This window comes from Cyprinus carpio, chromosome A9 (genome assembly GCF_018340385.1).
Source record: "Cyprinus carpio isolate SPL01 chromosome A9, ASM1834038v1, whole genome shotgun sequence".
In the NCBI taxonomy this organism is placed as follows: Eukaryota; Metazoa; Chordata; class Actinopteri; order Cypriniformes; family Cyprinidae; genus Cyprinus; species Cyprinus carpio.
This window is the reverse complement of record NC_056580.1, coordinates 17,142,575-17,214,663: the sequence shown is the minus strand read 5'-3', so window position 1 is coordinate 17,214,663 and position 72,089 is coordinate 17,142,575. Positions and strand designations below refer to the sequence as shown.

Here is a 72,089-nt window from a genome sequence, read left to right as displayed (position 1 = left end):
TTCAGGAATTACCTTCTGAATTTTCCTAATTGTTATTTTTAATTATCCTGTTCTTTGGGTAAGGTGAGCATTTTTTTTTTTTTTCTCTGTGTGTTTGTTTTATAAAAGGTTTGTCGGTAACAAATAATCAAGAGTTTTTACAAGACTCCAAAAAAACATATTAACCACAAATAATCAAGAGTTTTTACAAGAGTCTAAAAAACTTCATTGTAATCCATAACATGAAGCATTATAGGTTTATAACTGAAGCCTCTATTCACGTAAGGCAAAACATTTCTCTTCACTCTCACAAGATTCTGATGTAGCATCTCCAGGTCCATAAAAAATAATGTGTGAAAGTGTTGTTTCCGAAGTAGATTTAGAACCAAAATAATAAAAGAAAGTATAAATTCCTATTGAAAATGCAAGCTAAAAAGACTAAGCTAATGATAGACCATGCTTTTTAAAATCAAGCTTAGAATTAAATTATCGTTTGAAATACACAACAATTAAATATTTAAAGAATTTTTTTATTTATAAAGTATTAAAAATTATGTGAACGGCTCTGTATTCTTGACATGGACTAAACAATTTGTAATTCAACAGAATGTCAGGTATTAAATAAGATGCTAAAACAAAAGGTAAACTTAATTTAAATATTTATGAAAAAAATGTCAAATCCACATATTAAGTAAGCTTTGTTGCTTACAAAGGTATATTTAAACATTTACAATAATTGCATGCATTGTACAGTAACAACTGAGACAGAAAAAGGATCAATTCAATTCAAGTATACACAGCATGATTATTTCTTCTTCTTCTCTTGTGTTGAGTTGAACCAGGCATCTAGAAGCTTCTTGCTGTAGTAGATTTGCCATGCGTGCACCTGAATAGCAATCACCATGAGTAGATACATCACAGATACAGCTGAGAAGCCAAATATAAACCGGTACGCTTTCCCATGTCGGTACAGCTGCTGGGCCAGTGGAAACATTTCCATTGCACCAAAAATCAAGGGTGCTACTGAGAACAAACCAGCACTGATCATGGAGATCACCAGATAGCTGATGTTGCTCTTCGGCATGGCCAGGGCTCCAATAAACGAGGGCAGAAGACTCAAAAGATATGGATACTCCCACTGATAAGGCATGGCCACCAAATCATGTGACACCAGATTGAGATGACTAACAGCCACCTGAGCTGCCACCAGTATCCATATGAAGAAATGCACTACGGTGAGCTTCTTTATTTCTGATTTTGATGAAGCACTGAAAGACATATTCAAAGTTCAAATACGGATTCTGATACATATATGCAGTTATTGGTTATGTTATATTGCTGTGAGAGTATTATAGTTACCTCATCTGATAGTGAGAAGCCACTTTCTCTCTGGGTTTAAAATCACTCCCATCAGTCCCTGCAGCTCTTGGGCCTGCACGTGATGTCATTGCCAATTTCCAGATTACTGTAACACACTGTAAATATATGTTATTCACAGGCCCCAATACATGAGATATTAGTTTAGCAAACTGCAATTACTATTGTACAGAGCATCTTTGAAATCTAATAGAAATATCTCAAAATGCTAAAATGAACTGTACAACATTTGATCTATAAAGCCTCAAAATAATTGAAAAGGATAATACTGCACCAACATCTAATATGGGCCAGTATAGATAAATTAAATAATATCTCATGCACATTCTAGTGTACAATTTACATTAAAACACTCCAAAAGAAAATTAAACCCTATATATTAGCAAAGCGTGTGAATTTCATGTGTTCACATATAAATATGCAAGGTGAAGCATAAAAATATATGTCTGTAGTCTATACAATAACGAAATAAACGATATCTTTAAGAAAATATAGGCACATATTCCCGGCCGGTTTCCGGATGAAGGATACATTGATCGTTTGAACTAACAGACGGACCACTGTGTAAATTTAAAGTACGTAGGCCTTATTTCATGCGATGCGCATTTCAATAATAATAATAATAATAATAAAAACTTACCGTATGGATTGATGAAACGCGCCGAAATCGACAGTGAGGAGATTAGATGAGGAAATATTATCACAAAGGGTTTTTATCAATGAAGGCAATAATATGTTGCTCATGCGCACAAGCAGGTCAGTAAAGAATCTCTCCGCCCCTTCGCGCAATGTGATTTGACGCCGCAGAATCTCTGTCTGCGCATCCTCAGCATCACCGAGTACTGAGCAGGATGCGGTGGTTTGGCTTTTTAATATTAATAGGTTCCTAACCATTCTGACTTCCTGGGAGAAGAGGATGTAACAGCCGGCGAAACAATCGTACTATGGTGAAGGCTATAGGCTTTTAGATGTTAATGAGGTCATGTGACTGGACAGATCCATCTAGGTCATCATAGAATTTGAGTACAATAAAATGTCAAGCTTTCGCCATCGCCCCCCACAACATCAAATGTATTACCTATTTTATTGGGTTAGTCTTTCACTGTAAATACAGTTACAGCTCTCCTTCAAACCAAGGAATATTTTAGTCTTTTTCTCTTTTTGATGACTTAGACTAAGTAACCAAAATAGTATAATTGACAATCACTATAGTAACTGTGTCACGTTTTTAAATGACTAATAAATGAGCAGCATAGGATTTAGGTGCAGAGTTTAACTACACAGATCACTTTTGAACTATAATTTTCATAGGACCTAGTTTTAGTACCTATTTTTAGACATAGTAATAAGATCTTAAATTTGATATTTTAATTCCCCAAGTGACCATAGTTAGACTATGTTTTTGGAAGAAGTGTGTTTTTATTCCATGTCATTGTTACAAAATTCGGGTACAAGAATTTGATGGACATACAGTTATGGAAGCAAGTCATCTTTATTAAAAAAAAATCTAAGAAAAAGTCACAAACTTTAAATAAAAGGGGGTGGAAGGTACTCAGACAGGTTTTCACTGGATAAGACAATTTTAGCACCGTTATTGTAAGTGACCCACATATAAAGACAAAGGTTATTACACAATCAGTAATTTAAAAAAGGGTTGGAAACGAGTGAAGTAATATGATATGATTGATGATAGTGAGAGGTATTGATGAAGTATTGTGAGTAAAACTTTCATTTTGATGAGTTTATAATAGAAACAGAAGTGGTTTTCAGATAAATTATTATTTAAAGTTTGGGGGGCGGGGAGTTTGGCTAAAATAAAATCTAGCACATGTACACACATGCTCTCTCTAGTGCACACACACACACACACGCACACACACACACATACATACACAGACAGTCATACAAACAAATTCATATTTTGGTTGCAGTTCACACAGTACTTGTGTTATAATATTACAAGTGTGCAAATCCTTTACCCTTTTTTTTAATTATTGATAAAGACAAACATGATATGTGATATTTTTTAAAAACTGAATGTCTTTTCTCATCTCATTCAAAGCAAATACATTGTTTATCATGCAAATGTCACAATGAAATTAAAAACAGTTTTCTTAACATTTAAAGTATGTATACTCATGTTTGATATCATCAATAAAACAAATACATAAATACATTACAAACACAATCTTCTCAAAAAACTGTTTAAATATGGTGTTGATCTGTCGGAGTCGTTGTGCAGGTTGTATCTTTACAGACACAGTACTCTGTAATTTAGCATTGCATATACTCATCTGTAGACTGATATTGTTGGGTTGAGATTAAAGGAGCTGTTTCTGAGTCTTTTTTCTTCCCTGTGAAAATGTACTTAAAAATACTGACATTTTTAAAAAGTCAAACATTTTAATGTCAGTTCTTTTTTTTCCTTTTTCTCCTTAAAATTCTTTCACTTATTCTTGTGGTTTACATTGGGTACAGTAAAAAGCCAGAGAAGGAGGAGTGGACATACTGTCCTGCATAAAATCCAGCTGCCTGGTCAGATGGTAACTGTAAATAAACTGTGTCTCCTGTTTGTAATGGAATAACAGCACTCCCAGATGCTTGATCCAGGAATCCCTTTTTGTACTCATCATATGTATACATAAGTGGCTCCCCATTCCTGTAGAGCCCAACCCATAAATTGGCACCCTTGCAGTGCACATGATAGGCAAAATAGTAGATGCCTGGGAGGTCACAGGTGAATACACCAGTCTGAGGGTTGTAATTCTGACGCCCATTATACAGTAGTTTGTCAAGTACTATTGGCGTGCCAACTGGAGGGAATGGTGTGGTCAGCTGGGCAGTGAAAGCAGGCATCTCCAGACTGTTGGCACCCAACATATCACTCCCACCTGCATATTTCCCTTTCTTGTACACACCAGTTTTCATACCATCCAGGGCAGGTCCCATCTCAGGAAGAACACTCATCAGGTCGGGTGAAGGAGGGGGGCCTGGGGGTCCAGGAGGCCCTGGTGGACCTTGGAGTCCTGGCTGACCTGGGGATCCATTCTGGCCAGGTGGACCTGCTGGACCAATAGGACCAGGGGTTCCAGTAGTGCCTTCACCAGGTGGACCAGCTTGACCTGGTAGACCAACTTCTCCCTTTGGCCCAGGAGGTCCAGGAGGCCCACTTGGTCCTCCTGGTCCTGCAAATCCTGGAATGCCTTTAGGACCCTGTGGTCCTCCGGGGCCAGGCTGACCAAGTTCTCCTTTAAGACCAGGCAGGCCAGATGGACCTGGGGGACCAGGTAGACCTCTGCTTCCTCCTTCTCCTTTGGGACCTATGGGTCCTGGTGGTCCTCTTGGCCCAGGTTCTCCATCTTCACCTTGGAGGCCTGGTTTGCCAGAAAATCCTGGAGGACCTGGCTGCCCCATAGGTCCGGGATCTCCCTTGGAACCTTGTGCCCCTCCTTCTCCTTTTAGTCCTGGGGAACCAATTCCACCTGGTACCCCCATTGGTCCTGGAGGGCCTGGAGGACCAGTTTGACCAGGGGGACCTGTCATGCCTGGTTGACCAGCATAACCTTTGTCTCCTTTTGGTCCTTGAGCACCAGGAAGACCTCCCATCCCTTTGTCACCCTTTGGGCCAGGGTATCCAGGTTTGCCAAATCCAGGTAATCCAGGTTTCCCAGGAAACCCTGGTGGCCCTTGTAATCCTTTGTGGCCAGGTGCACCTGGCTGTCCAGGTAATCCTTTTTCTCCTGGAATTCCAATTCCAGGAGCCCCTTGTGGTCCTTGTAGGCCCTGTCCACCAAGTGGACCCTCTGGACCTGGCTCCCCAGGCTGTCCAGGTTTCCCTGGCATACCAGTTGGACCTGCTACACCAGGAAGACCAGGTTTACCTATCCCTGGTAATCCTGCCTGCCCTGGTGGGCCAGGTGGCCCAACTGGCCCTTTTAGCCCTAGTGGGCCTGGTTGTCCAATTCCTCTATCTCCTTTAGGCCCAGGTAACCCTGGGAGACCAGGGAAACCTTTATGTCCTGGCTCTCCCTTAGCCCCTGGCTGTCCTGGTAGTCCTTGTCCACCAGACTTTCCTATTCCTGGCAGACCGGGGGGTCCAGGATGGCCGGGGGGCCCAGTCATGCCTGGTTGTCCTTCTTCACCTCTGGGTCCCTGTTCACCTTGCTGTCCAGGTTGCCCAATACCTCCTGGCTTCCCGGGCATACCTGGCATTCCTGGCTTACCAACTCCCGGAAATCCTGGAGGACCAGGAGATCCTGGCTTTCCAGGAGGGCCTTTTATACCAATACCTTGAGGCCCAGGAGGTCCTTGGGGCCCAGGTGGACCAGGGGGCCCTTGCGGTCCAGTCTCTCCTTGAACACCCTGCTCACCTCTGGGAATGGTCTCACCTTTATAAGGGAAAAGCTGGGTCAGTACTACAATGCAATGTATATCATATACAATGTGACCATAAGTGTAAAGATAAACAAGTGTTCATACCTTTGATATCTTTGCCTTTGTTTAGGTGCATTGGTAGGTCTTTTCTGTAGTGTGGATATAGCATGTGTGAAATATCCTTTCCCATGCCCATGTGAGGCATCTGTGGTAAGGGTTGATGTTGTTGAGGATGTGGTTTGTGTCCATAATATGCACCTTCAAAAGCTTCTGGCAATAGAGCCAAATGCACCAAAGCTAGGAAAGCAGCCATGGCCATGGCCTGTTATGGGGGATCAAAGAATTAATAATTCAATCAATGATCAGTTAGGTTACCAATTAAGTATCCAATTTAGTAATAAATAAATAAGTATTATTCATCCAATTTAATGTTAATTAAACATAAATTACTAAAATGTATCTCAATATATCAACAATGAATTTTTAAATATAACCAAATAAAAAAATTAATTACCATTAACAAGTTAGGACCTAATAAATTATATACTGTCAATTGTTAACAGTATCAGTTATAATCTGCAGCACACCCTGTTCTCTGATAAGAAATAAAAACAAAACAAACAAATAAAAAAATGTATACCATGTTAAGACATTAAACTAACAAAACACTACCAAAGGACCTACTGAGAGACCACATACAAGTAATATACTTTTTCCTTCAAAAAGGAAGATTATGCAACTATTCATTATAATTTGAATATTCTTTTATCTTAAACAAAGCAAAAAAAAAAAAACATCAACAAGAGTTTTACCTTGAAATGTAATCATACCTATTAAGAACATAAGAGACATCTTTCAAAACAATACAAATCCTACCTACCCCAGACTTTTTAAATAAAGCGTAAATTAATTGATAATATAATAATACATTTCAATGTTAACATCACCTCCTATAACTATGCAATCATCTCACATCTTCTTGATTTGAGATTATACAATACTTTCTCAGTTATCTAAATTTAGCCTTTACTTTTAAACTGTAAAAGCAAGTCAAAGGACAGGAAGCAACCCATTTATTGGAATTTCTCACTTCTAAGAATCTCTAAGGAAGTTCTCAGTAACTAGAAAGAAACTCTTAGTAATTTGCCTTTCACACTGCAGGAATCCCAGACAGTAAACAGTGGGTGTTCATGTATGCTTACATTGTTATATTTAATTTTAATGTTTTGCTTGTCTCTTGTTACATAACCAAATAAGTTTTCATAACACGTTGATGCTTTATTTTTTATAAAAAAAAAAAAAAAACACATAACCAACTTAGATGTGAATGAAACAAAGATTGCCTCAAGATGATGGAAGGGATGGAGTTGACCTTTGGCTTTTTGTCAGGCTGCTGAGAATCACACAGATATGCCATGGGCTATCTAGGTTTTCCACTCTTTGAGATGTACGGATATTGAGCACTGTCCTAAACATTTTAAAGCTGATTTAGTATCATGTAATACTAATACTCACGTCCACTACCAATCAAAAGCTAGTTATAAAACATTAACATTTATATGTGGCATTAACTAATTAATTAAATATAATGTATGATATCAGAAGATTTGACAGCATTTATCAAATTATATGGTATAAGGGATATCGTTTTATCCCACTATACATTTATTTTTATTTATTGTTGCTTACAACATTGTTAAGAACATAATAATCGAATCACACACATTCTGAAATGTGCATTTGCACATGAAGTGACATTATGTTAAATAATGAGTGAGTATTTTTAGGTCTGGTCTGCAGGGAATTAATATTCCAGTGATCATGTTAATTGCATAAGTATTATCTAAAACATAATTTCCCCATGTCTGAGAGAAAGAGAGGGAAAGTGTAGAAGAGAAGAAAAAGAAAAAAGAGATGAATGTCAGCCAAAATCATATAACATATTTCAAATCAGCAACAAAATCTGACATAAACTGTCCCATAAATGATGTTTCTTATGCTCAAATATTGTTAAAAAAGATTATATTTTAGACTAAACCATCCAATGCGCATGTCCAGTCCTAAGTGCACATTTCAGAAGTCTGATTGTTTCTATGGCATTCTATGCATATTTCTAAAGTCACTGACGTAAGCTCAGGTGATGAAAGAGAATAACACTGATGTAAACCTTTTCACCCTATCAACTGTCCTCTTTTTCTCCTTCACTCTCACATGCTCTCCCAGGCCTTTCTATGGACTTCCTATTTTTAAAAAGGTTGTCCTGGAATAAACAAAGCAATCAAATCAATAAAGAAGTACAATGTTAAGAAGAGGAAAGGCACTCATTAACATAAGCGCTAACATTAAAGGGGTCATATGATGCGATTTAAATTTTTCCTTTCTCTTTGGAGTGTTACAAGTTCTTGGTGCATAAAGAAGATCTGTAAAGTTGCAAAGACTAAAGTCTTAAATTCAAAGAGATATTCTTTATAAAATTTAAGACTTTCTAAAATGCCTCGTTTAAACATACCCCCACATGCTTACGTCACTGTGTGGGAAGATTTGCATAACACCGCACAAATGTTCACGCAAAGAAAGAAGGCGTAACTTTTATTCTCACTGTAGTATTGTTGTTGCCGCCACCATGTTGTGGAGGTGCTGTGTGTTTCGTTGTGAAAGCAAAACTACTTAGTTTGGCCCTGCAAAAGAGGACGATATTTGCTTCGTAATGCCTAGAGCTGATCCATGCTGGTTGCTGAGGACATACATCAACTTTGCGCTGTCATCACATGTGGTTGTCACAAGCCCTCTGGCCGCTCCTTCATCGAATCCTTCTCCTTCTCAAGCCTGCCGGCCGCCCCTCACTCGAGCTGTGTGACGCATTTTATGGAGGACTGTTTCCTGAACCTGCAGACTAGCCTACAATGGGTCTGTGATCAAAGGCTGTTTCTATAAAGTTGGGCAGTTCCAACTTTGCAAGGACAGTCTGGCACTTCTGACTCACAGCCTGTAAGTACATTTTTTATATTTAAAGAATTTGCCACTGATGATTCAAACGCGAGTTTTAAGTAGTGTGGAGTAGCGATTTTTTGTCGTTTCTCCAATCACAAATGCAGACATGGTTTTATGTTTACGTGGCGCAATGCACAATTCAACATGTAAAAACACACTATAAGTCATTAAAATCCATAATTATGTCCCCACTGGATGCAACAAATACCTTGTTTGTAATGGGTTTTATTGATTTTGTCTTGCCGCGCCAGGAGACAGCATCACAGTATGTTAAGGGGAGTAATATTTCCGTCACACGCTTGAGGTATTCAGCCAATCACAACGCGCTGGATAGCTGGCCAATCACAGCACACCTCGCTTTTCAGAACGATGAGCTTTGTAAAAATTGATGCGTGTCAGAAAAGCAGGGCATAGAAGAGCATCAATAATGTACAGTATGTGGAAAATAATGTGTTTTTTTAACATTAAAGCGCATAAATGTATTGCATAACATAATGTTCTTTTTAGCAATGTTATATGACCCCTTCAACATTTTGATTAGCTATAGGCATCACAGCAATGACTAGAACAACATACTGTACAGTGATCATAATTAGAAAGAAAGAACCTATTTCCATGTGCACTTTGACCCAAATCCTGCCAATCAGTTAAAAGTGATGTGATTTTGTTGATGGTATAAACATACTGTAAAAAGTAAGAGGTAATGTTTATGTCCCGAAACCTCCTTGACACATAATAATAAATTCACAGTCATTTTTGAAATGTATATGTTAATGTCCATTTTCAAATGAAAATGATACCCTAATTCACAAATGGCATATCATAAGTTAAAAATGGGACATCATAAGTTAATATCATATTTCTTGGTTTTCATATATATATATTTGGAACAGAAAAAATTAAATTTCTGTTCAAAAGTTAGGGGCCAGTATGATTTTTGAAATTAATTTTATTTAGCAAGGGTGCATTAATGAAAAATGACTGTAAAGTAATTTATAATGTTACAAAAAGTTTTTATTTCAAATAAATGCTGTTCTTTGAACCCTTTTTCCACCAACCATTTTCAGATTGATAATAATAAGAATTTCTTGAGCACAAAATTAGTATCCTAGAATGAGTTCTGAAGGATCATGTGGCTCCAAATACTGGAGGAATGGCTGCTGAAAATTCAGCTTTGCCATCACAGGAATAAATTAGAAATTTTACATATAAATTTTTTTTTTACAATATTACAGTTTTACCATATTTTTGATCAAATATTTTGATCAAATGTTGGTGAGGATAAGAGACTTTATTAAATAAATAAATAAATTTAAAATCTTGCCAACCCCAAACTTTCAAACAGTTATGTATAGTAATTAATAGTTCAATATCAATTTCAATGTTAACAGCACCTTCCATAATTATGCACTCTTCAATCTTTTTCATATGAGATTATACAACCTGACATTCTGTGGCATCTAAATTTAGCCTATACTTTTAAACGTGACCTCTGAACCTAGTAAAAATGTCCTCCATACTATTTGTGAAATGTTCTTCTGGAATCCCATTGCTTCAAGTAACCAAACGCATGAACACCTCAGCAAATAAGTCTAGTTAAACACTCACATTCAGCCTCTCACTGAGACCCAGATGGCCAGCAGTGTTTACAGAAATCCTTCCTTGCTCTTGTCCGCCTAGTCCCTCATTCTTCCCTTCTGTCTTTCATTTCATTCTGTCTCTCACACCCTGTTCTCTCATCTTTACATAGCGGTGCACTCACAAAGAAACACATAAATCATCATTGACAACACTTTTATTGTGACTCTCTATGGGAAGAAAAGGAAAGAAAAGGGGTCATTCTTGGTGCAAACCAATGGAGGATTCAAGAGGACATGATGCAGTAAGCCAATATATTCCAGACTTTCAGTTGAACTACTTGGTTAATATCTTCTTCTTCTTTTTTCTTTCTCTAACAGAAATTTTCATACATGAATATATTGATGTACATTCAATTATTTTAAATTATATGAGTGACAAGAAACTAGAACAGCCACGTAGGAAGGTAGATGCCAACGATCAAATACAAATTTAGAGGAAATTATTATTATTATCATCATAACTGTAACAAAACTGTGTATCAGAGTTATACAAGAGTTCAGTTTCCATACTGAATTAATTTATATATGAAACTCTGATTCAGGAACAAAACCAGACAGATGAAACCAAGACTTTACTAACATACTATTGTTGTAGTAGCAAACCAATCAAAGGGTGCTTAAAGAATTCATATGCCAGTCATTATGAATATGGCCTTGTGATGTAAACAGTTAATCTTTCATTTTATCTACTGTATGATGTAGCAGGCATCTATATTCACTATATTGTGCCATGGGATTCACAACTCCCAGCCCAGCTGTGAAATAAACAGGCCTTTTTGAGGTAAAACAGGGTCCTCATTCTCTCTAAGCATTTGTTGGGTCACAGAAGCATTTTAACAGCTGAGCGTTAATAAGAGTGAGAAACACAGCAAGGGTCTACTAGTCTCACAGTGCATGTGTGGGGAGAGAAAAAAGTCTGTAGGAAAGAAAGAATATATCTCTCCAAGATGAATATAATGGATTTATAAACAGATTTGTAAAACAATTTATATATTTAATGATAATTATGCTATTTACGTACATAAATTCTGATATAAAAATAGTCAATATAATTAATTAAACATTCAAATCTCTCCAATCACCAGTACAACACTAGTCAATACAGTAAATAAATGGACAAACCTTATACTATATACATACTATTACATTACAAATATTTATGATTGAATTGAGAGCCCCTTTCCATCTATCATCCACTCACCTAAGTGTAGATGAAATCCTGGCAAATTAATTTATGGCCCTGTCTTTCAGTTTCACTTGTTGTTAGATCATTTATTAATTTGGATTGACATTTGACGTTTCTCTTCACTTGTTTTCTCACGTGTAGGTTTGATGACACACTAAAGTGATACTGATAGCTGATATAGTTCCCTCCAACGATGTTGGTTATATTTGCAGAGAGAGCCAACTTTTTATTTTATTTTATTTTATTTTTAGTATTATTCGCAAGAGTTTTATCTCTAACAATAATACAACATTACAGAGAACTTGGACAAATACGGCAATACAGAAAGACAGAGAAATACGATTTGTTTAAAAAAAAAAGTGTTCCATAATGCAGGATGTTTTTAAAGACTTATGTATTTATTTATTTTTATTTTTTTTGGAGGAGCTTTATATTTAAAAATGATTTCATAAGTACACATATCTGATGCGAGTACTTTGAAATTAGTTTGGAAGGAATTTCATTTCTGCTTCAAGATAACAACAACATTGCAATTCTGATATTAGCTAATTAATCTGCCATCAACCTATTGCTAACTTCAACAGAATTAATAAAAGTGGCAAAAATCACTCACAGCATTACTATTACATGCTGAAACTGTTAGATTGTCAATCACACAGTTAATTTCTGCTGAGACAGTGACAGACTGCCCTTCACAAGTCACATCCCAAAGGATGTCTGCTTTGTATTCCTCTCACAACTGAGAGTTAAACTGACAGTCCACTATCTGGTACACACTATCACAATCACACATGTATGCAAAGACTCCATATGGCTGGCACCAGGAGAGGGAGCTAACACATTATCTTAGAAACTAAATCATTAGGCCACCAAACTTGCTAAAGCATCAAGATGTATTTCTGCTCAGTATTTCTATAATACATTTGACAAATATAACATGTATAAAAAGTTTTCTGTATAACTGTACACTAAATACACATTTATTTACACTGTATAAACCACCCATAAATGATTAAACAAGCTACAAAACAGTTTATTTTTGCTTTATATGCATCACATTTTATGCCATAAAATTAATCAGATTAATATGTCAGACACATATGATAAGAGCCTAAAGATAATGTATTAGCTTTAACAATACATCTTTGCCTGTTACAATCAGTGCAGTAGGGCAGATTCTAAATAAAGTTTCATTTTGATTTTCAACACACACTTACTGATACTGATACAGAATTGCAAAATGTGGAAAAGCTGTATATCTATGCTCATTAAACAACAATTTCCCCATTTGTCTTTATTTGTCTGCTTGATCATCGGTTTTGCAGCAGTTTTGCAAATTACAGGGTGCATCAATAAGCATCAAGCAAGCAGTTACAGATAGATGAAATGATGTATATATAAGTGTATTTCCTTACCTTTCCTTTGAATAGCCGTAGGAGATAATCTCAAGGATCCTCAAGCTTACACTCAGAAAGTCTCTGAAACACACCTTGACCGATGCAAACTTAGTTTAAACAAGAAACACTCTGCAGATGGCCACCTTTTATCTACAGCAGGGTGGAGTCAGAGAGCAGGGGAGGGAGAAGAGAGGCCGACAGAGAGAGAGATTGCTACAATATGGATGAACACGTGACAGCATAAAGATGCAGTGTTTTCAGGATAGACACTGAGATTTGTTTGATTTTCCAAAATCGCTGTCTAGTGATGGGCAGCTCAACCCTTACTGTGATGCAAGATGTCTACAGACTTTCCTGTTCACTGATTAGTCACCACATTCTCAGTTGAGGTAGGGCTGCACTGTTAGGGATATAATTGAAAAGTTATAAGACTCCTGACTCAAAATGTGGAAAAAACATTTCCACTTAGGCAATATTCCTAAAAAATTAGGAAATAAATTGTGAGTTTGGTGTATCAAGAGTAGTAATCAACAAAAATGAATTTGAAATTAAATGAAATCTTTTTGAATATTTTATGTATTGAATATAATATAATATAATATAATATATATATATAATATAATATAATATAATATAATATAATATAATATAATATAATATATATAATAATATAATATAATAAATATAACTTTTGAAATCGGGCTCATCTGCTCAAAAATTCTTAAATTATTAAAAAAAAATCTTATGCTTGCCAAGGCTGCATTTATTAAATAAAAATACAGTAAAAACAGCAATATTGTTAAATATTATTGATTTAAGTTTTCTATTTGAACAGATTTTAATATGTAATTTTTTTCTTGTGATGCCAAAGCTGAATTTTCAGCAGCCAATACTCCAGTCTTCAGTGTCACATGATCATTCAGAAATCATTCTAATATGCTGATTTGGTGCTCAAGAAATGATCAATTTTTTATATTATAATCAATGTTTTAAACAGTTTGTGCTGCTTAATATTTTTGTAGAAACTGTGATACATTTCTTTCAGGATTCTTTCATGAATAAATAGTACAAAATAACAGCATTTATTAGAAAAAGAAATCTTTTGTCACTTTATAAATGTCTTTTCATCAATTTAATGCTTCCTTGCTGAATAAAATTATTATTACAAAAGTATTATATTGATCCCTAACACTATATATATATATATATATATATATATATATATATATATATATATATATATATATATATATATATATATATATATATATATATATATAATTACATGCAGTCTTTAATTTCTTTTATTTATTTATTTTTAATTCTAATTGTATGTATTATATAGTGCCTTAATAAAAAAAAGGGAAATGTCTTCCTATTATTGTGATTTATAATTAAAATTGATATTGGATTTATGCCGTATGCAATCTCAAGTGAACAAAGCTCATTAGTGCAGATATGAGATTTAAATGTTTGGGACATAACACCACAAACATATTAGTTGGAGAAGAGGAGTAGGGTCGCTCTGTGCTTAGCCTTTGGTAATCAGTGTGGGAAACCCTGTGTTAACAGTCAATTACGGGGCTTTGCGGACTGAAGAAGGGGCAGAGTGTGTGTCTGTTGTATCAAAATCGACTCTAATTACTCATTCAGTATTTCATTCATGCCTGCTTTTCCATTCATTCAGTGCCAAAAATGTGTTCGATCAACATGTCATTAACCTTTGCAATGACAAATGTTTGAAGCAAACCCACAGGGAAATGTATTATGAAGTGCTGAATTTGTGCACGTGCAGAGGATCAGACATACAGATCATTTAGAGCCCTTTCAGAAATCAGTGTTCAAGTTGACACATCTTGTGTTTACCCTATAGCTAATGATCTTAACGTTTTATCACAACCACTTAGCTAAAATATCACAGTAAGGATAGGACTCTCCCTAATACTGTGCGCATTCACGCACTTCACAAACGCACAAAATTCAATTAGCTGTGAGCAATTTGCTAATCACACACACTGTCCTGGCATCTGTTTCAGGGTTACCCCAAGGAAAGAAGAAATAGACAAAAGGGAATTAATACTGAAATGAATACAATTAAAAGTCTCTCAGCTGTGAAGTCTCAGTTGTTATGCCTTAAAATTACTAACTGGAAATAAATACACTGAAAAAAAAACAACAACAATAAGGTTCCATTTGTTAACATTAAATAACTAGATTAGTTAAAATAAATTAACAATGAAAAATACTTTTATACCATATATTAGTATTAGATAACCAATTTCAAAACTGACTAATACATTGTTAAAATCAAAAGTTGTATTTGTTAATATTATTAACTGGACCTGAGCTAACATGAAGAAACAATAAACAGTTGCATTTGTATAAATTAACATTAACAAAGATTAATAAATACTCTAACAAATGTATTGCGCATTGTTGCCTAATGTTTTTTAATGCGTTAAAGTTAACTAATGCAACCTTACTGTAAAGTGTTACCAAACGAACTAAACCTAAATAGAAAATATATATGACAAAGACAAATAACAAAATTACTAAAAAGTGAAAAGTGAAAATATAATAACAAAAAAAAAAATCATGTTATTAAGCATAATGTTCAAAAACAGCTAATTCATGTGAAATGATCTTTAACATTCTTAAAAGGTGTAGCTTGCCAATGCAGCTGGTTAGCATCATACTTACCTGTAAATATTTGTACTGTTTACGATAAGCTATGATAAATGTGTTAGTAAGCCAGGTTGCCTAGGTGATAGGGTCTTCGTAGATTGTATAGTCAACAATGGCAGTAAAATTGCTACATTCCCACAGTTGCTGTTGTTCTGTATTAAGGCCTTGGAATGCAGAAAGCATGCAATCATTACCACGGAAACCTATCATGGGACACCAACCCACAAAGGGCAAATCAAACGTAGCTCAAATCATTCTTGTAAATGTACCCAACACCACACACATCATCAAAATCACTCCAGCCCAGGTGGTTCAGGCCCTTTTTTTACTGGAAAAATATGTAATGAACTACTAATCATGCATCAACACATTTTCAGTGTGTGTATGTGTGCATCGAGGTGTTTGAATGAGTGTGTGTGAGGTCTGAACCCCCCTTGGTTCTAGGATGCTGACCTGGCCGGAATCTGTTCTTCCTGTGGAGACCTGTAGCTGATTGGCTGTTGCTTCTGGGACTTGTAAAGCCATCGCCATGGAGACCTGTCACCAGTAAGATTTAAGGGTCCCAGAGGTTATTTTAAAAGTTTCAGTCTGACGACAGGCAGCAAAAGTTTGTTGCTCTGAAATAACTTCATAATGCAGTGTACTATGTTCTCATCAGTTTAACTTAAGAAGGAGGTACTAGTGTTTCTGGGCTGTACAGCTACAAAACAATGCATTTTAATGCTTTTTAGGATCCACTTGCTGTCTTTATTGTTCAATCAAAATGACTTCAATTTATTGATCATCCTAATTCTGCAGTCACAGTGACTTCTAGATCCAGACTTCCAGAAAAAAGAAAAGTCAAAATGGCATTAATAATTTTTATTGTCATACAAAAAATGAATACCCTTTCTTATACAGGAAGAGTGCATTAAATTCATCATTAAATTCTTTATTATTATTTTTTTTTTACATTGTTACAATAAATTTCTGTTTCAAATAAATGCTGTTTTTTTTCTTACTGACCTGAAACTTTTGAACGGTATAGGAGAAAAAGAAGGAAAAAAGAGAAGAAGAATAAAGTGGAAAAAATCTAGTTCAAATTCTGCACATGGTATATGTAACATTAAATAAAAATTGACAAAATGTCTCAGACTGTCTCTGTACATTATACATAATTTATACTTTAAATTATCACCCCATAACGGATATTACAAAAGTTTCAAATCCAAACAAATGTTTTCAATTTTTCAAACACCAAAATATCCATAATCAGTTTATTGGATTTATGTTTATCATTTGTTACTTTATACGAACCCAAGAACTGGAAGTTTTATTTAAATTAACCCGATACCAAATACTAAAGAGCTAACACACATAAATCATTTTTTTGTTTGTGTTGTGTCTGACAGAGCTATAAGAAAAGGTCATTGTAGATTAATGTTGTAATAACGTGTCTGTGTGACTGTGTGTATTTTTGCATGTGTGCAGTGTACTTCACATTACTGTGTTACTGTCTCCCACTGCACACATACTCTGTCTATCTCGCAGTGGACATACAGTCAGTTTAGTACCAGCATGCCTTCTTGTCAGTAAGTTATCGCAAAACTATCTGACTCTGTGTGTGTGAACTTGTCTAAATGTCATGCAGACAGTATTGCTGGTGCCATCATGTTTGACCCACTGTGTGTGATTGTGTATGCAGTGGGTGTGTGGCTTGTGTGTTTAGCTGTAGGAGTTTACTGTGAGTGTGTGAGGCAGATGGCTCACCCCTTACACCTCCATGTTCCTCCGTACACACTACCCACAATCCTTTGCCTCGGTCAACAGCCCGTAACATTCCAGCTCTGTGAACTGTCGTGGGGAAGGTGACATCATCGTTCTGGAAAAGTCAGATGGCATTATGGCTATTGCCATTTCTGCATTTAAAAAATATTTTTTATAATGGCCCTAAAATGGACCAGAAATAAACTAACTGGCTGTAATTTTTCAGCTGATGACTGACGTGTCTCTCATTACAGTCTGTCACCTTTGCCTCTGAGACATTACTGTCTATGTGTCTGTGCTCACACATGTGTGAAAACCTATTACTAAAAGTGCTGGAGCCATTTTCCTTGACATAAGATAAATGACAAAGTCATCAGAATATATTTTGACAAAGAAGTTCAGAAAGGCAAATAACATATTGATGTTAAAAGCAACACACACGTCCTAAGCTTGTGACTTTGTGTTTGCATGCATGTGTGTGTGTGTGTGGCCTGCTGGACGGTTCTCAGGGAACCATGGAAATGGCTGCCAAGCTTCATTTAGGGTGGACAGACAAACCCCTCTCCATAAGGGCCCTGACCCCACACACCTCCCTGAATACTTTTACACATACAGACAAAAATATGAATATATATAGTTGCAACACTGCCAGATATTGTATGAAAAGTCACACCTTCAATATCAACATGTGAATATAGAATGACAAGAAAGATAACAAATGAAAACTACCCAAATACAAGACACAAATCTCTTAAATACTGTTCATGTATTTTTATGACATTAAAAAATATTGAATATATTTATTCTATTTAAAATAAAAGCTGTTCTCTAATCGTCAAAGAATCCCGAAAAAAACAATTCTGCTTCCATAAAAATATTAACACTGTTTTAACACTGATTGAGAAGTAAGAAATGTTTCTTCAGAACCAAATCAGCATATTAAAATGATTTCTGAAGGATTGTGTGACACTGAAGACAATTCAGCTTTGCCATCACATGAATAAATTATATTTTATAAAAACATAATGAAATTGCTATTTTAAATAGTAATAATATTTCACAATATTACTGTTTTTACTCACCCCAAACTTTTGAACAGTAGTGTATATCATTTTAGTATCAAAACTGATGTGTCAATTATAATAGATATTATAGTTATGGTACATTTAAATTATGCAATCTAACATTAAAATAATACATATTAACACTTTTTATTTAAAAAATAGTATTCTCTGCTGACAAAGAAAAACAGCTTAAAACGTCCTTTTTTTATTTTTTTATTTTTGCTAAAATCCTTTTCAAGCAAATCAAATCATAGATGTCATTATTTTAGAGGGATATAACCTTTAGCTTCCCCCAATGTTCACTGACCTTGCAAATCATTGTTAGTGATGCATTTTTACTTATGTTAGAAGAAGCAGGAAAGGCAAAAACTATATGGCGTTACCTTTTGGCTGTTGATGTTAAATATGGCTCAAAAATACAGCTAGAACACTCTGCTGTAGTTTCACACCCTATAGCCATGTGTGATAACCCTTACCAAAAAGTAGTATACTTCAAGTTTATTTTATTAAGTATACTTAAGTAAAGTTCAAGTATATTTTTAAATATACTTTATGTAGCAAGTATACAAATATCAGTGTTCTAGTAGTATACTGGTAAGTGTACTGTTTCAATACTCCTTGGGACTAAATTGGCCCACTTTCTAGTATATAAAAGTATACTTTTAAGTATACTTTAAGTAAACCAGGAGCAAACTTTGAGTACACAACTAGTTTACCTCTATGTTTGTAGTTTGCACTGCAATTATACTAAAAGTGAACTTATATGTATACTGATAGTTTACTAATTAAATACTTTGTACACTTTGAAGTATAGTCTCAGTAAACTACTAGTTTAGTAGTTTTATACTGTAAGTATACTCATAAGTTTTCTTTAAGTGAACTTTACATCATACTTTAAGTATACTACTATGTCCCTATTTAGGTTTTAATTTGTATATATTTTGTTATATGGATATTTGAACATACAAAACATCCAAAGAAAGAACAGGGTATCTGCTTGTAAACAAAAACATTTAATTCTAGCTTCATGCATTCTTTTTTTAAACACTTTAATGTGGGTAAGTTTCATTAAAAAAAAAAAGAAAGAAATAACATTTTGAACAAAAAGCTGAAAAAAGACTATGAATTGGATTCAGAATGATAATCAAAACGTAGATGGAGTCAATCAACAACCCCAAAGCTTGACTGTAATTATTACCTCTTCATCGGTCGACATTTTATTCCACAGTTTTGATGCTGTTTCATGTCAGATGATCATGTTGCATGTGTCAGTATCTGTTGTTTCTTTTTCTTCTTTACCTGTGTTTTTTTTTTTTTTTTTTTTTGGAAATTCTGTACAGAAGATGTGTACTAGCACCCTCTACCGTATAACAATGAAAACACGGATTCTAGGAGCACAAGTATAGTTCAAATATATTTAGACTTTTTGTAAGTATAAGTCAAGTATACTTAAATGTCATTTTAAGTTTATTTCTGAGAAGTACATAAAAAGTCAACTAAAAGCATACTTTCCTATTTTTAGTTTAAAAGAAGTATACTAATAGCACATAATAAACTTTTTCCTAAGGGAACATAAATTACCTCTACCACGCAGAACTATACATTGGGCTCTTTTCCATCTGTTTAGCTGTACATGTGTATATTATGTCTGTGCAGGAGGTGTTATGATGTTAATGTCATATTTAAAATGTGAAATGTTTGCTCAGCTCTTCTGATTCACTGTTTTAGTAAGCGTGTGACAGATCTGGCATTTTGACGTGACGGGGGAGTTTTACCTTCATGAAGTCTTAACTAACCCATTTGACTTCATTCTTCATTTTAAATGTGCTCATAATGTTTCTTTTTTTCTCAGGGCCAGTTCACACAGTCCAGCGGTTAGTCCTTAAACTCTGAATTATGTTCATAATGGTCTATGCTTTAAAGAACACAAAACCATATGACACACCCAGTTTGCTCCAGCGTTCTGCTCCCCATTTTCCAAAGCTCCAGCACTCCATCGTCTCCACGCTCTGCCGTTCCCCTGGTACCCCATGGAAAGGAAATAGGACTCAGTTACTCAGATAAGCTCACCTGGACTAACTTTACCGTAATAACATGATGTGATCTGGGATGGCAACCCTGAGAAAATAATAATAATAATAATAATAAAATATGCATGTCTACCATTTCAGCAATTTTGAAAATAAATAAATTACACAATTATTATAAAGTTTTGAAAACAGAATATTTTTATTGTAATAAAAGTTTAGTAAATGATACTGTTTCTGTAAATAATTGTATTTTTAATGAAAACTTATTAATCATTTTAATTTACACATGCACACAACAACACACCCACATGCCTACACACACACACACACACACACACACACACAGTGGATAATAAATATGGTCACTTGGAAAAGAAGGAAGATTGTGAGTAACACTGAGGTTCAGAAATGTGGAGAATGTCTAGCATGTTTACCTGGGACAAACACACACACACACACACACACACACACACACACACACACACACACACACACACACACAGACAGACACACACACACACAATCACCGATCTGTAGCATTATTATACAGTCAAAGATTAGTGGTTGACAGAACATTTCACCAAAATACTGGACCGCAATAGCAATATAACCACAAATCAAAATATATAAACTGTTATGAACACTGTGATACTGAAACTGGTTTACAAGTATGTAAAAGTATGGAGTAGGTGTTAATGCATGACACCTGCGCCACTCAACGGTCTCGAGTCCCACGGAGGAGCTCCGGAAGAATAGAAGTGCAAGCAGTGCAAGACGAGAGAGGACCAGGCCTGGACTTTATTTTGTTTTGGTTGTGTTTGAGCGCGGCAGTCTCCACAAGGGGCTGTCACGCTATTTTAAGTTTTGTTTATTTTATTATTAAAATTGTTTAAATGTTCGCCGGTTCCCTCCTCCTTTTTCCTTACTTTGAACTTTGTCACAGATCTTCTATCTTAGTCTCTAGTTCTTGAGATTGTTGCCCAGAAAAAAAATATTTGCCCAGATGCTGCTCTTTCAAAGAGTTCTCAGTTATGTTTCATTTACAGCATATATCAGCTTTCTCTCAGATGTTTCTCATAAAATTAATGAAAACATAAAAAATAGACAGAAATGAGACAACTGTGGACATAAAGTAAGCGCATACAGCAATAAAGTAAAGTTGATAATATAGTTTAGATCATTTAGTCTCAGCAGAATTTGATGCAAACCAACAGGAAAATTTGTCAGTTCTAAATATGAAATACATATTTAGAAGATTTTGTCCCACCTTTATGTATTTCATATAACCCCACACTGGACGCAAGCATGTAGACACAGTATTAACATAACATAAAAACAAAACAAAAAAACTGCTGGTGCGTTGGTCACTTTCCATGTCAGTCATGACCAGACTTTATGTTAACTGTCACAAGTCTGACTCTGTGAGACTAAAGTGTGCCACAGAGAAACAACCTTTGACCTTTTTGTAGTTTAGTTTAGTTATTTTTTCAGCCTTTAATTTAATCACCCTGAAAACGGCTGTTAAATACACACACTTTTATACATGCACATCCAACAAGTCAGACATAACCTCTGTGACCTCTATAGACCAAAGACCACCAGACAAGTGCTCTCTCAATCATAATTCATGTTTCACACACAAATACATTTAAGCAGATTACTTTCAGCAAAACAATATATTATAAAACAAATCTTATATTTTAAATGATACATAGTGGACACATTGTGGCTGACAAACATTAGTGAAAAATGAAGTTCTGAGAAAATGTGTTTGCAGACACCACTTGGTTTGATATTGTGTTCATACATTTTACATAATAGAATAGAATAGAATAGAATAGAATAGAATAGAATAGAATAGAATAGAATAGAATAGAATAGAAATTTGTTTTGAGTCCCTTTCTGTGATCTGCTTAGAGTTCAGCTGTGAAGGAAATGTTATGGCACGGTGGTCAAACTCTACTCTTCTACAACCCACTAGGTCTGAATCCAACCAAATCTCCCCACAAATTAAACAAATGCTTCCATAGTGAAAGTGACTGAAAGGTGGAGGGTCTCTGACCTTAAGGTTAAATGGGCATACTGTTTATTGGAATGAAAAGATGTCTGTATAGATGTATATATGTGAGGTGGGGTTGAGGGAATCAAGGAAGACATTTCTTCGGAGAGCTGTGTTTACAGTGGGAATCCATGCTTGCTGGAAAGGAAAATACACATGAAGAAGGAATGAGAGAGTACTGATGGACATCACACAGAGAAAGAAACCAGATGGACCAAGGGACTGCAACGTGATTTACTAGTCTATCTCCTTCATCCAAGTCTATACAGACTACTTATTAGGAATTTCAGCATAGATGTTTAAAGCGGGTCTGTATCTTATCTCAACATGTAATTCCACAGATACTTGTACAGTCTTGTTCCCAGATTCTTCAGTGTTTTTTTGCCAATATGTATTTTTTAAATGGTTTACCCATCACCCCAAAAGCAAAAAGAAATAATTTATTCAAGATTTTTTTTTTTTTTCTAAGAACTTAGATTTGCTCTGCATTCCTGATTTTAGAAAGTTTGTCCTATTTTCTCTTCAGTTCAGGTATTTAATGTCCCATTTGACATTTCTCAATCAGTCCTATGTTGATTGGTGGGGGAAAAAAACAACAAATTCAACCTATTATTCTGTAAAAATCTGTCACAGTCTGGAAAGCACACAAACACAACAAATTTTACACACTTTCATTCATATATTAACTATGGTATCTAATTAAGGTCCTTCTGTCATGACTTAGGTCTGAGTTGCGGTGTATTTGTCATTGTGTCTTGTGCCTTGTCTCTGAGCACATGGGGTTTTGTTTTGGCAGCTCATGTGTTCTGCTGTCAGTGTGGTGTCTTCCCCCTCCCACTCGTTATCTTTAATTCTCTGTGTTCTGTCACACCTGTAGCCACTCTTTCCTCATTAGCTCTCCCCTATTTGAGTGAGTTCTCTCGTGCTCCGTCTTTTGTCAGACCGTTGTATGTTGTGTAATGCTTTTGCTAGTGACTGTCCTGTCTTGTTTACCTAGCCCTGCCATGTTATGTTATCTTAGGCTCCAAGTGTTTTGATTTTTTGTTTCTGTCTAGAACTGTTCCCTCTCTTTCTACTAGACTTTACTAGTTTTTGCTTTCGGCCCTGGCATCTCATTTCTGTTGGGACCCTGATACTGGACTCCAGCTCTTCTCTGCACTCTAAGCATTCTCGTTCGGTGGGCCTTCGATGCTGCGTCCCCAAAGACGCTCAGATTGGTGTGACTTTGACGTTGCGTCCCCAATGACGCTCCGGTTGGTGTGACTTTGACGCTGCGTCACGGGAGGCGCTAGGATCGGTCCCTGCTGAGAGGTTTCTTTTCGCCGGTCCTCTTGGAGTGATCCTTCATTTTGGTTTTCCTTGTTTGCCCAGTGAGGGCGTAATAAACTTTTTGTTACCTGCAATTGAATCCTGTATTTCCCTGACACCTTCCTTCCCAAATCAAACACTTTTGACCACAATTATGTACAGTATGATTGGTTGAACCCTTCATAAATAGATATAATTCCACGTGGGGCGTCTTATTTATACTATCTGAATTAGATTAATATTTGCTTAAGGGTTTTAGACCTCATCTGTACTCATGCTGTAGTTTATCCTCCAGAACAGACATAATCAGTAAATATTCTTTTTAAAAGCACAGGAAGATACTGTGACACATGAACTTAAGAGACAGACCACACTCTGTGAGTGACTGACAGTTGAGAAGTCATTTTTAACAGTGATTGGCAGGCACGCATACAGGTGTGTCACACACACACACACACACACACACACATGTTGGTATTGGTGGTTTACGGGGACTCTTCATAGGCGTAATGGTTTTTCTACTGTACAAACTGAATTTTCTATCGCTCTACACCAACCCTATACCTAAACCTACCCCTCACAAAAAACTTTGTGCAATTTTAGATGAAAAAAAAATACCATTTAGTATCTTTTCAAAGCCTTTTGAATAACAGGGACACAGGTAGTGTCTTCATAAACTACCTCCATATTGTAACACCTGTGTCATATGTCAATTTACAAATTTGTGTCCCCATAAACAACCCAAACCAGTGCACAAACACAACTGTACCGTGACCTTGGAAGTAAATTCTGTTCTGTACATATAATTATGTAGAATATTATCTAAATATTTAAAGGTGGGCAAAAAGTGAACAGTATTGAACACAGCAGGAGCCCATTAGATATTCTGGGTCACTCTGTCTACTATTTAATGAAACACTCAAAGCTCTGAGTATTGTGACTGATGTGCTCATGTCTCCAGCTGCAGAGCACTGCTGAAACACAGACTGTGTGATCTATGTGTTCTGTGCTGCTCTGCTGAGCTCTTTGTTTTGATAGACTGTCTGAATTGGCCACCGTAGAGCCAAAGAACCTTCACTCTGTCTTTGCTTAGCTAATGAGGCAGAGTGCCTTAAACAGATCCAAAAGTAAAAAACTCATACTTAAATAAAAATATCCAAAAATAAAAATTCTTATTCCCAAAGGATAAAAAATAAAAATAAATTGTATTGTGTAGTGACACAGTATTCTTTGGAGTCCCTTTGAGTAACATGTTATATGTATGGTATTACAGATATATTGGAAAGACCATGATAAATATTGTAATCAAAGTTAGAGATCCAGACCAAGCTTGAGATCCTCTAAGAAAAAAAAAAAATCTACCTTTCAATGTCCAAATCCAGACCATGTAAATTTAAACCTGTGAATAAAGACAATAGGACAATTTGGATTAATTAACAGTTTCATTTTCAGATACCCAACAATAACTATTTACATGATATTCTAAGGTATTTCATAGAATACCATGATTTCCAAAACATTATGTTAAAGTGCCATGCTACATTTTTTTTTTGAGCTACTGAAGTGTGAAGTTAAAAAAAGCCAGAAATATCTAGCAAGCTAGACGAAGAGAAATAAAAAAATAGTGAATGGAAAGCACAAAAGAAAAAATGGGATGTGAAGTTTGTTCGTCTGTGTTCAACATACACGGCAGGACAGAACAGAGTGACACATCTGTGCTTTTATCAACTCACTCCCTCATAACAGACATCTCTGTCCCACATGACTTAAAAGAACAGACAGACTCAAAAACAATCTTTTTAGAATATGTTCAAGAATATGTTTCAAACAGCACAAAGATTATAGCACCAATCTTTCAATGGATGTGATTGGTACTGTGGAAGATTATTTTTGATACAGTGCCCCAAAAAGTATTTGGACACTTAAGCCACTCTTAAAAATATTATTGCATCAGATTAATTAGATTCAAACTGTTTTCTGTTTTAATATATTTTAAAATGTAATGTATTCCTGTGATGGCAAAGCTGATTTTTTTAGCAGCCATTACTCTAGTCTTAAGTGTCACATAATAAAAAAAAAAAAAAATAATATAATATATATATATATATATATATATATATATATATATATATATATATATATATATATATATATATATATTATATTATTATTGCTATTATTGTTGTTGTCGTGGGGCCACAGACTGCTTGCATTACCTCGTATTTCCACGGCGTGGCAGTCGTGTGCTTTTAATAATTTAACTAGGAGTATTTTACCACTAGGTGGGGTCATAGCGTTAATATTTATTATTCTCTGCTATTTCCGATGTCCCGCACACTGAGAAGTTGGACGTGCAGAGCAGACCTTGCTGTAAGATAAAAGACAACAGCCTTGGCTGAAGGACTCTGATTCACCACTGAGCTATCCCAAGGACAGAGAGAAAGGAAATTAGATTTAGCGACAAACAATGATTACAAGAGAAAGAGAGAGAGAGAGGAGAGTCCGGTTCAGGGGAGAAAAACATACAAAACTTTAACCCTTCTCAGATATTTTGACCAAAATGAACAAACTCATTTCGTGTGAAGCATTTAGAAGAGAACACATATTATTAACATCAAAAACAGAAGTCCTGTTTTTATTATATCAATCGACAGCAAATACTCAGAAGAAATTGTGACATTATGTTTCCGTTTTAAACTCGTTTTTGTGGAGATATACTTCTTTATGGTATCTGTGCTGAGGTTGACTGTTTTTATATTAAAGTGGAAAGAAACTTGAAATGTGCACTAAATTTATGTTTGTGGTAACAATCAAAGCCCATGTAGATGTATTAAAACTACCCAAAGTCTCTTCATAGAAACTGAAAGCTTGAAAATGTAGTGTAAAATATGCTTTCCACTCTATAACATGCATCCACACTTTTTCATTTGTAAGGGAATGTGAAATAAAACCTCCAAACCACTGATTTCATTTATAATTGATCTTATAATTATTTTAGCAAAGTATCATATTCACAGATGCGAGTTTCCAGTCATAAGTCATCTTTCTGTGGTTCTTTGAGAAATTGGACATTATAAAGCCACCAGCCTCAAGTGAACTCAAGTGACTGAGCTCCTGCTTCAGCAGACATTAAACAGAAATTTAAACATGGATCTTTAAAAGAAAGATTTCTATATTCGTAACAGATGCTTTTACAGTATACCTCTTTTTTAATGTTTCATTTACAAACTCGTATAAAAACCTGCAAAATCAAAGATGGCCTTCATCTCCATGGGCCTCTATATTTCACCAGCTATGAGTTCAACACAAGGTTACACAGAGGGTGATGAGTTTAATAGTTTTAGGTAAATTTGCATATCATCTTATATCATACAACCATGATGTCAACCAGAAAAACTAAATGGCTACTGTGTGATATTCATAATATGCCTACTTCAAGATACATTTTATGTCTGACTGAGGTTAAATAGATTGAGCAAAAAAAGTCTCAATTCATAAATTTATTAAAGTGAATTCCATTTGTCAGTATTTAGAATAAATATTTGTTTTCTCCTTTTAGGTGTAATAATGTAAAATGTAACCTATGAAATGTCATTATTATTACTATTATTTAATAAATAATTACGTAGCCTATCAATAAGCCATATAAAATGTTTACTTATGCACAACTTTTAAAGTCTTAATATAAAATGTCAGATATCACATTAATAGACCAAATGATAATAATAATCATTTAAAAGTTATTAATATTATAATCAGTATTATATTATGTTATTTTAAATATGTAACAACAATACGGCCATAAAAATATAGGCTACATTTATGCACATATTTTACAGTCTTTATATAAAACAGCTAGTCTATTAATAATTGATTTTCACTCGTGTTTTTTCACGTTTTGTTGACATTTTGTTCCGAGCACATCTTTCCGTGAAGCAAAACAAACCACTGAACTCTCCTTATCCACAACAATGTATGGAATACCACAGAATTCCCATCTAGGGGCCGCTGTGTGGTGGGAGGAGCGGAAGTTGAGGAAGTCGTGTAATAGATCGGGGAAAGAAGAGCCCGTGTTTGTTCTAACGGTGTGCCGCTCAAGAGTCCAGGAAGCGTCAATAAAACCATCCTGATACTAAACACACACTCACTCACTCGCGCGCGCGCACTTATCAGGACTGTGCCCCGATCAGGACACTTTTGCATTATGCATTCGGACTGCAGGCTGCAGGGATGGACGCGTCGGTAATGGTGGGCAGAGGGACCGGAGGGGCTGCTGCGGTCTTCATCCTGATCGTCTTCATCCTTCTCCTTGGTGCCAGAAGCTCGCGGGCGCAGAAGGGTACGTGAACTTCATAGGGGGTTAAAGTTTTTACGAGTTGCTGAACTTCTCCTTAACAGCTTCAACACCACTTGGTTTTGGAACTGATTGCGGTTTCACAACAAACTAGAGGTTAAAAAACCGGACTGGTAACTGAAAGGTTGTTGGTTCAAATCCAGACTTGGTTCATTAACTCACAATTATGTGTTTGATCAAGACACGTAAGCTAACTACACCAGAAACTAACAAAGACAGTTAAGTAGGACTGAACCTGTAATAAGTTCACTGATTAAACACGTACAGCTAAATAACAGCGGAGTTTGTGCTGCATACGTGCGCGTGCATTCATGCATTACTTAGATTGTTGCTGTGCTACAGCTGGAGCAACAGAAGGACGTGATGACGCAGCGCCTACCCCGCTGCTTTCCCAAATATGTAGCGAGTTCATGTGCTGTCCAGTGTCAAGCTGTTGCATTTAAACAGAGAAACTAACAGCACACAGATTTTAGTCCTTCTCAAGCAATCTAAGGGTTAACTCAGTAAGGTTTACAAATATTTGAGAAATATCATAAAAATAATGCACACTCCCATGAGATTAAGATGTCACACATATATATATAACAGTCAACTATTTAAAAAAAAAAATAATTCCCACATTGAATGTAGCCAAGACTTACAGATTTGTGTTTATACAGAAACTGGATTTTAAATAGAAACCTACCTTGAGAAATATAGTCAGGGAAACATGTGACAAAAAGCCACAGTCTCATACTTATCATTATTTGAAACAGCTGAAAGTGTCTGTAATATTGTTCAAAATCGCATGAAATTTCAGAAATCAGTCTAATATGTTGATATGGTGCTCAAGAAAATTTTTTTATTATTATCAATGTTGAAAATAGCTGTGCTGCCTAATATTTTTGTAGAAACTATGATACAATTGTTTTCAGAATTCTTTGATGAATAGAAAGTTCTGAAAAACAGCATTGAAATGGAAATCTTTAGCAAATGTTTTCACTGCCACCTTGATAAATTTAATACCTTGCCGAATTAATTTAATACCTTGCTGAATTAAAGTATAAACAAGGAAAATTCATTGAAACTTGAAAATCAGTCCCAGTTTCTCTTATTTTCAGACTGTTATCTGAAATAGTTGACAGTACTTTCTGTGCATGAAACTTTGGAAATAAAAGTTTGTGTGGATGGAGTAAAGCTAGGGGAAACATTGAGACTAGAGGTGTGTGTTTGTGTGGATGGGGCTGTTGTTTTTGCTCCGGGGGTCTGAATATTGTCCAGCAAGGATTACGTAACAACAGCGCAAGCTGAGTTTCATTCGGTGTGTAAACGCGTGACAGGCAGCGCAAGCAGCTGCAATGCAATGCGATCTCATCTCATCTCTCTCTCTCTCTCTCTCTCTCTCTCTCCTTCTAAAGATTCAACAAGGATCTCTTCTGCACAATTTTCAAGCAAAACATTTCACCAAATGAAGTTTAAGTTTTAAGTGACAAAACATTCTGTGCATAATTAAGACAAAATTTGGACACTCTATCAAATCTTAGTTTACCTTAAATTATGTTGACTATACTGTATCCAGATTAGACTGTAATTTCCATAACACTAATAAAGAGTTCCATGCTGTTATCTTGTTAAATTATATTATCTTGGAGTAGTATCTTCTTTACATCATGGTGCATGATGTATATATCAAAGTACCTTAGAATCTGAGCTCTGCAGAGTGCTTGATAATTTCTGGATGTTTTTCAGGGGACGGCTGTGGACACACAGTGCTGGGTGTGGGCAGTGGAAGCCTGGCGTCTCTGGGGTACCCTCTGTCCTATCCCTCAAACTGCGTGTGTGAATGGGAGATCAGCGTGACCACTGGACACACAATCATTGTGCGCATTGCGGATCTTGACATAGACACAAACAACTGCCAAGTGTCTTACCTGCGATTCTATAATGGCCACGGACCAGGGCGAATGGAAATTGGTGAGAAATCGGTTGTTGTTGTTTTTTCCTGGTCTTCAGTCAAATTTGTACTTTGAGAAAAGAAACGAATTAATGCTGGGAATAAAGTCATTTGTCTTTTCAAAACTTATGTAAACCATGGCCCTATTTACACATGGTATTAATAAAATGTGTTGTCCAAAATTTGCCAAAAACTGATGTTAAAGTCAAATATGAAATTATACAGTGTTGAATTTAATTAAATATCTTTATTGTCATTGTATAGTAGTTATTATTGCAAAATTAAGTTTACGATCCCTTATACAATACCGTAAAAACATAAAATCATTTCAAATAAACCAAATAAATAAAAAATAAGAATAACAAACAGTATAAACAACTTTTTGAGCAATTCACACTAGCAGTAACCTTGAGGTTAAAATAATATTTTATAATATAAAGTAAAAAGATGTTGTTTACATGTATATATGTCACAATGAGAAGAAAAGATGTTTGTGATTTCAATTTTATGCTGACTATAATACCAGTTGTAAACAGCGTCTATGTAATGGCAGCAAAACCACCCACTAATGTACAGAGTGGAAAATAATTGAAAACTAATCCCATCTCTCTTTTTGCAGTGAAGTTTTGTGGAGGGAGAGAATGGAGAGACGCAGTCATACAGTCTGAGGGGCATCAGGTCACAGTGCAGTTCATGAGTGGACCACACAACAACGGCCGTGGCCTCTTCCTCTCCTACACCAAAAGCCAGCACACAGGTAAGCAGTCAATAAATATTTATTCCTGTGTGTGTATGTCACGTCACTTTCAAAAGAACAGATATATATATATATATATATATATATATGTTTAAGTCTTTTGTAACATTACTATCACCTGTGTGTGTATGTCACGTCACTTTCAAAAGAACAGCATTTGTTTAAGTCTTTTGTAACATTACTATCATTTTTGATCAATTTAATCATGCATCCTTGCTGAATAAAAGTATTGCTTTCTAAAAAAAATGGTAGTGTACTTATTTTCCTGTATGTGTGAAAGCTTGTGTTTGTACGAGTTAGTGTTGAATTAGGCTTGGATGTGTCTCAAGATACAAAAAGGAGCTGCTATGGCAACTGTGTGTGTGTTTGTTCAGATGAGACTGAGGGTCGTCATATGAAACTGATTAGAAAGATTATTTCAGGAGTATGTTTCTGACTGTATGGGTGTTAGGGTTTTTCCTGGTTCCAGGGTGCGTCCAGAGATTATGAATGGCACGTAGTTAATTTAACAGATGAGTCAATAATTTAAAGTGATTTAAAATGAGAGGAAATTATGTAATGGCTGTTGGTTCTTGTGTCATACGGCACAAAGATGTCACAGTGTTAGAAATGCATCTAAGCAAGTCGATTTTTCCCACTTTCTTGCACATATTAATGTTCCCTTTCAAGGGCACTTCAAACTGTGTCCTCTAGGGGTTGCTATGGGGGAACGCTTCGTCGTGACCCGTGTCTGAAGCATACATTGAAAAAACACCAACAAGTTGGCTGGCGACAGGCCCTGACGTCACTACCGGTGCAACTATAGATAAATAGGTGCTGGGAGAACACGTCATTCTCTTCTTCATCTTCACTGACTTTTCTGTTTGAAGCGTGCATCTGAACGTGGTAAGAGTGATCTTTCTCTGTCTATCATGGCGACTACTAGCAAAGCGTTCAGACAGTGTGTGCATCCGTGTCATCGTTATTTGACACACGATGACACACACAATCTTTGCGTTGTTTGTTTGGGTGATCAGGTAGCTAAGCTGCACCGCACCACAGATCTCTCTCACCATACTACCAAGCAGGCCGCCTTGAGACAGTAGTCGAGAAGTTCAGGGAGGCGAAGGCGCACTCCGCTGCCTTCAAATCCTTCATTCCACGAAGGTCCAGGTCTGAGCCCGAACAACATAGGGGTCCTGCTCCGTCTCGATCTGAGGATCAGAGACAGGCACAGAAGGATAGTGTCGCGACTTGAGCTCCTCCCCCACCTGCGGGTAGGGGTAAGAGCAATCGTGGGTCAAGGAAAGGTGGCAGATGCGAGAATCTTCTTGTATATGCTGTCTCAGGTGATTCTCCCCTCGCCAGAGGTTTGTAAATTTGAGCTTGCCTCTCCCGTGTGGTTCGGCACCTCTGCGATGCTTAGGAAGCTTTAAATACACACGCTAAGCTCGGTGTACTTTCTGAAATCCATATGGTGGTGAGTGTGCATGTTGAACACTTTGCACATTTTCTAAAATCCACGTAAGTGGTAAGTGTGCGCGCTAGCACCTTGCGCACTTTCTAAAATCCACACAAGGGGTAAGTGTGCACGTTAGACTCTGCGCACTTTCTGAAATCCTGTACGGTAAGGATTACACGCTCAGCTTCGTTCCCTTTCTTTGAGTTGGTTAGACCTTGGTTCCTTGGGCTCCACTCAGCCAGTGTGTCTTTATTAATACACATCAAGCATCGCTTCCCTCAACATGAAGGGCTATTTGGGCGGTTCTCGTAGTACTTTAGCAGCACTCCCCTTTACCAAAAAGGGTTGCCTATGAATGCGCTACTCTCTTCCTGAATTCGGAGTTCTCCTCTCCCGCGAGATTGAGTTCACTGTTTTTCCCCCAGAGCGCTCCAGCATTATTACCATAGATCGAGTTGATGACTCTTAAACATATTGTTTGGGATGCACCATCCCATCTATGAGCTGCTTTTTTAGAGTGACGTGAGAGCCCCCCCATTAAAATCCATTGTTATGGTAAGTGCGCACATGAAGTCGTTGCGCACTTTCTGAAATTCACACTGTGGTAAGTTCGCACACTAGTGCTCTGTGTTTTTTCTAAAATCCTATATGGAGAGGGCTTCGCGCGGTTGCTTCGTGCCCTTTCATGAGTTGGTAAAGCCCCGTTCATCTTGGGCGTCACTCCACCTATGTATCCTCGGATACCTATCTAAACAGGGTGTTGCTACTAGGGATCTGTTGAGACAGTTCCTTCAGCAAGCTTATGCAACAGCAAGCGGTAGCCCCTGTGTGACAGGCAAGACTTAGTATAAAATGCTAGGTTCTTTGCTGTATCCCTTTAAAGGAATCTTTCTTGATTCCAAGCCTTGGGCTCTACCCCGGGTCAAGACCCTAACAGGTAAGTCGGGTATGTAGCCTAGGCCTTTGGCCGTAAGGGATAATGTCACGGACAGCCATCTAACTTCCCAGGGGCAACTCCCATGGAAATGGTAGAGTTGGTACTTAGTGCTCGCCATGATTCTGGCCTGCACTCCCCTCAGCATGGCGGCATGGGTATACTTTTCCCCATAGCAACCCCTAGAGGACGCAGTTACAATTTCCCCCTAAATAGAATGTCTCAGGTTACGAATGTAACCATGGTTCCCTGAGTAGGGAAAGAGACACTGCATCCTCTAGCTTCCTGCAATGCTTCGGACGCAAGCTTCAGATGAAGAAGTGAATGACGTGTTCTCCTGGTGCCTATTTATCTATACTCGCACCAGTAGTGATGTCAGGGGTTGTCGCCGGCCAACTTGTTGGTGTTTTTTCAATGTATGCTTCAGACACGGTTCACGACGAGGCGTTCCCACATAGCGACACCTAGAGGACGCAGTGTCTCGTTCCCTACTCAGGGAACCATGGTTACATTCGTAACCTGAGACGTTTTCATGTGTGAAACTGGATTCCTTGTTGCTAAGGTGTTGTGGGCTGTTGCTTATTGGCCAAATCTGTAGTTGTAGCTCAGGCCACTCCTTCAGTGTCTGCTGGGTTTACATTGCAAGTCAGATTGCTTAGAAAGTCAAGTCCAGTCAAGTCAAGGTTATTTATATAGTGCTTTACACAAAACAAATTGCTACCATGCAGCTTTACAGTAAAAATCAGTGTGACGTGACCATTTAAAAAATAACATCTAGAAGTTTATCAATAATAACAATTAAGTAATAGCACACCTAGGCTAAATACGCTGCGTGATTAAAAATTATCATCCATGTCCGTTGCATAAACATGACATTGTTAAATGCTTAGAGATGCCTAAAGTATACTTCAGTTTTGACACTTATGAATGTATACGGTGTGTTCACGGCATGTTAAAATACCACAACTACAAGTTTGTGGCTTGCAAAAAATAAAAGTGTCCACTTGTAATCTTGAATTTTCTGAAAGCTCTGACTTGTACCACCTGACCGCTGCATCATCATGCAGTACCATTCAAAATAACAGCGACTTCAACAGTAAAATGTAGTTAAAGGGATATTTCACCCAAAAATGAAAATTACCCTATGATTTATTCACCCTCAAGCCATCGTAGGAGTATATGACTTTCTTCTTTCAGACAAATATAATTGGAGTTATATTAAAAAATGTCCTGGATCTTCAAAGCTTTATAATGGCAATTAATGGTGGTCGAGATTTTAAAGCAAAATAGAGAGCATAAATGCATCATGAAAAGTGCTCCACACGGCTCCATACACGCTTTCATGAGAGAGTGGCATTTCAGCGGATGACGTAGTAGTAGCATACAATACAGTTTAAAACATTTGCATTACTTGTTTTGTTGTAACTTTGTCTGGTTACTCAAATTTCATGATTTGTTACATAGATTTAAATTACATAGATTTTGCCTCTGTTTCTTTTTCGACTGAGAAACAACAGACCAGGCCAGTCTTAGTACTAATTAGTACAGAGGATTTAAAAAAAAAAAAAAAAATCTGGCTGTGTGTGTATAGTTTAGCCACTCGTGTCTGGTGTAGACACACGTGTTAGGGTTAGGGGTTTGTTCAAATAACTAGCTCTAACGCCCAAAGCATAAGAAAAAATGATAGTTATTTTTGTAATAATGTCTAATGTTGCAGAAAGTTTCAAACTGCTGTGTAAGCACATTTGTGAAGGTGCTCTGTACAGCATGGCACATCCTCCTGAGCCTCCTAATCTTTGGAATCACAGCTGTGCACTTCTGTGTTTGATGTATCTTAACAATGACATTTGCCCTTTGAACTCTGGAGCTGTCTGAGGTCAGGGGTTCGCACTGCCATGTGGGAGCTACACCTGTTTACCCCACCACTCAGAGACTGTGTGTATGCGAGAGAGAGAGAGAGAGAGAGAGAGAGAGAGATCATATTTCCCATGAGTCAGGAAAGAGACAGATGAATCCATGTTGTGGGTGTGAGTAATGGGTACAATAACACCACAAAATACCTTGAACCTGAAATACGCACACACAGTCATACACATTCCAGCATTGTGGCAGGAAGTTTTGCACGGGCGAGCACCAGTCATATTTTCTTCGGGAAAGTGTAACGGATGTAAATCAAGTTGGTATTGATCTGTTCATTCAGATGGAGGCTTTTATCCACAAAAATGAAACACAATACACCAGTCTGTTACACCACTTACTGAATGGCCAGTGCGCACATACTGTAACACACACACATACAACTGCGTATTATCTTTGTGTGGAAGGATGACATTAATCAATAGTGTCACCATGGAAACCATCTGATGTGCTGCTTTATCTGACAGAGGTAAATATATTTCAAGAGGGTTCAAAGAAAATGTGTATCTTTCTCATCCTTCAGACCTCATCACCTGTCTGGAAAAAGGAAAGCACTTCAGTGAAGCAGAGTTCAGGTACCCACATTTATATTTATCATTTATAGCTGTCTGGGGTGTGTGTGTGTGTGTGTGTGTGTGTGTGTGTGTGTGTGTGTGTGTGTGTGTGTGTGTGTGTATATATATGTATGCATGTTCTTGCATATATGTGTGTCTGGGTCTCATTTTACCATCCTGCATTTGCAGTAAATTCTGTCCTGCTGGATGCCTGACAGACTTTGGAGAGGTTTCGGGAACCATACCGCATGGATACAGAGATGTAAGTATGCCACTACTGAGTGGATGTTAGATTAAAGGGTTAGTTGAGCCAAAAATGAAAATTCTGTTATTATTCACTCATCCTCATGTTGTTCCAAACCTGTATGACTTTATTTAAAGAACGGTAAATGAGACATTTTTAGTAATGTGTTAAGCCCAAATTATACTATGGTTTTGATGCGAATGCTAGCGCATATGTACAGTCGAACACATATGCTGCGTCCCCTTTCGCATACTACCATCCTAAATAGTATTCAAAATTAGAATTAATGTGTCCCAAATCATGATAAGTCAAAGTGCAGATCCATGCACATTCTAACGGCTAATATTCCCCACAACCCACTGCATTGGACAAGGATTTGATTAGAACTATAAAACATGAATAAAAAGTGTTAAAAAACTTACGAACATGGTGTATATGCTAGAACAATGGTTAAGTAGAGAGGTTTGGATAAAGTGGTTTGAGTGATTAATAATATTATCTAACCTGACAAAAAATATTTAATGTTATCCCCATTACACTTCATCTGCAACAGTACTGTAACCTTTCATAAATTTACGTTTGGTCGTAAACTTTATCAAAATTCATCATGCAAATGCATGAGGAGACTTCTTGTCATGAAACACCCACAACTGGCAGGTCAACGTACTATTTTATTTCTCTCCAGTACCGTAGGAAATTAAATGAAATGAATTTGAAGGATTTTAACTGTGACCGGATGATTGACAGGGCAGTTTAAACAGTGACAGGATGCACGCAACTAAGTGACAGATTGGTACGTTAAAGACGCAGTTATGACGAAGTAGTATGTCCCAAAGCTTGCCTACTTTCCTGCTACACACTTAAAAGTATGTATTTTTTCTTTGCAAAATACTTTTAGGGCATAGTATAAGTAGGCAAATTGGGATGCAGCAGTAGCCTTTCAAAGTATGTGCACTAGATTAATCCTTGTCCATTGTCTGTGCTATTTCTCTTCAGAAGTTATAAACTGTCACTTATGCACTATATTTCAAGCCTTCATACACTGTATGAAGAAACTGACTATCATTTCATTATTCACTGATTCTTTTCTCCTCCAGTGAGCTCTCAACTTGAGAACCACTGTGAATGACTGTCATTGAATTCTCTGAGAAGATCTGGCTCGGAAAAACCAGACACCGCTCAGGGACACAAGGAGTGTGTGTGCTGTTGCTTCTGCATTATTTTTTTTTTTTTTATCCTCTTTAACTGCGGTCATTTAGCTCTTTAAAGTAAAGTATTCTCTATGGCTTCATGTTTGAAATGTTCTGTCTGAATTCTTTGCATTCTTAAGAAGTGTTTATAAAAGTGTTATTCAGTCTTTAAGGAATGTGTATTGATGTAATACAAGTTAGAAGGAATTCACTTAGCAATTATTTATTCAGAGAATTGCATCTTTTTAGTAAGTTGGTTAGGAAACTCTTGAAATTGCACAAATAAATGATTATATCACACAACTATCATGCTAACAAGTGATGTTTAACTGTTTAGTTATACTTTTAAAGCAACAGCATATTTAAAACACTTACTGAATTCACCAGTTCTGCCTGTTTTGTTACCAGGCTTCCATTGTATAAGTCTTTTAGAGCGACCGCACACTGTCTTAGCCGTACATTGATTAGGTCATTGCTGATGACCTCATCACTGCTTCAATGCTTCCTGTTTGCTTTAAACTGTAGATGATTTCATTTTGTCAGTTTGAACACAATATGCAGTTAACTTCTTGAAAGCGTGTTTTAAAATTGAAAGCAGTGTTTAGGGTGTATGAATATGAGTTTGAGGGAAAGACAGAGCCAGAAGCAGACGTTCTTTTGAAGCTGAGTCATTGTAAATGATTCTGTGTGTCAGTTTTAGAGCTCTTGGTCTCCTAGGGGTGTGTTGGTATGTGCGTCTGTGTGTTTGGATGTATGTGCATGTGTTTTTTATGTGTGTATGACAACGTGTTTCTCTGGGAGATGTTAGATCAGGTTTGGCTGAATGGCTTTCTAATGCAGACCAGCTGACAACAGTCTTATTTCTCAGCTCAGATACACCCTCAGAATTAGTGCAGGGCCCATATGACGCCTTGACGAACGTGTGTGTGTGGTGTTTGTGGCGAGAGCAGTGTTTTATTTTGCCCAGAGGAAGTGGTGTATGTTTGCGGTGTCGTTGTGTGTGGGTGTTGAGAGTTTGCCTAGTGTGTGTGGGTGTTGAGAGTTTTTCTAGTGTTTGTGGTCTCTTTTTGGTTGAGTTGAGTTGAGTTGAGTCCCAACTGTGTGTGTATGTTTAATCAGAACTGTCATTTTTTTTATTTTTGAACTAGCAATTTTACTATTATTCTAGTGCCAGACAGCAAGTGGCTCTGGACATAGACACACTGAAGTTAGATGTGTTTTTTTTTTTTCTTGAAGTCCTTCTGGGAAGTTCCTACTTAAGATTTTGGATATTGTGATTTCAGCATGATGTGCATTCGAGTGCTACCGCGGATATATGTGCGCCATAAAACACGCATCTGTGGATCAGATTGTTTAAAAATTGTTTATTAGGATTGTTTTGTTTTTTTGACAGGACTATAAGACTGATTTAAATCAGTTTGATTATATTGCGTTCACATGCACAACAGACATTTCTGTTGTAAACGTAATCTTGATTTGTTTATTTGATTAATTGTGGAGGCCTTGGACACATTAGGCAAGTTATTAAGAAAGACAGGGAGCTTTTAAGGCCCTAATTCAACAAAATAGAGGGAGGAATGCACATTAGGTGTGTAAATGGTACTTGCATTTTGTCCTTTATGCGCTGCCACAGCAGATGGCAAATGTGGTACATATCCTGTCACCTCATAAGCTGCTAAATGAGTTGTATTTTATGGCAAGCTTTATCGCTATTCTTCATCAGTAGTCCACAAATGCAGGCAGAATAACGTTGTATAGTCAACATTCACAATTGAAACTAAACCAATTCCAAGTTTAAATTTAGATTTAGATTCCTTTATTATCATTGCACAGAGTACAATGTAATTAAGTAGCAATCCTTGGTGTTATTCACACATAACATCAAAGGTATTGGAACATTGTTAATTAAAAAGGTGCAGGATCGAAAAAAAAATAATATATACATCAATAGGACAATGTGATAAAAAGATACAATATGATACAATGGCATAGCAGCTGAGGTCTGGGTTGCGGTGACCCTATGTACAAGTAGTGCAGTTGAAATGTAAACAAGTAGTGAAATAGTGCAGTTGAAATGTAAAAACATTAGTGCAGAAGTACAGTTGAAATGTAAACCAACGAGGAACAGTTGAAAATACTATTTGCATCTATGCAATGTTCAGTGGTATTGTGATCAAGAAAGACCGAGAGTCTAGGTAGATTGTTTGGCAGTGTTCAGTTCAAGAATGGCTCTGGGGTAGAAGCTGTCCATGATGTGATAGACCTGAAAAGTCTACCAGAAGGCAGCCAGTCAAACAGCTGATGTCCAGGGTGGGATGGGTCTTTAATCTTTGTATGTTGGCTGCTCTACTAAGGCAGCGAGAGCTGAATAAGACCTCCAGAGAGGGCAGCAGGCAGTCAATAATCTTCTGGGCTGTGCTGATGATTCTCCGAAGAGCTCTCCTGCAGTTTCTCTTGCAGGTGGTTCTGCTTGAGGATTCTGAGGAAGTGGAGTCTCTGCTGTGGCTTCTTAACCGGTGGTGGTGTTGGTAGTCCATGAGAGATCTGAAGAGATGTCTGTACCCAGGAACTTGAAAACAGGGACCCTTTTCTTTCCACACAGTCCCCATTGATGTATAGTGGTTTGGGGGCTGCACTGCTCTTACGGAAGTTCATTATGAGTTCTTTTGTTTTTAAGGAGTTCAGGATGAGACTGTTCTCTGAACACCACGCTGTCAGTCTTTGGACTTCGTCCCTGTAGGCAGTCTCATCATCCCCTGAGATAAGCCCAACCATGGTTGTGTCGTCCGCAAACTTGATGGTGTTGGTGGGGTGAGTGGGAGCACAGTCGTGTGTGTAGAGGGTGTAGAGAAGGGGGCTCAGCACACAGCCCTGTGGGGCGCCAGTGCTGAGTGTGAGGGTGGAGGAGAGGTGGGGGCCTAGTATAACTGTCTGGGGGCGGTTAGTAAAAAAGTCCTTGATCCAGTGACATATGGGTTGGGAAAGACCTAAGTCAGCTAGTTTAGAGATCAGTCAGAGATCAGAAGTTGGATCTCACCTGATTCTTTTAATGGGCACAAACATATTTGGTTATTTATTTGAGCGTCGACTGCAACTGACAACTGAATTCATTAAGAATTCACATTGACAGACAATTTTTCAGTTGGTTTCAAATGTTCAAAAGGAAAGGAAAAAAGCAGAAGCAGAAGCAATTTAAATTCTGTCATCATTTACCTTGTGTCAATCCTAACCTGCATGACTGACTTTCTCCTGAGAAAAAAAAGATGATATTTTGGAAAAAGTGTATATAATTAAATTGTGACATTCATTACATGACCAAAAAAATAATAAAAAATTGTGTTCCACATGCAGAAGAAATGAAGTCATACAGGTTTGGAGCAACATGAGGGTGATTAAAGGATGACAGATTTGGGGTGAATTATCCCTTTAATGAGCTAATTAAATGGTGAATGTCTGTCAGCTGTAGTTTACTGAGAATTACAGGATAATAATAATGCATTTCTGGTCGCTAATGTTAGTTTCTTGAAAAACACCTGATATGTTGCTATGGTTACCACTATGTTAGCAGTCCTGAGTTTATAAGAGCAACTTATTTATTCTGTACACAACACTGGAAGATAATTTAATTTAAGAGATATATTCCCACAAATAAACTACTGTTCAAAAGTTTGAGGTCAGTAAGATTTTTTTAAAAGCGTTTTTGAAAGAAGTCTCTTATGCTTACCAAGGCTGCACTAATTTGATATTGTGAAATAGTATTATTAATATTAATAAAAATAGTAATCATTTTAAATATTATCACAATTTAAAATAACTGTTCTACATTATCTTTCTTATTATAATCAATGTTTAAACAGTTGTGCTGCTTTAATATAATGTTCAAACTATATACCTTTTCATTACAGAAGGATTCTTTGATTAATAGAAGGTTTAGAAGAACAGCATTTATTTGAGATAGAAATCTTTTGTAACAATACCAATATCTTTACTGTCACTTTTGATCAATTTAATGCGTCCTTGCTGAATAAAATTAGTAATTTCTTAAAAATAAAATGTACAGAGCCCAAACTTATGAATAGTATCATATACGCTTTTGTGATTCCCAAAACTTTTCAGTGTGTATGTGGCCTGAGAGAATGCTGTATGTGCATGTTTTTTGTGTAAGTCTCAGTCTAAACTCTGGAAGAAGTTAGTGTAATGAATCAGCCATCATTCTTTATCACAGTGGCATAAATGATACCACTGCAGTTCTGCTTCAAGGATGTGACCTCATCGTGCCAAGTCACAGGTTGTGGGTTTTAGGTGAGTGAGTCAGTGTCAGCTGTCTTAATGTCTCACCGTCTCTTTCTGCAGTCTTCTCCTCTCTGTCTGGCCGGTATTCATGCGGGTGTGGTCTCCAACACTCTGGGGGGGCAAATCAGTGTGGTCAGCAGCAAAGGCATCCCACACTACGAAAGCTCACTGGCCAACAATGTGAAATCTGTGCCGTGAGTAACCCATTTGCATTCTTGCTTGCTTTCTTCATGGGAAAATCTCTTTCATTTGATTACAGGGCTTGCAAGGCAGTGTAGTATCTATCTATCTATCTATCTATCTATCTATCTATCTATCTATCTATCTATCTATCTATCTATCTGTGTGTGTGTGGGGAGGGATTTAAAAATGTATATTAAAAAGTAAATATTGTTTCTTGAACAGTTTGCAGAACACTTCCAGTTACAATTGCAATTGTAATTACTGCTTATTACTAGCAATTAATGTTGAAAAATAATTTTTATCTAAGCTTTATTTATATTATATTATAGTCATATATATTTTAATTTTTTTTGTTCTTCAGTATTTTGCAAGAGCGTATAGAGGTGAATTAATGTAGTGAATTAAGTACTACCATAAACAACAAAGCGGCACATGGATTCATCTTTTCATTATGAATTGTGCGTTGCCATAGTAATGAAAACTTTCTGAGTCAGAGGACCTGAACTGCTCTAAATTGGCATCTGGTAATTATGGTGATTCCGACATGACGTGAACACAGCTTAAACAGCAGCTTAAGTTTTGCATACTGGATGCATTAATTTGGAGTTATCTGTGGTTGTCTACACCACAAAGATGATATTGCGTTGTTTGTTGATTCTCATGTGTAACCAGTGGAAAACTAGATGCATGCTGTGTGCATTTCATTTACACAGAATCAAAGCCCAAACCTTAAACATATTAAAGCATTTTGCTGCCTTGCAAGCACTGGTATTTCTTTCTGGAAATGCAAATCTAGTTTGATTTGAGTTCTCTCTTTGAGATTTTTTCCATCTATGTAATAAACTGATTGATCGGTAGACAGAATGACAGCTCTGCATCTTTCTCCCTCTTACAGTGGAAATCTCTCCCCCAGCCTGTTTACTTTCAAGACTAGCGGTGAGTAAATCAATCATGTATCAAAAATTATGTTATTATAACTTTTATTTAATAAAAAATATATATATATAATAGAGATTTTATATACTTTCATTTAATAAAGATTTAAAAATGCATTTTTTTCTTTATTCCTGTCAATTCTACAGAAATGCCCAACACCTTGATGATCTAATAATAGAACCTTTCATTTTCTCTCTCTTCAAGGCTGCTATGGCACTTTGGGTTTGGAGTCAGGGGTGGTCAGTGACTCTCAGATCACAGCCTCCTCAGAGTGGGAATGGGGTGGTCACGGAAAGGAGCCCACTGTCTGGGGCCCCACAGGGGCTCGCCTCAAAACACCAGGACGTCCGTGGGCAGCAGCCAACAGTGACACAAAAGAATGGATTCAAGTGGACTTGAAGAAAGAGAAAAAAATAACAGGTAGAGTTTGTGTGTGTGTGTGTGTGTGTGTGTGTGTGTGTGTGAGAGAGAGAGAGAGAGAGAGAGAGAGGAAAGGATCAGTGATTGGTCAGTCATTTGCCTCTGCTTCTCAGGTATTACCACCACTGGCTCCAGCCTCCAAGAATATCAGTTTTACATTTCAGCTTATGAAGTGTTCTATAGCCATGATGGACAGCAATGGAAACCCTATCAAGAAGTGGAATCAGATAAAAACAAGGTGTGGAGGATTGTTTGAATTGTGTTAGCTTAACTCTGTTCCAAATTCTTTTAAGAAAGGATCCTAGCCATCAGTAACTTTATAAATGACTGATTTGGAATGCTCTACGTTGGCAGCAATACCACTGTGCACAGAATACTTGACTTTCAATTCATTTCAACAGATATTGATATTACCCTAATGCTAGGATGTAATATTAGGTAAAATTTTGGATTTCCCCTATTCACCGTCTTGTGTTTCATTTTAAGCAATGCGATGCAATTGAATTTAGCCAAAACAAGGTATCTTAAAAGGCACCATAAATTGACTAGCATATCCAGCTCAATAGGTTTTGAAGCAGACCATGTGTTTTGTTGCTCAGTCTTCTTTTGTGTTTGGGGGTATTATGGAACTGCTGCAGAATGACATCACTGTTTGTATATTTCCAGGAAAAAGGGTTTTACCTTCCTGAGGTTTAAGGAGCCTGAAATTAAAGTGCACTCTGTGGTCATTAATAATGAATGTCTATCGACTGTCAGGGAGCTTAACGAGAACCGCATTGATTAGGCGTAAATAAGACGGACCTTGGTCTGAGGCCAAATGTTCTTTGTTGCCAAGACAATGTGTCCTTGTGTCTCTGTAACAGATTTTCCAAGGCAACACCAACTATCTCCAGGAAGTGCGGAACAACTTTATTCCTCCAATTGAAGCACGCTTTATCAGAATATGTCCCTTGCAGTGGCACCAGAGGATCGCCCTTAAAATGGAGCTGCTGGGCTGCCAACCTCATGCAGGTGAGACGAATCAGAGAAAGCATCTCATTTTTGGCTAATTATCTGTGCTAAACATGATTGGATCTCTTTCTGTTGGTCAGCGAGGCCAAGAATCTTCCATACAGCCCCTTCTCCCCCTCGCAGAAAAAGCACAGTGCCCCCCCTACAGGAGAGGACGACACACACGCCCAACATCCGAAACACCACCATGCCTCCGCACTCTAACGATGGTAAGAACACAGTTTATTCAGTTATTTAACATATGAGCTTTGTAACAAACTTTAGTGAGCTGCCTTGCTGTCTATATAGGCATCTGCTTTCTTAGGGGCTTTAAAATGTGCGTTTTAAAAAAATGCAAGGCAGCTGAATGACAAAAAAAACTCAAGGCCTAGAGATGTTTTTTTTTTTTTTTTTTAAAGTTAAACTTCTTTTAACCTGCCCGCTGGGTTTTTAGAATGCTGTCATGAGCGAGCAGTGAATGTGATGGTTAAACACTTTGTTTAAATAGAAAAACAATGAAAAAGCAGCACACTGGAAGGCAAAACCATATTCTGTGTGAATGGCCCCTCAGGCAGCATTCTTTGTGAAATGGAACCTCAAAAACTGACTGATTTTAAGATGTTTTATGTAGGCAGCAAACTTGCTTTTCACGTGCTTCTCATATGAAGTGCACACATTTAGGATTTACTGTTAATTCCAGTTGATTCTCATTTTAGCATGTTGCTAAGTTAACAACTATAATTACTCTAATTATAAAAATACAAATCGCATGCAAAAAATGGGTGAAATAGCCCAATTTTAATTGGTTGTATCCATCTTTCGGTCCTTTTAAATACAGTATTTATTATCAGTATATTTGCAGCATCTTGATTTCAGTGCTTTATTTTTCATTTATTTAGACAAAACAGTATAAATATTAATATTTAACTACATTTTGATAACTTAGCTAACACAAGATTGATGATATTAATATGCTGTGTAAATGTAACAGAGGTGGCACTGGTGGCAGTGTTGGTTCCTGTATTGGTGGTGGTTCTGACAACCCTGGTGTTAGTGATGGTGTGCTCATGGCTGTGGAAGAACAGGTCAGTAAAACATTTCCATATCTCAACAAAATATTTGATATCTGAGATAGAAATTAAAAAATCGCCAAGAGATCATTACGCTAAAATATTTTAGCCTCATATTAAAACAGTGTTGTTCATGAAAATTTTAACTTAATGCGAATAGCCTTAAATCTTCACCATCTGTATTCAAACCTACAGAAAAAGCCCAGAGGTGACTTATGACCTTCCACACTGGGAGCGCACAGGTGCGTCTGTTCTCAGTTGTTTACTCTTTTGCATTTCCACCTACATTAATTATTAAACATGCATGAATTTGTGTTGTAGTGTGGTGGAAGAGTATGAAACAGTTGCTGCCCTCTAAGTTGGACGGAGACGACTGTGTTCGTTACAGTTCCACGGCACAAGTGGACCACCAGAGACCCCGGGTGGAGCCTGCAGGTAAGCATACAAACAAACTGGTCAAATTAGTTTTATGTTCTCCAACAAACCCTTGAACTATCTATTTTCTGCCCATCCATGTAGAATACGCCCAACCGCTTGTCACCGGTACTATGGCCTCTCTTGGACAAAGGTCAACATTTAAGCCCGAAGAGGCTGGTGGCCCTGAGTATGATGCACCTATTCCCCCGGAACATTACCATGCTTACGCTGAGCCCCTTCCTGCTTCTGGCACTGAATATGCCACGCCAATCATGATTGACAGGGCTAACCACCTATCAGGAGGCACTCTACCATTCAGGGGGCGTAGTTTAGTGGCTCGGACAGACAGCAGCCAATCAGCAAGCTCAGCCTATGACACACCCAAGAGCACATCTGATCAAGCCACACCCACAGAGGGACAGTTGTACCAAGTGCCACAGAATGCCCACACTGCACAGTGTCAGAACAAAGACTGACCAGTCACAAAAGAGCGGACCCATTTGGAAACCCTGGGCTGAGCACTACCTTTCCCAGAAATCTGCAGATCAGATCAGAATGTGCCGTCTCAAATTGTACACCGTGCAAGTCCTATCACTGAAATAACACACAGGAATGTCAGGAGAGAGAGAACAGCAGAGATCTCGTTACACTACTGTGTTCTGTGAGTGTTTTGTGTGTTCATACGTCTAAATGTGTGTGTACGAGTGCATATATGTGACTGTGCTCTGCTATCAAACTGTGAGTCCTTATATATCTGTGCATTTTCCTGAGAGCGGAGATGTATTCATCTCGATCGCTCATTGTAAGGCACATTTTTCCCTTTAGGCAAATATATTTTCAACAAAACCACCCTCACAAAATCACAAATGATCGCATTGCAAATTAATAGACAAACACTCTCATAACACTGTGATTCACTGTCGTTTTGCACTGTTGTATTGTATTCTGCTGTTACATAGGTGCCTTCTTTGTGACATAGCAACACAGGCCTGTGCTGGTTTCTCTAGTTCTGTTCCAAAACCTAGTGAGTTAACTTGCCTACATAGACATCTGCCTTAACAATGCAGCATACTAACTTATTATCTGGCATTGATTTTCTTAGCCAGAGATACAATATTTGCCAGTACCTTGAAACATGCCGTGATTTGGTTAGTTTAATAGATTCAGGGGTCTGCAATCTATACATCAATATTACGATGTTTCTTTTCTTTTTTTAGTAGTCTAATAAGCATAAAAATACATTTACAAAATAGTCAGTTTTTACATATATTTAACTAGTTAGGCTATAAATAGCTTTCATTATTGAATGACGTGGTTATTTATAATTATCAAAATATTTCTCAACTTGTCCGCCATCTTTTCACTGAACTCATTGAACTCATTATGCCTTAAAATGCTGTCTTGGTAGGCAGCTCACAAGGTATTGGAACGGATGTTGGAAGCGTGCATTGTTCAGTTAAGTCTGAATAAATTAAAGTAGGACAGACAGACAAACATTTATTCAGCACAGGAACTAGCCAGGCCTTTCTTAAAAATAATGGTACAGCAATGGTGCAGGTGCTGCATTTTCAGTTTCCATGGAAAAGTCCTCAGTGCTTGACTGCACATACACATTCATGCCAAATACAGTATATTATTAGTCATGCACGTCAAAACCTGTGCCACGCAAAAATCCATTTTATTTTTCCTGCTGATGTGTCTTGTATTAATACTCCCAAACCACTAACAGGTCAGGTTTAAGCTACCAAGCATGCACTGCTTCCATGGTTACACTGTCCTAATGGGTACCTTTACCAGATGTGACCCTTTACCGGTCAAAGGTTAAAGAGCAAAACACAGTATGCCAACATTCTTGCCTATAACAAGATTCACTCTGTGCCAAGTTGTCTTTGTCTTTTTTTTTTTTTTGGATTGTTGACTTGACCAAACAACCTGATGGATAATCAATCCAAGCATATTATCCATTTGATTTAATGTTATCAGACCAAACATTGCCTCACACTATTGGGTGCCAGGGTGATGCATGTTCAAAGTCAGATTTGTACACTGTTACGTTTGTCATTTACTATAATACCAAACAAGTCGTATTTCGGTACTTGCGATAGTTTACTGGCTTAAAGCAATGAAATATCCACATTGGTGTCTCTGTGGACGTGCCTGTATGTTTTGATGTCTTTGTGAGTTTATACCAGATTCAGTCGTGTATGTGCATGTCTGCTTATAGTTTTTGAAATCCTGTCAGAGTTCTATGTAATGTATTTCTGTGCACTGTATCCACAAGTCTGTTTGTCATGTGTGTCTGCCGTTCACTGTACATCTGTCTCTAAATGATGATTGGTACTGTAGATTGTATAAAAAAAAACAATAAAAATAAAATACAATAAAATTTTAAAATGTTAAATTGAAGTTTTATATATATCTTTTTTTTAGACAGTTGGATTAATGTATCCTGGCCTTCAAATGTATTCATCAGTGTTATTTCTTATTTTTATTTAATATTCACAAAACTATATTGACATATAAACAGACATCTATTAATGTGACCTCCGCAGTTGAAATCCCAAAGCATATTAACAGATTTGAGCTTCAAAATGTCTTTTTTTATTAACATCAAAATTTCATTTTAAAATAATGTAATTATATATGTGGAAAATTATATTTTTACACAAATTTCACCTATTCTTTTTCAATATTTTAATTACCCACTATTTTGTAGTTCATTCAAGTAGTCTTGCAGTGTGACCAGAGAATTGAAATATTCTATGTCTTCCCTAAATTAATATAAGGTCATAATGCATGTGTAATAATTAACAGAAGAATTAGAAAACACTCCTGTCACTCACTGATACGTCATCTACTCCCTTTGACTTTCCGCCGCTGTGTATACAAAGCTCCTCATAAACAAATCAGACTAACAAATGTCCTGAAATTTCCTGCAAATATTAGCGCCTGACTGAGTGGAATTATACCAAACTGACGAGCAAGGAGTCACTATGTAAACTATTTGGAGTGTTGAAAACGCATAACAAATACATAAGCTAAGTTTGTAAACTGATGCATTCTTATGCAACTTTCAAATGAAAAATTGCCACTCGTGTGCTGTATAACAAGCAAACCCAGTGTTCAGTAAACACAGGAGGTTTGTAATCGCGCCGCGCGTTCACAGATCAGGATTGTCACAGACGCCTCCTGCTGGCAGTCAGGACACATTGCTGGTAACTGCAAATATGCGGAACATTTGTATTGACTATTAATATTAATAATAGTCTGCAACTGCATACTGTTTAAAAACTATTTTATATATACTATATAAACACACAGACACACATACACACACACACCACACACACACACACACACACACACACACACACACACACACACACACCACCACACATATATATATATATATATATATATATATATATATATATATATATAAATTAAATTGTTTTTAAACAGTATGCAGTTACTTCTAGTTCATTCATCACACTGGAACTAGAAGATCAAGTCAACTGTTTCTTTTGTATACTGCACATTTTACAAATAAGTTGTGTGTGTACCTTATGGTAAGTACTGCAGAAAGTAAATTTGCATACTATGCACAATATACAAACAGCATACATAAGTTATGTCAGATGTGAGAACAGACTCCAGTGCAATGATTTCAAGACAGCTGGAAATTATAATTATCCATTACTCATTTCCTGTCTGGAAATACAGGCCAGTTTTACAGTTCATCAGAATATAATCATGTAGCCTATAGCAGGGTTCAAAAGTCCATGTGTAAAATGTTTTTTATTTTGCAATTTCTACTTTCATACAGGTTTGTTTGTTTCCATTACAAATTATATTATATAATTAACACAAATCATACACTTGATCTCTATTTTGAATCTCATATTTTAGTTAGAACTCAGAATTTTGAATCCCACTGTATATCAGACTATAAATATTATTAGAGAACCGCATCAAACAGGCTTTGGTCAACACATTTTTCTCAAAATTAAAGAGGCTGATGTAAACTTTAAAATAAATTTCAATAGCTTTCAATGTGCCTAATAATGACTCCGAAGTGCAAATTTATGTCATTCTTTCCTGATGGACATTTCCATCTTCTTTTGGTTTATTCCTCCATGTTCTTGCCGTTTTTGCCCACTTTCACATACACCATTGTGAGTACAACAGCTGCCACCAAAATCAGTCCACTGGTCACCAGGTACGCTATGGGCAGGAAGTAATTCTGCCCACCAAACCAGGTCACCATGGAGATCACCAGCTCCTTCCGACCTCTAAACGGCTCGACAGGAAAATCTGGATTTATTGGTCAAGGCAAAACCTGCTTATGGAGAAAAAAAAAACTGAAAGAATTGAAACTGATAAATATAATCTCTTCAAGGAATTGTTCAACCAGAAATAGCCAAAAAAGACTTCATATTGTGACTATGTAAATTTGTTAGCTGTTTAATAGGTCTTGTCACGAAACTGAAAGCCTGTCAGTGCTGCTGAACCATTTCCTTCCATTTACAACCAATTCTGTTCTCCATCGAGCAAAGGATACTGTAATTTATAGAGAGGGTGTAGTTGCCAGGTGGCAGGCCTTCAGTGAAAGGCCCTTGAGCACGATTGAGAACCCCATAAAGCTTTTTGAAATTAGGGAAGGCCGCCTCTCTCATCCAAACAATCAGGTCGTCATTTATGAAGCCATTGTTGTTGGAGTTTGTGTCATCCAGCTCATAAACCGGACGCTGCCAGTATAAGGGCCTAGTCGTCCCTGAAAACAAACAGAGAGACAACGGTGAGAAAAACAAGACACATTATGTTCATAAACATGTGGAGTAGACCTGTATGGTGTGTAGCCTACCTTCAAAGGCTTGTTGGAGTGTGAACGTGTCGTTGGTCGGGGGGTTACGGAACTTGACATTTTTGTCCGTGTACCATGCAATGCCTTTCCTGTAGAGTGGAACTTGTATTTCTGACCCATCCGCTGGATTATACACCACTGTTAATGAGTCTAAAAGAAGAAAAAATATAAATATAAATAAAAATAAATACAAAAAAACAAAAGGTACAAACACAAAAAACAACACAAAAATATATATATATATAAAAACATACATACATATACAAGCACAAACAGCAGCAAGTAAAACAGCTTAATGGCTTAATTCTACCATGGGTCTTACCATTGAACACGCTGTTGGCCACGGCACCGCAGGGGGCAATGGGCACTTTGTTTGCATCGAAATCGAATGGAGCGCAGTACGAACTCGGTGCCTACGTGAGCCATAACAACATCTTAAATTGTGATAACAGCGCTACTAATGTGAAGCGTAATGAGAGATCAAATAGGACAGACGTTATTTTAATCAGTGTGTGGGAGGAATGAGGAAAGAGTGTGAAAAAGGAGTGCAAACAGAAGGGGAGTGAAAGAGACGTCGAGCACCTTCAGGTTGTTCTTCCTCCCCACCATCTGTGCATCATCGCGGGAGTCCATGTACCTCCGCAGGTTCTGATGAAAGTTCCTCAGACCGTAGTAAAAGAATACATCGCCCTGAGGGAGACCGCGCGCTATTAGACAAAGTAGCAACTACAACATGTTGAAAGGAAAAACGCTGATGACAAATTATGAGGTTCACAAGGCTGTCTCGTTGAAATTAAGCAGCAGACTTTTTAAAATATGACTTTAATCTAGGACATCTTCTCTTTTATAAAAACTGTGTTTTAAGTGGTCTAAAATCTGAAGCACAGAAACTTGTCATGGAAAATTATTGGAGCCATTTGGAGGAAATCGTTTATACGAAAATATATGGACATCTATTGTGCAGAATACAGCTCATTTTTTAAGAGCTGATATATTAGATAATAAAATAATGTGTTACTTTATGTAGCCTAAATCATCCTTTTAGCGGTGGGACTGTACTAGGCAGATGAAAAATTCTGCCGGAAATTTTGCATATTATAAAAGCTGAATTTGCAGCACCATTACTCCAGTCTTCATGTCATAGGCTATATGATCCTTCAGAAATCATTCTAATATGCTGATTTGGTGCTCAAGACACATTATCAATGCTGAAAACCTTGATTCATTATTTTCAGGATTATTTCATGAATAGAAAGTTTTAAAGAACAGCATTTTTCAATAAAAATGTTTAGTAACCTAACAATCTAAATGTCTTTATTGTCATTTTTTAAACAATTAAATTTATCCTTGCTGAATAAAAGTATTAATTTCTTTTTTTTTCTTTTTTTTTTTTCTTTTTATAAATGTTCACCCAAAACATTTGAAAGGTATTGTAAATAGTCATATTAGTAGGCTATATAGCCAGACCCACCTGAAAAAGTTTTGGAACCTGGAAGCTGACTGTGCATGTGCAGGCTGTTTTGGAGGCAATGACATGCTTCCTCAAATCAAAGCACCGTTCACATGTTCCAGCATTGGTGTAGTCGACCTATGCACAAAAAAAATAAAAATAAAAAAATAAAATTCCAATATGATTGTAAAATGTGACTGGTTGAGTCATGGCAACACACTCCAACATTTGGTGTTTTTTAAAATGTAGTCCTGTCTTATAATTAAAGGCTTTTTACTTTGCTTGCTATGTGAGTGCCTGGATGTGGATTTTTCTGTTTTTTGCAAAGGGATCCACTTTTTGTTTTTGACATACTCCAATATGTTGAGCTGTGGCCTTCATTCTATAATTCATATAGTGGTCATTCTATAATTTACGGTATTTCACATCAAAAATAAAGTGTAAAAACATGATTTCTCAATAAAACGACAACTGGTTTCAATTTAGGCCTATATATCATCATAATAAATCTACCTACTAAATGCCAAAACCAAACAAACCATTATAAAAAAAAAAATAAATAAAATACATAAAAAAAAAAAAATATATATAAATATATATATATATATATATATATATATATATATATATATATATATATATATATATATATATATATACACTCACCGGCCACTTTATTAGGTACACCTGTTCAATTGCTTGGCAACACAAATTGCTAATCAGCCAATCACATGGCAGCAAATTAATGCATTTAGGCATCTAGATGTGGTGAAGACAACTTGCTGAAGTTTAAACCGAGCATCAGAATGGGGAAGAAAAGGGATTTAAGTGACTTTGAACATGGAATGGTTGTTGGTGGCAGACGGGCTGGTCTGAGGTATTTCAAAAACTGCTGCTCTACTGGGATTTTCACGCACAACCATCTCTAGGGTTTACAGAGAATGGTCCGAAAATATATCCAGTGAGTGGCAATTGTGTGGACGAAAATGCCTTGTTGATGTCAGAGGAGAATGGGCAGACTGGTTAGAGATGATCGAAAGGCAACAGTAACTCAAATAACCACTCGTTACAACCAAGGTATGCAGAATCGTTTAAATGCCACAGCCTACCTGAGTATTGTTGCTGACCAAGTCCATCCTATTATGACCACAGTGTACCCATCTTGTGATGGCTACTTCCAGCAGGATAACACACCATGTCACAAAGTTCAAATCATCTCAAACTGCTTTCTTGAACATGACAATGATTTCACTATGCTTACATGGCCTCCACAGCCACCAGATCTCAATCCAATAGAGCACATTTGGGAGGTGGTGGAATGGGAGATTCTCATCATGGATGTGCAGCCGACAAATCTGCAGCAACTGCTTGATGCTATCATGTCAATATGAACCAAAATCTCTGAGGAATGTTTGTTGAATCACACTTTGTTGAATCTATGCCACGAAGAATTAAGGCAGTTCTGAAGGCAAAAGGGGGTCCAACCAGGTACTAGCAAGGTGTACCTAATAAAGTGACCTGTGTGTGTGTATGTATATGTACATACATATATATATATATATATATATATATATATATATATATATATATATATTGCTTGTTGCTATGTAGTTGCTAAGCTGTTGCTAGGTGGTATGTTGTTGTGTATTTTATTTTTTTTTTTCAGTATTTTATAAGGAATGTAAAAAAAAAAAAAAAGTCACCCCAAAGCAATGACATTCTGGTCTCTACATACAGTATGGCTGCCCTAGCATGCAGTGCTAATAACAAACAACACAGTTGACTCACTGTCCATTGTAGATAGCTACTTAAATTAAACAACTAAATGAATGTCTTTATCAGCGTATTATTAACAGTTTGGCTTTTGACCACCAGCCTTGATGAAAAAATAGTAGCAAAACCAAGATGTTAAATGTATGAAATTACATGTTACGTCTATTACAAGAAAAAATTGCAAAAGAACTCCAACAAAACAAAAACACACACTAAAAGAACACATTCCATATGAGAACACACATTCCTGGGTTGCACTGACTTTGTTTCCACAAAGGAGCACATCTTCCTGGTCTACTTCTCCTCTTCCTACTGCTTTGCAAAGTGGCACATGATAAAAACATGTCTAACCTTCAGTTCGTATGTGTTCTCAACAGTGATGAAGAGCCATATGCCCAGAAACAAGCACACGAGAGAGAGGATGTAGAAGGTTGGCAGCACGGTCTGTGCTGTGAGAGATGGAGACCAGGCGGGTAACCTCTGCTGTTTAAATGCTGAGTTATCCGGACGCCTCGACAGCGGCCCTGTACCTGCCTGCTTCTTTCCCATTTCAGATTCTCTAGAACTTCACAGAAATATTTATAACACAAATTCAAATAAGCAAGTATTTTCTTTAACTGCCACCCAAGGAAGTTTTCCAGTTCCGAGTGTGACTGAACCTTTGAACCTGAAGGGATTGTTACTTATTAACTACAACCACTCCACCTTTTACACAGAGAACTGTTCTCTCTGTCTTTAGCTCTGACTGTTAAACCTCCCCGGCAATCCACACATTCTTTTCCATCAGAACTGAGTCTCTCCTCATTCCTGGACTCTGCCGTAATGTGTGGGAGCAGCATCTGGGTGAATGTGTGTGTGCTTGGTGCCGGAGTCTGTGTGTTGTAACAGTATATCCTGAATAAAGTATCAACAAGCAATAAGCAGTACATCCTGAATAAAATATCAACATTCTATCATGGGAGGGGCTCCTGGTTTACAAAGACAAAATAAAAAAAAAAGGACGGATGTTTTTGACCAATCCTTTTTTTTTTCAATCACAAAAAAACATTCACGCACAATATATTTTTTTCTTGAAGCAGACATATGGCACTAAAATACATTACGATAGCTCTATTACATGTTGAACAAGTAAATGAACATGAATGTGTAATTAACAAAGAACACACTTGCTTAATAGAGTCCTATTTTAACTGTTCCTTCCCTGCAGCTCTGGATTAGACCATGGTCCATCATTTTCAGCAAGTCTCCTTTCATCTGAAACAACAACAAAATAATTCTAGCTATTTTTTTCAGTTATCACAATGTAGTTCAAGTTTAAAGTGAATTAAATCCTAAATAATCAGTTTATTTTATTAGATATGAACAGTAGTCTTTCTTTTCCTGGAAAATTAAAAAAAAAAACTATTCTTGTACACACAACTAACGTCAGCAAGCAGCAAGATTATTATTTTTTTTTTTGTAACGAAAAAAAAAAGTAATTCATTAAGTCCTGTTTCAACAAGAAATACAATGACACAAGAAAGACACTGTATTCAGTGTTGTCAATATCACCCATAATTTTGGCTAAATCGACATGAGTTCTCAAATGTTACACATCATTTCATATTCATTGCTATCAGAATTATAATTTTTTAAGTCTTTATAATGCAATTATAAACGAGTCTGTCCCATCTGAAAGCAGTACATGTATCAGTGTTACCTCTGGTATATCCACCATTCTCCTGTGCTTCTAGTCTCGGTAGTTCCAGTCCAGAACCAGATATCTCAGACAGTGTTTGTGTAGTCAAACCCTCTAGAGCACAAGCATCACAAGTCAAGCAATGAACCATGTAAAATAACAAATTTATTTGGTTTAATTTGGGTCACACCTTAACTCAATTACTTTATCACAACAGTCCACCTTGATGTGTTTTACGAACAGCTTCAGCACTTTAGCTTGTCCTTTAAACACTATCAGCTGCCTTAAACACAAAGAGAGGGGGACAAAAGTCTAACACTTGAGAAGGCAACACTGTATTATTTAAAACAGAAAATTTGAGACTCACTTAATGAGATCAATCGTTCTTAGAGCAGATCCACAAATGATGAGCACACCACTGACCGGGTCTGAGTGTGCTGCTTCTGTATTTTTGCCCACTTTAGACAAACTTTAATAAAGATAACATATATATATATATATTGCGCTATTGTTAATTTTGATTGCTTCCATTGTCTTCATTTGTAAGTCGCTTTGGATAAAAGCATCTGCTTAATGACTAAATGTAAACGTAAAATAAATAAATGCTGTTGATCTGAACGAATCCTGAAAACATTGATAACAGTTTCCACAGAAATATTAAAGGTATAGTTCATCAAAAACTGAAAATTCTGTCATTTACTCACACTCAAGATGCCCCTTGAAACCTGTATAAGTTTCTTTCTTCAGTTGAACAATTCGGTTGAAGAATATGGGAAAAAGTTGGTGGAAGTCAATGGCTAACCAGAAACTGTTTGTTAACCAACTTTTTCAAAATATCTTCTTTTGTGCTTAGAGAGAGCAAATCGTGACAGAATTTTCAGTTTTGGGTGAACTATCCCTTTAAACAGTACTTTCAACATTAATAATAATAAGAAATGTACTTTGAGCTCCAAATCAGCATATTATAATGATTTCTGAAGTATCATGTGACACAGAGGACTGGAGTATTAGCTGCAGAAAATTCAATTTTGACATCACAGGAATAAGTTACATCTAAAACATTTTAAATTATTTTATTATTATTATTACTTTTACTTTTTTTTTTACAATATTTGTGTTTTACTTTATTTTTAATCAAATAAATGCAGCCTTGTTGCACATAAGAGATTCCTTTCAAAAACATTCACTCCAAACTTCTTAATGTTGGTCTAAATCCTCTAATAAGGAAATCTCAGTGGATATTCAAAATGACTGTCAAGATGCAGTGCATAAAAAGGCATTTCACCTTCTTTGAGGTAGGAAGAAGAGCTATGTGTAAGGTCATTACAGCTTAGGAAACAAGACTCTGAAACAGAAAAGAAGACTCCTTATCCAGATTCAAACCAAACCACACACAAACATGCATTAATCAACTCACTGCTCAGCGTCAGTTCCTCCTGCTCAATAACAGAGCGGGTCTGGCTGTGGTGACTCTTCAAAAGGCTCAGAAGGTCAGCTGGAGAGCCCGGCACAGGCTCAGAGCTCGTCAGCACATCTGTGATAGTTTTCTTCTTCTAAAGACAAAGGAGAATTTTGCAACAATAGCATGTTTTACAGCACATACATCAGGGGCAGAGACAGTGACTAGAAAAGGAATGAATGAATTCAGATAAGCTTTGTCCTCTAATATCATTTAAGAGGCGAGTTTCTCCACACAGAAAATATTAACCAAAATGAGAAATGAGTTGGCAAATTATGTTTAGTGAAATCAAAGCAATGCTGCAGTAAGTTTGATCTTTTTATCATGTCTTTTTGCCACTTTTCTATCAAGCATGAAGTGAAAAATATTCCAAAGCAGAATACTGAACTGGGCAAAAGAGTTTGACATCTACAGTAACATTAACCGACATGTGAATTATAATTCTTACCTTTCTTCTTGTTTTTATTGGACTCCTTATCGCCCGTTTCCTCTGTTCTCTCCTGTGTGACAAAAACATTCTTTCTGCAGGGAAAGTAAGACATGCTTAAAGATGCCCTGGTTCTGTTTTTGCTCACAAGACCTTTTGTCTCAAATACATCTCTTTGATGAAAAACTTAAATGCCTGAACCCAAGAAGTCAAGGTGTCTACATGTTTTAAAGTGCCCAAGTTATGCTCATTTACAACTTAATAATTTTATTTTTGGGCTCTGAAAGAATACATTTACATGATCTAGAGTTCAAACAAACACAATGCATTTCTCAGTTTCTGTCTCTTTAAAGCCTGCCTTTCTAAAATACCCAGTCTGCTCTAATTGGTCAGCTGGCCCATTTTGTTGTGGTTGGTCAACTGCATAGAATGTGTGTCAGAGAAAGGGAAAGGGAAAATTTAAAAAATCACAGTAGATGCCATTTAAATATAAGAATTTTTTAACAGGTTTCTACAAAACAGAAAGGTCCGCCCCCAGACCCACACCATTGGTTAAGCCACAAGTGAGCTTTAATAGAGTGCAACTGTGCCTTTTTCAGCAGCCTTGATTTTTGGAAGTATTTTTCCCACAAATTTTTCCAATTGGGATTTTTAAAAAAAAAGTATCTGTTAAAGGGTTAGTTAGTTCATAAGTAGTGCTGTCAGTTTAACATGTTAATTAATTAGTTATGAAAAGCGATTCAAATATTTTAACGCTGTTAATGCACTGGCCCCGCCCCAGACCTGTACATCACCTTACATTTCATACAGTTGACTGTTGAAAAATATGATGCAGGGTAACAACTCCATAAATGCAGTTATGCCCTAAAATTCAAGATATTGGGGTAACAAAAATGCCCCTGTATGAGTTTTTGTCTCGACTGTGTAATTGGCAGTGCTTAATGGGAGTGGCTTTTTTTGGTATAAGTTATAGTTCGTAATTAATTTCCCTAAGGAGAAAATGAATGGGATTTTTACTTCCAGAACCCAACTGTCACACTATTCTGTCAGAAAATATGTTTAATGGCCTCACGATTATCACCACCAGTAAATGTGTTTGTGTTATAGATGTAATCAGTTGTTCTTCTGCAAGTGGCTGTGTCCTCCTCTACCTCAGACACATCTTAGTGAGAAAGCAGTTGGCAAATAAATGAAAACTGACTGAAGATCACAAAAAAAGGTCACAGTGCACATTAACAACACCAAAATAATATAAGAACTAAAATACAAACATTAGGAACTACAATTACTTACATAGCAGAAAACTACATATCCCAGGATGCTCTGCGGACAGGGCAAACAAGTGTTTTGAGTAGTCTGAGTCTAGTAAGAGATGTTTAACCATAGATCTGTGAATATGCGACTATAACCAAGTTCCAGATGGCGTTCGTTTATTTACAGGAGTTTCATGTAAGTTACATCTGAGTTTTTAAAGATCTTACAGAATATTGTTAGGCAGAATACTTTAGAGCGCTACTAAGTGTGCACTGGCACAGCAGACTGACACGATACAAACATTACGCTAAAATGTATAGCTAAAATAAATAAAAGAATATGTAGTTTCACATTATGAACTTGCTTGCTATCTAAATTGTCGCTCTGGGTCCACCACTTGTCTCCCAAATCATCAGCCATGTCTCAAACTGCAATCGCATGTCTGGAGTTTGTACACGGCAGATTCGCCCAGGTAGAAAAACTGTATAACAAGTTTTTTTTGATTGAAAAAAATAAATAAAATAAACAAACCGTCAAAAAAAAAAGGTTTTCATAATACGACTTTTATATAATTTGAAGCAAAAAAAAAAAAAAAACATTCGAATACTACTAAAAAGTATTTTATTACTTTCAGTTATTTGATTGATTGTTGACTTGGGATTTTTTATTTTTAACCCAAAATACGTCTAAAAGTAACTGAGACCGTGTGATTTTTATTTATTTATTTTCGTGTGGTTTTATATGCGGTATTCGATTAACTAAGTCTGAACCACTAGGCGGCGCTGAGCCCTATAAAATTATAATTATCACTCTGCAGGGTGTTTACTCTCTCTCTCTCTCTCTCTCTCTCTCTCTCTCTCTCCTCTCTCTCTCTCTCTCTCCTCTCTCTCTCTCTCTCTCTCTCTGTGTGTGTGTGTGTGTGTGTGTGTGTGTGTGTGTGAGAGAGAGAGAGAGAGAGAGAGAGAGAGAGAGAGAAGGTTGGACAGGGATCATTTGTTCCCTCACACTTGTTTGACTGGTCATAACTCTATAATTCCTCCTTTCTCATTACATGCCCGCGCGCCCCTACCCCTCTATGCGCCCAGCGCACGCGCACACACACACACACACACACACACACACACACACACACACACAAACAAGAACGAGCACGCAATTATTTATTCATCACAAACATGAATTAAAAATCTCTGTTTCCCTTCAGCGTCCAGCACTGAAAGCAACTTCACAGGCTGTTCATCTAACAGAGAGATCACTTGTGGTTGACCAAAGATGGAAATGTTTTTGCAGAGAAATCCTCTAAAGCTATATCTAATTATTCAAGAGCAGTTGGCAACTGAGAGAAGGTTGCCTAAAAGTTTGTTTTAATGCTGTTGTCCCAAATACTGGCGAAGATTCTCAGAATTTTACAGTAAAGACCAAGTTCTTATTATGAACTGGAGTTGTGCAGCTGCATTTTATGTGATTGTATTAAGATTATGCAATTTCATCTTGGTCCTTGAAACAAGGAGGGATATTATATAGCCTTGGACTTTCAAGTGCAACCTTTAAATAGACATATACATCCACACTCACTCACAAAAAGGAAGAGAGAAAAAGACCCTCAACATTGTAATTTGCCCATTCTGTCTTATTGTCTCCTTTCTTTCTTTCTTTCTTTCTTTCTTTCTTCTCTCCCTTAGTGATCCTTAGTAACAAGTAGGTTCTCGTCATGGCAACATGCTCTGAAATAGACTGTGAAGCTGCGTTGGATTCAAGCCGCGGTGGTCAAAAGACTGATGGAGTGTGGAATGCATTCACTGCATTATGGGATTCATTGTTTCAGTGGATTTTCCATGTTATTAAGAGCTCTCCTTTGAGTAACAACACTTAAGACCCACGAGAACACAATGGAGTAATGCAGCAATCAAATAAATTCTTAAAACTAAGTGCAAATTGTAGTCACTGGCATGTTACATTTTGTAATTTAGCTGAGGCTTTGATCCAAACTGACTTGCAGTACCTAACATTATTACAGATCAGTCCCTCTGGAGTAACTTGAGGTTGAGTGCTTTGATAAAGAGCACAATGGTTATAGTTCATAGATCACCCCATTGTGGGTTTTGGACTTGTGATTCATTTAAATCTAGGTTTTCAGAACAACACTGCTCTTGCTTGTGTGATATTGCTTTCACTACAACAATTATAAAGTATATATAGAGTAGTAATATTGTGAAATAGTATTACAAATAAATTATTGTACATTTTTTCTCTTCTAATACATTTTAAAATGTTGTTTATTTCTGTGATGTCAAAGCTGAATTTCCAGTCTTCAGTGTCACATGATCCTTAAGAAATCATTATAATATGCGTATTTGGTGCTCACGAAACATTTCATATTATTATCAATGTTAAAAAAAACATTTAATCAACATAAAAATCAAAAGAAAACTATTAAACATTTTTCAGGATTCTTTGATGAATTTACATATTGTATATTGAATATTTTACACATACACACAAACACACACATATACATTTTTGACCACTTTTGTCCACTTATGACCACTTCCAGAGGTAGTTGAAAATGTATTCAACCAGAATGCTTTTGTAGTAGAAATGCTTATGTGGTCAGATGCATTTGAACAGCCACAAAAGACACACATTCACAGCGTTTGGCATGGTTTTGTGACTAACTGCAGAAACGAAAGCTGCTGCTTTCCATATATTTTTCCATTGTAGTTTTTTATTTATTTTTATGTTGGTGTTATAACTTTCACTTGGATGTTATAAGTTGCACTGATTCATCCATTGGATTGAAATATCAGAAAATGTCCATTACTTTTAACAACCCATAGACCAGGGGTCGTCAAGTAAGTTTGGGCCAAAAAAAATTTCCCCACTAGATGGTGGGCCAGAGTATAGTCAAAGGATAATTTAAGAAATTAATTGATGAAAAATGCAACTAGAATTGCTTGTGACAGACTGTGCTCCCCCATTGCTCCACATCTAAAGTTGTTCAGTTTGTTTAAAATATCACAGTTCTGTTCATAATGTATATTAAAAAATACAAAAAAAAATTTTTTAAGTTTTAAAGTGGCTTATTGGAACACTAGTGTGAAAACTTTTTTCCTACCACATGACAAGCTAATAACATGGTTGTCAGCATTAAAAGGCATAATTGATGTTTTTTGCAGTGAAAATTTTGTTTGCGATGAAAATAACAGTACTGTATGTTTTTGTCAGTTATTTTACCTACGGTAAAATACGATGCTATGGTAAAATACGATTCTTACAGATTTCTGCTCATTCCAAATCGGATGCAGTGATGAAGTAGCACTGTAAGATTACATTTGTTTGAATGCATGATTGAGAGAGCTATGGCGTGTGAATAAGTGTTGTAGTACTTGTTTAAATCATGCTTTCTGCTGAAAATATTCAGTATCTAGAAGGGACAAATTCCTTGAGAAGTATAACTTCCCTCTCATGTCTATTGCCGTCATCATAGACTTCACATTCTTTCTGATTTGAGTGATCATTCTCTATCAAGCTAATTAAATGTTTAACATGTGAATTCTTGCTAAATATGCCGTTAAATGACGGATGGTTGGCATGAACTGTACTCGTGATAGAGTGGTGGTGGAGCGCTCTAGGACCGAGTGAAAACCATGCTCCGACTTTTAAAAAAATCCGCTCCATGCTCCATTCAAAATCACACCGCTCTGCTCCGCTCAAATACTCTGATTGTGAGTAACTGTTGCTGTGATGACAGATCAATTTCAGAACCAGCTGCTATCAAAATAATCTGGCTACGGGCACGGGCCAGATATTATTGCTGGCAGGCCGCCTGTTGCTGACCACTGCATATAGACTCTCCCTTCAAAAAAATGAGGACAGAAGTGGTTGAAAGCAGACAAAAGAGGCAGATTAAAACATCGGCTGTCATCCAACTGACCAAAACACATCTTAAAACCTGGTGTAAACAGTGCCTCAGTGTTTTTTTTTGTTTTGTTTTGTTTGTTAGGTCCATACAATTTGTCAAAAGGCTCAAATGTTGTTTGGTTCCCAACATTCCACAAAATATCTTCTTTTGTGTTCCACAGATGAAAGAAGGCCATACATGTATGGAGCAACATGAGGATAAGTGATGACATTTTTGGGTGGACTGCCCCTTTAAAAAAGTGAAGTAAAGTGACATATGGCCAAGTATGGGGACCCATACTTGGAATCTGTGCTCTGCATTTAACCCATCCAAGTGCACACACACAGCAGTGAGTAGTGAACACACACCCAGAGCAGTGGGGAGTAAATGCTGCGGTGCCTGCATGGGGAGCAGTTGGGGTTTCTTTGCCTTGCTCAGGGGTCTCACCTCAGTTGTGGTATTGAGAGTGAAAGAGAGCACTGGTTATTCACTCCCCCCACCAACAATTCCTGCCAGACCTGAGACTCGAACCTGCAACCTTCGGTTTACAAGTCCTACTCTCTAACCATTAGGCCACGACTGCTTTTATTGTAAGACTACAATGAACCTTGCCTGCTCAATTTTATAGTATCACTAATATTGACTCTTTTGTGCCCCAAGCAGGCCCTTCCCTCAAACCAGGCACCTCATTCAGTACATGCCATGGTACGGCTCCAATCTGTGTGTGAGAATGAATTAAAGGGGTCATATGACGTTGCTATAAAGAACATTATGTTGTGTATTTAGGGTAATGCAATGTGTTTATGTGGTTAAAGTTTCAAAAAACACAATATTTTCCACATAATGTACATTATTGTTGCTCCTCTATGCCCCATCTTTCTGAAACAGGTCGATTTTTACAAAGCTCATTATTCTGAAAAGCAAGGGTGTATGCTGATTGGCCAGCTATTCAGTGCGTTGTGATCGGCTTAATACCACAATCATACAAAACAAATAAAACCCACCATACCATACTGTGATGCCGTCTCCTGGCATGATGAGACAAAACCAATAAAACCCATCACAAATGAGGTATTTGTTGCATCCAGTGGGGACATAATTACTGATTATAATGACTTATACATGTCTGCATTTAAGATCAGAGAAACGACAAACAACAAGCGCTACTCTACACTGCTCAAAACTCGAATGTGAATCAGTGGCAAATTCTTTAAATATAAAAAACATACAGACTGTAAGTCAGAAGCGCCAGACTGTCCTTGCAAAGTTGGAACTTTATAGAAACAGCCTTTGAGCCACTGGGAGGCTACTCTCCCAGGAAACAGTCCTCCAAAAAATGCGCTGCACACATCTGAATATTTGGGTTGAACTTTTCTGGATCTGTGTTGTTAATATAACTTAACCACTGATTTCTAGTTGTGTCCTCCTTTGGAAGGCAAAACAAAGTAATTTTGCTTTCACAACGAAATACACAGCATCATACACTGCAGGCTTGAGTGAGGAATGGCCATTGGATACGACGAAGGAGTGGCCGGAGGGCTTGCGCCGACCACATGTAACGCCCCCGGGCTGGACTCTGCTTCTTCCATGGTGAAAGCCACGACGAAGCGGATATCATCCTCTTTTGGAAGGCCAAACAATGTAGTTTTCGCTTTCACAATGAAACACACAGCATCTCCACAACATGGAGGCGGCAGCAACAATACTACAGCGAGAATAAAAGTTACGCCTTCTTTCTTTGCGTGAACATTTGGGCGGTGTTATGCAAATCTTCTCACACAGTGACGTAGACGTGGGGGCATGTTTAAACAAGGCGTTTTAGGAGGGCGTGGACAAGTCTTAACTTTTTATAAAGAATATCTCTTTGGATTTGAGACTTTAGTCTTTGCAACTTCACAGATCTTCTTTATGCACCAAGAGCTTGTAACACTCCAAAGAGAAAGGGAAAATTGAAATCGCATCATATGACCCCTTTTAGTATACATAACAAATACAACTCCCAGTGTGGATGTGAACTTTACATTGCAGTGGCCTATTTAAAATCAGCATGCCATATGATGCATTTCTTATATATGTGCACCATATGCAACATAACGAGAGACAGGGCTGTTAAGTTGGCTGAATGGTAGAGATGTTTATTTTTTTGTCAAAGGTTGAGAAATAACAGGAATAGGTCATGCTAGAGTATCTAACAGAGCTTTGAGAGCCCCAATTTAAGCAGCACAGAAGAATGCGGTTTATGTTCAGAGCTGAGAGTCCTTACTCAAAAGCAGTACTGACAAATCCAGGTCAGCGCTTCTCACTTGGAAATGATAAGAGTTTATTGTGGCTGGAGATTTGAGTGCCGCAGAAAAGTAGGAAACAACGGCCGCAATTGCTTTGACAAGGCACAGAATCTCATCTGCATTTTTTGAATTGTCACAGCTTGTCTTCCTCCCTGTGATGATGATTTTAAGATTAGAGGGCAATTTACCAGGTCCCCATTTGAAAGAAGAAAGGTGATTTTACACAGCTTTGAAAGGCATCAATCTAATCTCTCTTTCTAATCGTCCTCGCTTATTTTGCTCATCTTTTTTCAGAGATTTTGACCTCTCTATTGTGGTGAGGCAGTGTGCGCTGATACACACACAAACACACACTCAAATGCATCTGTAATATAGACTGTGTGGGAGCTCAAATGGTGGCAATTTGTGCGGCTATAAGCGATTGGTTGACACAGAGGTGCTGATTATGGGGTATAAGTGTTAGGTTCCGATGGACCCATCCACATTGATGCCCTGATTATGGATAATTTACCCCTACTGCGGCAGCATGGGACTCTACCCACGCTCCCATTCTCTCTCTTCCTTTCTCTCTTTCCTTCTCTTATGTCTCATATGATATTGAAAAGAGATGGAAAGAAAGGTTGTCATTGATTCTTTCAATGACGCTACCATGCCAGTTGTTTCTAGGGTAATGCAGAAACTCATAAAGCCACTATTGAATTGAATATCTGCAGTCTAATATTCCTTGACAGACCCATGAGGCTTTTCTCTATCCTTCCACTCCTTATGACTCGGAATAGCGAATAAACAAATGACGATAGTCAAATCTCTCTGGTATACTATGGCACGTCAGGCCTTTTTCTTTTGCATTTTCTACATTTAATGTAGCATCCAAAGTACGTCTATAAATTTCACAGTGTGTATAGTATATAATCTAGTGTAAGTGTGTAAGAAACAGCCTTTCAGATCAAGCACAGAATGTAGCGCTTCACATTAAATCATTTATGGAGTCTGTATTCAAACAGGCCGTGAGGAGGAAACCAGCTCCAAGTGCATACATCATTTAGCGAAGCTTCGCGCATACGGCGTAGCGACATCTCCTTTATATGTGCGTTTGAACACATCTTGAACTCAATTCAAATATAACGTATAGTATTTTGCCGGGAAAGGCCAATGAATACGCCCACGTTGTCTTGCATGTTACTCGCACGGGAACGATCTGCCCACAGTGACACATGCTGCCATTAGTGTGTGGTCGAATGCAAGGACACAGATTTCTGCCATATGGACTGTGAGGCTTAAGCTACAACTGGGTTAAAGATGATTCTTGATGTCCTGGAAGAAATGACTGGCGAAACAATACCACTCGTATGATAAAAAGACCAGTTTAAACCGGAATGAATTCCCAAGGCTGGTCTGGCATGTGGACATCAGCCCACCAGTATAAAAAATAACAGCAATGCTGGTCTCTTTCTTTTCTCTCCCTTCAGCATTCCCTTTATCTTTTTATCTCTCCCCCGAGCACTCCCAGTGTCATTCAATAAAGTTTGTCAGTCCTGCATTCTCCCAGATGCAATAAGTCTTTGATACTGCAACCATTCCTTTCCATTAGAGTGAATTCCTCTTTATCAATACTGCATTTAAATGCTGCAATCGATAAACAAATTATTCACTGATTGTGGCATCTCTTCCCTGCTGTCTCACGCCGAATAGTTCATTAGTCCATGCCGATGCACTCTGTGTGGTGTGGAAATATTCATAGACGCATACAAAGTATTGACTAAACATGAGGCCAAGAGCGCACTACTAGTTTTGACGTGAGTGTTACAGTATATGCAATAATTGCGTACATAGTTAAAAAGTATTTCATCACTCTACAATTCAATACTGCCAGTGTTCACAAAGCAGCATGTGGCAAGCATGCAAGAGTGATGACAGGATCTGTCATATTTAAACATCATTTTAAGATTTGACTATACCAGCCATGTCAACAAGTTGATTATTTATTTAATTAGTATGTATATACTGTATATGTGTTTGTCTGTGTGTATATAATATAACATAATAATATAATATAATATGTGTGTATTATATACATTAGACTGTCTTGTCAGTTTGTTTATTTATATTTTTGAAACGTATCAGTAGGCTATATAATCAATATACATATATTTATGTATTATATTATAATATAATATAAAATTTTATATATATTGTGTATGTATAATATAATATAATATATCAGGGCTGGAAATGGGGGGGGCGCAGGGGGACGGAGTCCAGGGAGTGAATTTCGAGGGGGGACGGTGTTTAATTTCCAACTGGTTAGGTTTAATTGAAAATTAAAGTGATTTCTATATTTTATCAATTCAAAAGACTACGAAAATGATGCCAGCTCTGCACATAAACCTTGCAATATATTTTTGTCTATGGTTCGCTACGCAATACTGTCTTTTTTGCGATTGGCCATAATACCTGCAGACTGCAGCCAATGGAAATGCTTCTCAATCAGTGCGCGTGGTGCTCCTCACAGCACAGTTGTGAAAGCAGACTGCTGTTTTTGTCATTCATTATAAAAAAAGAAGTGTAGAGACGATGTAAATAATAGATTCATTATGCAGTATAGAATAATAATAATAATAATTCCTTACATTTATATAGCACTTTTCTAGGCACTCAAAGCACTTTACATTGTCAGGGGGTATCTCCTCATCCACCACCAGTATGCAGCAGCCACCTGGATGATGCGACGGCAGCCATATTGCGCCAGAACGCCCACCACACACCAGCTTGGTGGAGAGGAGACAGAGTGATGAAGCCAATCAGCAGATATGGGGATTGTTAGGAGGCCATGATGGTCAGAGGCCAATGGGTGAAATTAGCCAGGATGCCGAAGTCACACCTCTACTCTTTTCGAAAGACATCCTGGGATTTTTAATGACCACAGAGAGTCAGGACCTCAGTTTAACGTCTCATCCGAAGGATGGTGCTTGTTGACAGTATAGTGTCCCCATCATTACACTGGGGCGCTAGGAACCACACAGACCACAGGCTGAGCACCCCCTGCTGGCCTCACTAGCACCTCTTCCAGCAGCAACCTAGTTTTCCCAGGAGGTCTCCCATCCCGGTACTGACCAGGCTCAGCCCTGCTTAGCTTCAGTGGGAAACCGGTCTTGGGCTCCAGGGTGATATGGCTGCCGGCTGAGAGCGTCATTCATTAAAATAGACAGTTTGTGAGATCGCAATGAACTAGGCTACGTCCACACGAAGCCAGAGCTTTCCCTATCCATTTTTTTTTCCTCGTCTCAAGAAATATCTGCATCCACCATAGACTGTATAAAAAGGCATCCACACAAAAACATAAAACCGACACAAAACGATGTAGTATACATGCCAGACCAGCATGTGGCGCTGTAATTGTGCCACAGAGATACACTAAAAACGGAGAAGAAGACTTGGACTATGCGCATAAACCTTGCGTGCGTTATACAAACGAACATGGAACAATACATCTATTAATCTGTGTTAATGCTAGTTAATAAAAAAAAATCGTTCAGTGTTTGTTCATGTTTTTGTTGCTGTTATGTGACGTAGCGGTGTCTGACTAGGGGCGAGACGTGGGCTGATGACGTCATCGTTTCAGAAACTATACGGATTCGCTGTCCACACGAAAACGCAAGTGCGCCGTTTTCAGATTTATCCACCCTGGGACCCGGTTAAAAAAAGTGACATCTTTTAATGATTATAAAGGGAGTTTGCAAATGTGAAACTGAATTTATACGACAATTTTATACATTTTTGACTTTAAACAAAAGTTAATATTAAGTGACTTACATTATAGGGACACTGTTGATTGATTGTGCTCTATTTCATCAACGAAAATAGTTCCAAACAAAGCCACAGTTGATCCAAGCAAACAGGCATTTCATTTATGAATGAATCTGGTTTTCTGAACAAATCTAGTGAGTCAATGACCCATTCATAAAGGATTCCTGCGTCTCAATGTTCATACTATCCATCCTAAAGTATGTGAGATTAGAATAAGTGTGTCCCAAAGCATAGTATGTGGAAAAGATTATACCAAAAGTTCCTGTAGAGGGTCTACTATTAGTATAAGTAGATGGACTTCTATTTCAGGTCGATTTTTGAAGTGTGGATCAATGCACACTCTAATGGCTTAAATTGCCCACAATCCAATGCGCTTTGGCAAAGGATTCAGTCCAAAACTACGAACATGAATAATACTACAAACGTGACGGATGCGCGCGATTGATGGTTAGTTAGAGAGGTTCAGAAAAAGTTAAAAAAAAATGGTAAAAAATATTTATTTATCGTTATCCATGTTATATTTCATCTGCAACAGCAATGTGAACTTTTATAAACATCCATTTGGTTGTTTACTTTTAAAATATGAGCAGAGTTCTAAGCATGAAAGATCCGCGACTGGCAGATCAACAAGCTACTTATTTTCTCTCCATTAGGTAGGAAGTTAAATTAAATTAAATGTGGAGGATGTTAACTGTGACGACATGATTGACAGGCCAGTTTACAGTGACAGGATGCGTGTAATTAGGCAAAAGAGCGGTCTGTTAAAGGCACAATTATGTGACGTGATAGTATGTCCCAAAGCTTGCCTACTCTTCTACTACACACTCAAAAGTGTGTACTTTTTCTTCACCGAAAGAGTACATACTTTAAGAGTGTAGTATAAGTAGGCACACTGAGAGGCAGGGAGAGTCACTTGCTTTGTTCCTAACTGAATCAGCCGTTTGAACAAATGGATTGAATGAAATGATTCAGTGTCAAAGACAGTGACTTGCTGCCACCTACTGGTGGCTTCAGTTTCATTATTTAATGCAATTTTGCAAAAAAAAGTCTAAAAAATTTTGGCCCAAAAGGCATTACAAAGGTTTTTTTTTTTTTTTTTTTTTTTTTTTTTTTTTACCTTTAAGGAGTCAAATATTGCCTTATAATAGGAAAGTTAATTTCTGTCATTGATCAGGTGTTCCTCCTAAAAAGAAATGTAAGCATAGAAACCTTAAGAATGTAATGCTGCCTTTTAAAAACTAATTGCAAACATTTATGCAAAGTGTAAACTATTAAATATAATCTACAAATCATGCAATACTGTACCACTAAATTATAAGCCTTTTGAGGGCTTGGCTAAACAGGCCAATTAGAGACAATTACTAATCATTCTGATTTTTTTATTATTATAATCATTCTTTCATTTCACTTATCAATCTTTTTTTTTTTAATTAAACACAAGATGGCATTAATGATACTTACATTATAACGTGCAAATTCACACACAAAAAAAGTATCTTTAATTTGGCCAGAATTGCAGGTGCGTTAATATCCAAGAAGATAAAAATCAGTTTAATGTTATTATAGAGTATGAAGTGTTTTATAACTAAATACATACGAAAGTAATCTAAAATGACCATTATTGCCACCCTTCCAAGCTGGAGTCCCCCAGTGAATTTTGGCCATTTCCACCACTGAATATAATATAATATGATATGATATGATATGATATGATATGATATGATATGATATAATATAATATAATATAATATAATATAATATAATATAATATAATATAATATAATATCATATAATATAATATAAATTGAATTTTATGCTCTTTCTTTTGTCAGGGGATCTTGGTAATAAAAAAGTTTTTGTTTTTTTTGTCATGATTTACATGGTTATTAATTACTGTAGATTTTACAGCACAGCTAATTTGATGTTAGATGTTTGATGAGAAATATTTGAATTAATTTTGAAGACTGGTATCCTGACACATCTGAAATGCAGCTTGAGATGTGATTGAGCTCTCTAGAGGAGACATATGAGATTGCCCAGGTCATACAAACCAAAATAACAATCTCATAATACACAACACAATAAAATAACAAAAAAAAAACAATTTAAAAAATACAAAACAAATAAGTTTAAAAAGAAGTTAAACAGATCCCATTTGTGAGATTTCTTTCCAACGGAAAGCTTCTTCTTCACATACTGTATTGTAGGCAGGTAGATTTGGTCTGGATGCAGAACAGTTATTATATGAAATGGAAACTATATCCATATCCTGGCAGTACAAAATGTCCTCAATATGCTAAACGGCTGAAATGCTCACCATGCTGTAAAATAGAGTGACAGTATGGTACAGTTATGTATTCCCAGGCGATGCTGCTCACTTGCCTGCACAGATTTTACATACCCAACAGCTCAGCAGAACCAGGGAAGAGCATGACTCAGAAAAGCGCTCATACTGCCAAATGAGGATGAAAGAGACACTGGTTTAATCCACCCAGTAGATATAAGGAGGGGTTGAGAAAGAGAGAGAGAGAGAGGTAAGTCCTCACAAACTGTGTCCTATTCTCCCTTGAAAAGCTGCAGGGTAATTCACTCATCTGAATAGTGAACTGTCCACTCAAATAACTAAAGACTCATAGTGATGTACCGAGATCCTCTCTCTGGAGGATTAGGGGCAATATGATGTGTATTTTTATGTGAAGGTGGATTTGTGCATGCAAGCGTGTGTGTGTGTGTGTAGGTGCGTTGTGCTGTGTTTAAACGTGTGTGCATAGCAGATCTGGTCTTAGTCTTAGGCGAGCTGAGTATGACCCACTTTCCCTCTGAGCTTCTCTGCTAGAGATGCACTCAGGCAGGCAGGCAGGCACACACACACACACACACAGTCTAAACGCCAACATCAGAAGACAGAGAGGAGGGGAGATAGAGAAAGTGAAGGAGCAGGGAGATGATACATAGCCGCTGCTGCACTCTTCAATTCAAAAATCAATCCCTGTTCCAAACCCACCCTTCCAGCACTTTGTCATGTGCAAAAACACAGCGCCCATTTTGCTGGGGGATTTTCTTCCAACAACAAAGCACAACCCCACCCCTTTTTTTTTTTGTACGTGCATGTGTGTGTGTGTGTATACTTGTGTGTGGGTGTGCATACGTTGCATATGCATGCACAGAGAGTCGTCAACCTCGGCTACATGCCAGCATGCGAATCCTCCACATAAAATGGCCTATATGTTAATAGTCCATCTAATACTAATGAGTCCTAAGTGTAATTGTATCTCTGGGATGACCTGCATGGCGATTACCCATCGAACTCTAACCACAGAGTGCTGCAAGCCACTAATGTGTATTTATTATCAGGTCAGCTCTTGTAATGTTGCACACTATTAACATACTGTAACAACACTGTTAGAATTATGGTATACGAGGTCAAGAAACATCTAATTTCAACACATTTAAAGTCATTGTGAAATTTAAACAGACAATTTTTTTTTTTTAGAATATTGCAGTATTTATTATAAATGATTTATCCATGCACATCTTTTTCTTTTTTTTTCCATGCATGCCCTCGTAATCGTTAATCAAAGACATTAACATTAGCTCTAACAATTTACAATAAGGTCTTATTTGTTATACATTAGTTATGCCACAGGGCTGTTGATTGGTTGATGAACATTCTAAGGTGTGCAGTTATTTCCCAGTAAAAGCACAGCTACAGTATGAAGTAG

General features: G+C 37.1%; 4 protein-coding genes, 1 long non-coding RNA gene and 1 pseudogene across 5 annotated transcripts; 1 reads left to right on the top strand and 5 right to left on the bottom strand.

Moving 5' to 3' along the window:
- Positions 1-488: 488 nt before the first annotated feature.
- On the bottom strand, positions 489-2,515 carry LOC109073780 (protein jagunal homolog 1-A-like). Its single transcript, XM_019089850.2, has 3 exons — positions 1,997-2,515; positions 1,339-1,454; positions 489-1,247 (listed from the first exon to the last, which is right to left on the bottom strand). The coding sequence occupies exons 2-3, from the start codon at positions 1,425-1,427 to the stop codon at positions 785-787; spliced, it is 552 nt and encodes a 183-aa protein (XP_018945395.1). The 5' UTR covers positions 1,428-1,454; positions 1,997-2,515; the 3' UTR covers positions 489-784.
- Positions 2,516-2,761: 246 nt separating this feature from the next.
- On the bottom strand, positions 2,762-13,105 carry LOC122146132 (collagen alpha-1(VIII) chain-like). Its single transcript, XM_042763818.1, has 3 exons — positions 12,963-13,105; positions 5,836-6,052; positions 2,762-5,744 (listed from the first exon to the last, which is right to left on the bottom strand). Exons 2-3 carry the CDS (start codon positions 6,047-6,049, stop codon positions 3,820-3,822), a joined length of 2,139 nt encoding a protein of 712 aa, XP_042619752.1. The 5' UTR covers positions 6,050-6,052; positions 12,963-13,105; the 3' UTR covers positions 2,762-3,819.
- A 14,759-nt stretch (positions 13,106-27,864) lies between these two features.
- On the top strand, positions 27,865-47,870 carry LOC109099202 (discoidin, CUB and LCCL domain-containing protein 2-like). The gene is made up of 15 exons (XM_042763817.1): positions 27,865-28,175; positions 29,919-30,143; positions 30,743-30,880; positions 35,696-35,747; positions 35,916-35,988; positions 41,514-41,647; positions 42,532-42,572; positions 42,777-42,992; positions 43,106-43,230; positions 43,856-44,003; positions 44,084-44,212; positions 44,974-45,067; positions 45,248-45,294; positions 45,374-45,487; positions 45,572-47,870. The coding sequence occupies exons 1-15, from the start codon at positions 28,067-28,069 to the stop codon at positions 45,943-45,945; spliced, it is 2,019 nt and encodes a 672-aa protein (XP_042619751.1). The 5' UTR covers positions 27,865-28,066; the 3' UTR covers positions 45,946-47,870.
- Positions 47,871-49,134: 1,264 nt separating this feature from the next.
- On the bottom strand, positions 49,135-54,228 carry LOC109097465 (cell cycle control protein 50A-like). Its single transcript, XM_019111111.2, has 7 exons — positions 53,908-54,228; positions 51,805-51,921; positions 50,916-51,023; positions 50,656-50,746; positions 50,334-50,483; positions 50,031-50,243; positions 49,135-49,783 (listed from the first exon to the last, which is right to left on the bottom strand). Exons 1-7 carry the CDS (start codon positions 54,103-54,105, stop codon positions 49,596-49,598), a joined length of 1,065 nt encoding a protein of 354 aa, XP_018966656.1. The 5' UTR covers positions 54,106-54,228; the 3' UTR covers positions 49,135-49,595.
- Positions 54,229-54,655: 427 nt separating this feature from the next.
- LOC109097475 lies at positions 54,656-58,778 on the bottom strand. Its single transcript, XR_006160900.1, has 6 exons — positions 57,142-58,778; positions 56,652-56,787; positions 55,602-55,703; positions 55,425-55,517; positions 55,256-55,348; positions 54,656-54,810 (listed from the first exon to the last, which is right to left on the bottom strand). It is a non-coding gene; the product is annotated as an uncharacterized LOC109097475 (long non-coding RNA).
- An 8,846-nt stretch (positions 58,779-67,624) lies between these two features.
- LOC122146255 lies at positions 67,625-67,741 on the bottom strand (annotated as a pseudogene).
- Positions 67,742-72,089: the final 4,348 nt, after the last annotated feature.

What these genes read in the sequence shown, in the direction of transcription:
- LOC109073780 (XM_019089850.2), bottom strand. Translation starts at nt 1,427, where the DNA reads ATGACATCACGTGCAGGCCCAAGAGCTGCAGGGACTGATGGGAGTGAT. An exon ending in GCTTCTCACTATCAGATGAG is followed by an intron (nt 1,248 to 1,338) that starts GTAACTATAATA and finishes TATGTCTTTCAG; the next exon opens with TGCTTCATCAAAATCAGAAA.
- LOC122146132 (XM_042763818.1), bottom strand. Translation starts at nt 6,049, where the DNA reads ATGGCCATGGCTGCTTTCCTAGCTTTGGTGCATTTGGCTCTATTGCCA. An exon ending in CAAAGGCAAAGATATCAAAG is followed by an intron (nt 5,745 to 5,835) that starts GTATGAACACTT and finishes TCCCTTATAAAG; the next exon opens with GTGAGACCATTCCCAGAGGT.
- LOC109099202 (XM_042763817.1), top strand. Translation starts at nt 28,067, where the DNA reads ATGGACGCGTCGGTAATGGTGGGCAGAGGGACCGGAGGGGCTGCTGCG. An exon ending in GTTTACTTTCAAGACTAGCG is followed by an intron (nt 42,573 to 42,776) that starts GTGAGTAAATCA and finishes TCTCTCTTCAAG; the next exon opens with GCTGCTATGGCACTTTGGGT. An exon ending in GGGCTGCCAACCTCATGCAG is followed by an intron (nt 44,004 to 44,083) that starts GTGAGACGAATC and finishes TCTGTTGGTCAG; the next exon opens with CGAGGCCAAGAATCTTCCAT.
- LOC109097465 (XM_019111111.2), bottom strand. Translation starts at nt 54,105, where the DNA reads ATGGGAAAGAAGCAGGCAGGTACAGGGCCGCTGTCGAGGCGTCCGGAT. An exon ending in AGAACACATACGAACTGAAG is followed by an intron (nt 51,922 to 53,907) that starts GTTAGACATGTT and finishes TTTTGTGCATAG; the next exon opens with GTCGACTACACCAATGCTGG. An exon ending in GGAGGAAGAACAACCTGAAG is followed by an intron (nt 50,747 to 50,915) that starts GTGCTCGACGTC and finishes TGGCTCACGTAG; the next exon opens with GCACCGAGTTCGTACTGCGC.